The sequence below is a fragment of the Cyanistes caeruleus genome, chromosome 18 (assembly GCF_971803275.1).
Source record: "Cyanistes caeruleus chromosome 18, bCyaCae1.hap1.1, whole genome shotgun sequence".
NCBI classification, from domain to species: Eukaryota; Metazoa; Chordata; class Aves; order Passeriformes; family Paridae; genus Cyanistes; species Cyanistes caeruleus.
The window spans coordinates 4,970,440-5,031,387 of record NC_141718.1 but is presented as its reverse complement, the minus strand read 5'-3'; the positions used below and the strand labels follow the sequence as shown (position 1 = coordinate 5,031,387).

Genomic DNA, 60,948 nt, shown 5'->3' with positions numbered 1-60,948 from the left:
AGGGGTCTGTGACAAAAGAACCTTCTCCAGTCCATGGCCTGGCTGCCCACCGTGGCCCCTCTCAGGCTGTGACTTTCCCATGGCAGTGCTGGGTGAGAAGTCCAGGATCGCAGGAGAAGGGGGTGGGCTCTGCTGGCCCCCAGCCCTTGTGCCCCAGAGCTGCTCCTCCCGGGGCCACGCTCTCCCTTCTCCCCAGGACTTTGCTGGAGGCAATATGCAGCAGCTCCCGTGTTAGGGGGCTGATAAACACAATGGATAAACTCTGGAATGAGTGAGATGGGCACACATGGGCTCTGCTGCTGCTGCCCAAGGTAGCATTAGATGAGCTCTGCCCCACACCTCAGACAAGCTGCACACTTGTGAATGTTTGTGATGGCTGGAGACGACCCTTGGGGAGGCTCCTGAGTGGGGGCAAGGGATGTCACCTATAGCTTCCTCCCTGGGACCTGACTGTCCAGTAAAACCAGTTTCCCTGTTGGCAGCAATTGTTACAAGACTGTGACTCCACTGGAGGTCCTGGTGCTGGCACCAAGGCACTGGCATCCCACTGCTTGTGCCCAGGCATGGCTAGGAAGGGGGCTGTGTGCTTACATGGAAATGCATCTGGGATTTCATGGGTTTGTTATGGGTTAAAATTCCAGATTTGACATTTTTGTCATGGAGCTTTGGCTGGTGAAAGCCGTGGAGAAATCCCAGTGAGCTCAGGCTAGCGCCATGCTGTACCTTCTTCTGCCCAGTCTGGGCTCATCTCATGTGTGCAGGGAGTTCACCTGACTTCCTTGGGGTCACCCCAATAGAAAGAAGTTCCTAACCCTGACTATGGGGTTCCCAATGCAGCGTGGTCCCACACAACCCTGTGAGCTGGACCCCTTCTGCAGCTGCTGTGCACGAGGCACACACAGACACAAGGACAGTTGTTTTCAAACCTCCATGGGAGGCGAGGAACGGATGGAAAGGCAGTGCTTCCTCCCCTCAGACCCCCAGCATTTTTGTGATTTCATGGGAACTCGTAGGAAAGGAGTGCACATTTCCCGTGGCTCTGGGCAGAGGAGCACGGTTCATGGGATGTGACAGAGAGCAGGGTTGTGGGCCTCTGGGCAGGCAGGAAGCAAGGCTCTCCTCCCAGGGAGGAACCTGCCTGTGTGGGAGAAAACCTGCCTCATTTCACACCAATTGAAAAAAAATAATTTCTTCATATTTGCTTTTATTTTCCAACATCCCAAGTGACTTCTTTGTTCCATGATTAATATGCCTTGTGAATTACTGGAGCCTGGAGTGTGATGCGTTGCTGGGATCTGCATGGGAGCCTGAGGCAGGTGATGCTCCATCTCCAGCTCCTGCAGCCCTTTCTTTTACAGACTTCAGGGTGGAAAAAAAAATCTGTCTTTCTTGGACTCTATTTATTGCCACAGTGTGAGACTGATGAGGGGTGACACAGCTCACACGAGTCCAGGTAATGCCTCATACGGAAACAAGTGACCCAGAAACATCCTGGAAAAGTGCAGCCGAGGAAACAGCCCCTTGGAGTCAGTCAGGGTGTGCGCTGTCTCCCGTGTCTTGGTGCCTACTGTGACTGGAATGGAGGATTTCTTCCCTGCACTTCGGGCTCAGGCATCACTGGATGCTGAGTCTGGGCACTAGTGGGCTCATAGAGAGGAGCTGTTGAAAAGTCTGAAATATTTGTATAGCTGCAAGAAGCTGTTGTTTAGCTGTTTCACAAATACCTAAATGATGGTGCTGCATGCCAGCCCTGGGTTTTCTTTGCCTGGGTGACATGGCTCTTGCCCTGTGCATTTTGGGCTGGGAGCTCCCCAGCTCCAGTTCCTCCTCCAGAAAGAGGGAACTGCAATGCTTGGCTCCTGCTTTGAGTACAAACTTCTCCACTTGGAATCCAGAGAGTTCCAGTTCCTTGTCACCACGACTGTCACACAGGATTGCACAGGATTTTGTTGAGACAAAGCCTGCTCATCTTCTCTGGAGCATGGGGAACCTTGAGGCTTTTCCCAGTATGAGGCCTGATGAGGGGCTATTTTGGACATTTACATTTCCCAGTGGAGGAAATTCTTATACATTCTAAAGTTAAGATGGACTTCCTAGAGGCAGTGTGTGCTGGCTGTGGTGTGTGGGCTCAGCAATCAGTCCTATGTAGTAAACAGCATATTTTTTTAGAAATGGAGCAAAATGGCAGGGCTCGGCAGAACCTGTCCAGAATCACTGCAACACATGTCAGACCATGAGGGTGTTCTGACCATCCCTGTAGTGCAGAGCAGCACTCCCACTGACCAACTGGCTTCTGCTGGCCTCCAGAAATGGGGTGTGAGAGCCAGGACCCAGTGCATCCCCTGGTCCACACACCCCATGGCTGGGGTAGAGGCTCTGCCAGGGATGGCTGCTTAGCTCGGAGGAGCTGGTGTGAAGCAGCCCTGGCAATCTCTGGAGCTACATTTCTGAATCATCGCTGCACATGTCTTGTTTCTATAAAAGGAAACCAAGGACAGATTTGAAATCATCAACGTCTCCTTTGTCCAGCTAAAATCAGAGATTTTTCCAGTTCTTGCTGTCTGTGTTAGAGAGAAAAAAATGTGTGAGTTTTCTAAAGACTGCACCTGGCACTGTCCCCCACGCCCTGCACTGTGGGTGATGCACCTTGGATTGCTGGAAGGAGGTGTCTAAAGCCAAAATCAGGGCTGGCACTTCGGAAAAAAATACATGCGGGCTCTTCCCAGGGATTTTTAAAATGGGAATACAGTGGCACCCTTGTATGTGGAAGTGGCTGTTTCCTTTCTTCCTTCCTCTCTCACTAGCGCTGGTCACACAGCTCTGCTGCTCTGAGCAGGGCCTTCAGCCTCCCTTCCTGTTACAAATTCTGCGGGACAAATCAACATCTTCCCATTAGGAAGTGATGACAAACCAGTCCATTTGGGGTGATTAATTGACATCTTAAATTAATCACGAGCACTCCTCTTAATGCTGTGACTCAAGATATTAACTGTTCCACCAGCCACATGAGAAAGAGCAGAGACCATTACAAAGCCCATTTGTCAAGCAGTCACTTACACAGCCATTGTGGTGGCTGAAAAAAGGTCAAGTGACTTTGTTATTGTTAAGTAGAGAGCAGACCGAAACTCCTAATTCCTTACTCTGTGCTTAATGTGCCAGTTAAGTAGTGGTAATTGGCAGCAGCTGTGCCCTGGAACCGATGGGTCCGTACTGGAGCAGGAGCCCTGATGTGCTCAGCGGTGCAGTGGGGAGACTGGGGCGTTTGCAAAGCAGGAGCTGGGCAAAGGTGGATGGATCCCAGGGAACTGGAGGTGTTGGGAGCGGGTGGCTGTGGTCAGAAGGAAGGGGGTAAGAAGTGAGTTTGTTCAATGATTTGAACATTTAAAAATCAATAGACAGATCAAAATGTGATTTCCATGGGGGTGAATGCAGTGATGGTGATAAACTGCTGGGTCTTGGGGCTACTGTTTCTGGTGTCGTGCTGGGGGTGTCTCACGGTGAGCTGATGGCTCAGGTCTGGGTGCAATGTGGTCCCTGGCTGTAGGAGTGTGCTGCTTTTCCTGCCTGGGCTGAAGCAGGAGGGTTCCCCCATCTTGAGGGGCTGCACTGGTGCCCAGAGCCCTGCCCTGTGCTGTGGGAGTGCAGAGGGGCCCCAGCTCTGGGTGGGATGTGTCCTGCCCCTCTGGCTGGAGTGGCTCACCTGGCTCTGTGGCTCACCTGGGAAGCAGAGGTGCTCTGGGTCACTTTGGTTGGCCTGACTGAGGACCAGCATTTTTCCTTGTCTGGAAGCAAACTGGTGCCAGGGAGGAGAGGGTGGTGGCATCTTCCTCCTGGCGTGTGACTCAGACCAAATGCCATGGCTGTGCCATTCTCTGTGTTTGGAGGAGCTGATGTGCTGAGGTCAGAGGATGCAGGGAATTACCAAGAGCTCAGACATAGGATTCCTGCAGCTTGTTCTCCTTGGATGGAGGTGGTGAGGAGGAAGTTCTGCATGGGCAGGTAGGCCTGGGCATGAGCTAGAGGTGCTCTTCAATGTGGGATTCCCTTTCCAGCCTCCCAGGACTCTCCTGCCTGTGCAGGTGTGTGTATTGGCAGCACAGAAGTGTCACCTCAGTGTCACCCAGGAGGCTGAGCTTCCTTGGAGGCACAGAGATGCTCAGTATATGGACTGACTATTGGCTCTGTTCCAGCTTATACACCCACCTTGCTCCAGGCTAAGCCGTGCAAGCTGCTGCTGGGCTGTTTCTGGCTCAGAAGGGTGGTTGCATAAGGGTTTCAGTCCGGTTTCCAGGCCTACAGTTTGCACAGCTTTGGATAAACAAGGGATCTTTCAGGTGTAAACTCAGGGTGAGCAAACTTCCCCTGGGGCTGGGGCTGTTTCCATCCCAGAGAGATTGGGAGCCGAGATAAGCTGTGCTGGAGGCAGGTCAGGAATGCTGAACAAACTGAGCATGGTGAGGGCACCCAGAGCAGCCTGCCTTCGACCTCGGCCACTCCCGGGATGCTTCCAGGGGTCTCCCTGCTGGGGCTGGGGCTGGAACCTCATGGTCCCTGTCCCCAGACCAGAGATCTCCCACCTCTCCGCATCCAGCCCTGTCCCAGGAAGGAGCTTCGTGCTTGGCCACTTAGACTGGCTCCCCGATGGACCATGGTGGCTGCTGTGCAGGTGGTCTGGGGGTGTGGGGGCAAGGGGAGCACCAGTCAGAGCCCCCCCTGTGTGCCCATCCCTGCTGGGGCTCAGCATCTTTGCTGAGAAAAACACCAGAAGTTGCAGCAGCAGCACGGAGTTAGTGGCTGTGAAGTGGAATTAGGGAATGGTCGCCTGCTGCAGCTGGATGGAAACCTCCTTCCAGCAGAGGCTGGAAACCTCCATAGCTCGAAGTCGTCTCCCACTGTGAACCTGGAGCCTGAATATTTGAGCGCTTGGAATATTTATTTTTTCGTGTTGCTTACTGATGCTGGGAAGGGGAAATGAGTAAATCTTTATGCACATTTAATCACCTGTTAGTGGAGCAGCTGCAGGGCACTGCTGCTTTGTGTCTGCACATAAAAGATTGTGGCTGGGCTTGCCAGGGAGAGGTGCTGGCACCAGCGCTGTGTGGGTGCCTGCAGCAGAGACACCCTGGGCAAGGGGGCCATGGGCCAGGAGTGCTTTGATGGGATTATAGCAAGCAGGGGATGATAAAGCAGCTTTCTCCCTGGAGTGCAAGGGGAGCTGATGCCCCTGGAAGCAAGGATTGGGGGGGGATTTCAGCCTGGTGCCATGAGCTGCCCTGCAGGCAGGGTTCCCTGTGCCTGGGTGCTCCAAGGGCTGGCTGTGCTCATCAGGCTTCTGGGAGCACAGCATGGAACTTCTGTCAGGACTGGTCCCATAAGCAGAGCTGGGACTGCAGCCATCCAGTGTCACCAACATGGGGCCACCCAGCAGCAGTGTGGCAGGAGCTGGCTTGGTGGCTGCTCTGGGGCTGCTATGCTCTCACCCAATCCTGGAAATGAGCCTGAATGGCCAGGCAGGACCCTTGGACCTCCACTGCCCCTCTTTAAAATGGGGGGAACTTAAGGAAAAGGAACCGTCTTCCAGGGGAAGCTGCATTTAATCAATATCCTTGAGGGCCTTGGCTGAGGGTCCCAAAGTGTTGTGTTATTCTCACTAGAAAGGACAGTGTTTAAAGTGAATCAACTGACAGGCACAAAAGAATAGCAGCCACTTTAATATTCTCTGTTTCATTCTGTACTTAAACCCCCTGTCAGTCTCCAGTGAGGAACAAGGAGAATTTATGATGAAAAATCAAAGTTGTCCATGAAAATCAAGGATGAGATCAGTGGGCTGATGGATGACTGGCATGCGCGTGCCCGTCGCCGTGGAGGTGCTCTTGGCAGGGATGGGAACTATGGATTCCTGCACAGAATCGCAATGCCCTCCTCTTCCCTCACTGCTTTTGTTGGAATACGGGGTGGCTTTACTCCCTGGACACCTTAACTTTCCCCCACGGTTGTCCCCTGCATTTTGGGGAGGGTACAGCCTTCCTCGCCCCTTTCACCCCTGCGCTGCCCCTGTAGGATCCAGCTATGTCCTGCCTGGGAAGGGAGGGAAAGCTGGGCTGGCTGGGCAGCCCTCCCGGTGCCACGCGTGTCCCCTGTCCTGGGCAGCGGTGACATCGCAGCGATGCCGGGGACCTGCGCTCAAGGCTAATTAGCAGTGCCGCAAAGTTCATCAATAATAGATCTCGTGGCGGCAGCTGATTGCCGGCTCGCGGCGGGTGGGCACGGGGTGGTAAATCAGCCTGATTGATTGTTGACCACTCCAGTTTTTCCAGCGGTAATTTAAAGCAATTAAAACGCCTCCCTCAGAAATTAACAAGGTAAATAGTGCCCCCCGCGGAGCTGCCTGCGGCAGAGGGACCCTGGAGACCCAGGGCTCCTGGAGACCCTGGCCAGGCATGGCCAGTGGCCATCCTTGTAGTCCTGGAGAGCTCTGAAGCAGGGATGCACCCAGGGATGTGCCTGGAGCTCCTGGATGGGCTCCGTGACACGGTACCCAGAGCAGTGTTGTTTGCAGGATGTGGAGCAGTGCTGATCTTGGGAAATGGCATGACTGAGCCTTGGGTTTAAATCTTTGACTCTACGACTTCTAACCGAGTAGTAAAAATACCTAATTTTTAGGTACTGGAAAATACTGGATTTTCCCTTCAATAGGAAGCCCAGCCCTTCTGCTGCAGCTCCTGCTTTAATTGCACAGCCTATTCATCCTGCTGCAGTGGTATAAATAGAGGCTCCTTCACCCATGAAGGGTGATTATCTTTTATGAGTGTGAAGGATCTATAACTCTTGAGGTGCAATAGGAAGAAAGTGAGGAGAGACGGGGAGTTGCTCTGCACGGATCGGATACTCTGTTCTGTGTATGAGAAATGCTGGCTTTCAACTAAAACCTGGGTTTTCAGAAGTGAGGATGAGGTACAGCCAACTGCTGAAGCTTCCCCTGAGGCTGGTCACCCCACAGGTCGTCCTAGGTGATGCTCTTGGGTGATGCTGTTGAGGGATGAATTGCAAGCACGGGTCAAGGTGTTCAGGTATGTCAGGTGGCTCTGCTGGGTATGTCACCTGTCTGCCAGCATCAGCAGGCTGGATTGAATCTCTCCTGCTCACTGCTGCTTGTTGTTGCCTGGGTTTGAGTGCTCTTTATTCCTACAGGGTGCTGGTGGAGGCACGTGGAGGTTTCCCTTAGCGTTGGCTTTGCCATGTGCCCAGCCCTTGGAGCTCTGTGTGTTGCAGCACCCCGAGCAGGGTGTGTTAAGTGAAGTGGGGCCTCACAGCCGTGTCTGCCCATGATGGGTCCCTGGCATGGAGCAGTGGTCGGATGGGCTCGTGCTGTAACGGGGCACACACGAGTTGGGAGTACTCTGGAATGGGGTTTGTGGGCAGGGGCAGCAGGATGGGCAGTGTTTGCTGGCAGAGCTCCTCCCTGTGCCCAGGGCATGCTCCACAGCCCTGTTTAGGCTGTAGCAGTCAAGAGATTTCTCCCACTAAAGCTTTACAGCTCCAGAGAGCTCAGCCAGATGGCTGCCAGCAGATCCTTCTGGAAAACTGATGACAGTTTGTCTTTGGGGTCGCTGGCAGGTCCCACTGCCGAGGGGCAGGGAGTGTCTGGTCTATTCAGTGTCGAAAGCCATGTTTGTTTATCCCCAGGACTTCAGCAATATTTTTGTGGCTGCAAGTGACCACTTTTGAGTATTGGCAAGCCCCTCTTTACCTGAAAGCATCAGCAGTGTTTTGAGGGCTGTTGGGGCTGTGCATGCCAGTGTGCGCTGCTGCTCCTTGGGGCCATGACTGTGGATGATTGTGGTTTTCAGGCATCGAGGTGTGTGACAAATAAGTGAAACTGGAAAGGTTCCTTGCAATCCAAATGGCCTCAGCCTTTCCCAGCCTAGGGAGGAGAGACCAGGCCTGAAGTGCCAGAAGCCCTGAAACAAACATGCTGATGTCCATTAATAAATGTGTGCCGATATCTGTTTTTACTCTGTTTCTGTTTGGAGAGGGTCACAGAAGGGAAACCAATCCTGCCCAGTGGAGAAGGCATTCATGGGATGCCATTTATTTTGAATTATCTACAGAAAGTCAAGGGAAGTTGTATGTTAAGAGTAATTTAATGAATTTAAGCTGTAATGCCCTACCTGCTCCAGTCAGATGCTGAATAGGAAGGAACGAAGTGCAATTTGTCAGGGCCGTGGTAACGGCTGTGTTGCCATTAAAAGAATACGATCTTACAAAAGAGGTAGGATGCGAAATCCAGTGGAGTAATTAAGCTACTCATCTAATTGAAAGTTCTATGATTTATTGAGCCATAAACCCCAATTCTTTCCACTTACTGACCAGGACCTACGATATATGCTATCGCCTGATGGATTCTCATTTCCAGCTGGGCAATACGCTCCTTAAAAACAGTGTTAAAAATGTCACCAAGGAAGGCATCCTTCATACTAGGCAAGTGATTTAGCCCCATCTGAAGTCTGCAGCACATCAGAGTTATTCTTGCAAAGGACCCCGGGATCCCATAATAGATGTGTGTGCTGGCACCTGTGGGAGCAGAGCTCTTCAGGGCAGGAGGTGGTGGCAGGGGCGTTCAGTAGATGGTTTGTAGAGGTCACAGGGGAGATCAAGGTGCAACCACCTGCTCATAGAGCAGTTAGTGAGGTACAAATGCTTCTACTGATCACCAAAGCCTGGCCCTGTGCTGGTGGGGCAAGGGCAGTGTGCTCCTGGAGGGGTGGATGTGGTGCTGGTGATGGGTACTACAGGTCGTTCCTGGGTTGTTCTGCCACCCAGGACCAAAGCTGAGCAGCACCAGGAGGGATCAGTTTGCTTTCTTCCCTGTGCCATGCTGCAGTCCTTGGCTCCAGAGATCTCTGGTGCTGGAAGCCCCTGCAGTGTCCTGGTCTCATGATCACCAGGAGCTATTGTGGGCTCCCCAGCACTTCCTTGCAGCTCAGCTCCCTTGGAACAGCCAGGATGTCTCTCCTCAGCACCACCTCTGCCTTTATCTCTGCTGTTTGCATTCTTTGGCCCTTACCAGTCATTTCCTAGGGTCACCTGTGCCTCTGTGGCTCCTGGATCCTCCAGCAGGCTCAGGGTGATTGATGTCTGAGGATATTTCCAGCCTCTAAATATTTTTAGCTTGGGGGTTCCCTGGGCTGGATAAAAGTGTGTGTCTGGAATTGTAACGACAGATGATGCTCTTTAGATGGGTGAATGTGGAAGTTGTTACACATCACTTGTGTGTGAAAACACACCTGTGGGTGTAGGATTCTGGATATTGCTGACACAGTGAATGGGAGAAAATGGGAATAGAGGAGGATTAAAGCAGTTAGGAGTTCAGTGATGATTTGTGATCTCTTTCCCTTAGCTTTTCATCTGGACAGAAGCCTCTGGAGTTCTGTGCTCCTGATCATAAATGCAATGAACTCTTGAAACCTCACAGCATCCCCAGTCTCCCTGGTTAATGCAGGGCTGCTGCAAGGTGGCTCTTTGTATTATTTTTTTCCTGTCAATTAGGTATTTCTTAGGCCATCTTTTCTTTAACCTGTACCGATTGCCTTAATTGACTTCCGCCTTAATTGGTAACAAATCATTTCCACTGAGCCCTTGTAGTTTCTCTGTGTCAATTGGTTCAGCCTTCCCCTGGGAGTGTGTGTGAGCTGCTGAGCAAGGCTGCAGGAGCTGGGTGGGAGATGCTGGTTCCTGTCCCAGCCATGTCTGCCCCATCACCTATGACTTCCCCAGCCCAGTGTCACACTGGTGTCCAGAAACCTGGCAGTCTCTGGCTGGTGACTGAGTTCACCCTTGTCACTGTTTTCCCCAGATGCTGCAGTTGCACCTGGGGCAGGATGACTTGAAATCATGAGAGGGAGAAGGTAGTGCAGCATATGACAAAGTTGGGAGTGAAATCCCAATGCACACTGTAAATCAAAGAAAAGGATCTTGGAAGAACACCCCTCCCTTTGTGGAGGGGGTTTAATTAGCTGTAACTGGAATATTATATGCTCCATGTTGTTGAAAATCATGGTTTGTTTTCCTTTGCTTGCATATGAATATGCTTACAGCATTTCTTTGTGCTAGTTGTTGCTCTGAAAGCTGCAGCTGACCTCCCAGAACACCCAGATGCAAAACCTGGGGCTCCCCATAGGCAAGTGGAAAGATCCTTTGTTCCTGAGAGAGGTCTTGCTTGGGTGTGATGAACAGGAGAGTTGGGTTGGAAGGTAATGGACACATCTGTCCCCAGCAGCCAGCCTGCCCCATAGCAGATGTGTCTCCATGGAGCAGCTCATCCCTCTGGGATGCTCTCCCACGATGGTCAAGCATGTGGCTCTCGCCCCATGGAACTGTGCAACGCCCATCTGGTGGGTGAGAGAAAACCCATGTTGCCTTTTCCATAGGGGATGAAATCCCTGGCCCAGCAGCGGTCCCTGGGAGAGCTGCCTTGGTGTCCGCAGCGGTTGGGATTGTGCGGTTCAGCCGGGAGGAGCCCAGCCCTGTCCCCCTGGTGAGTTGGAGAAGGAGCCTCAGGGCAGAGCAGGCAGTGCATGAGCTGTCTGTGAGGCTGGGGTGAGCTGCCACTTCCTTATTTACCCCGTTTCTGAAGCAATCACACCCGACCAGCGTGTTCACACTGGCTGGTGCTGGCGCGGGTTCCCCGGTGCTGGGGCGTTCGGTGCCGCTCGCGTTCCCAGCACCGCTGCAGGATCAGTCACGCTCCTCCAGCGCTGCCAGGCGTGTTTCGGCGGGATGAGATGCTCCCCTCCCAGCCCCAAAACTCTTCCCTTGGCAGGGGTTGAGGGAGCTCATGGGATGGCTGCTCCAGGTGCCTGGTGGGTCAGGAGCTGCCAGATTTCCTCCTGCCCTGCGGGTGCAGGCAGCAGGACATGGCACGCTGTGGTCCCTGACTCAAGGGTGTGGGGTGAGTGTGTGCTGTGCTGAGCAGAGTGCTCCCCTGGGGAGAAACACTGTGCTGTGACCACCCTGACCCCTGGCAGGGTTTCTGGGTACCTGAGATACAGTGGGGTGGCCTTCTGGCTCTGGGCTCAGCAAGGCTGGAGCTGGAAACCTGGAAAACACGGGACTTTTTCTCTCCCTGTGTCAAAGTATGTTACTCTGTCATTGCTCTAGACCAGATCCCTGCATCCACTCCTGTCCAGCCCTGATCACCCAACTCCATGGCTTTGAGAAGAGCCTGGATGAGGATGATCCTGTGTCCTCCAAGGTGCAGCCTCCTGTTTCCCACCCAAGAGGCTGTCTGGGCACCATGGTCCTCTGAGCAGCTCTTGGGCTACCAATGGTCTGGAAATGTAATTCCAGCTGCAGTGGTGGTGACAGACTTGGGACTTGCAGGTGAAAATGTCCCCAACTCCTCCGAGGTCATCCATACCTCATGGGCAGAGCAGAATCATTTGGAGGGAGCTTGCTGCCAGGACAAGAAATGTCTGACACCTTCCATCTTATGGAGCTGTCTGCCTCCAGTGAAATTTCTCTAATGAGTCGTCCAGATTGCTGCCAATGCACCCAGTTTCCTTGGAAAATGCTTTGAAAAGGAGTCAGGAAGGACCACCCTGATTAGAGGGGCAGCCCTTGACTCCCTTTCCATGAGCTCTGCTCTGGCACCCAGCAGCCTTCTGACAAAGCATGGATATCCTTTGGAGGGGAAGGGAGGTCTCCTCCTCAGTGCAGGGATGACTTGTGGAATCAAAATAGCTGGCAATAGAAAGATTTGTGAAAACAATCCCTGCAAAGCATTTTCTCCACCACAGCTGGAGCAGTCCCAGCAGGAGCCTCGCCTCTCAGGAGTCACAGGCAGGGGCAGGGGCCAGACTGGAAGCTGTGTTCCCAGCCAGCAATAATACAGATGGAAATGCCAGGAGCAGCTTTGTAGTCCTGCTGCTGTGAGGTGTGATGAAGAGTCCAGAAAGATGAATAATCACCTCTGGAAGGACTGCAGGGGTGAAATGGGGGAGATGTAACCCCTAAGAATGCCTGTGGTTCTGCTGGGGTGTTCTGCCTTGCCCAGAGTGCACGGCAGGGTTTTTGGGACTGTGAGCTTGGGAGCCTTTGGAGGGATCTGCAATTAGCAGAGGTGACAAATGGGCTTTCTGCTGGGTGCTGAATCACTGAATCACCACGCTGTGACCCCTGGTGATGGCCCTGTATTGCATCCTGCATGTCCTTTCCAAAGCTGAGGAGAAAAGCTGGCACCATTCTATTTGCTGGACAATTACTGTGTATGCTCTCAAAAAGCTTTCCTGCTTCAGCAGCACTTTAAATCCAAGAGACAATCTGAGTTTGACTTGGCCAAGTGACAAAGGCCATTTCCTTTCTGATTAGCCCGGTTGTCGCTTGGCTTTCCTCCCTTTCCATCCATATCTGCTCATGGAGGTCTCTGTCTGAGGACATTCGGGGGGCTTGCAGCTTGCAGAAACGTGGTGGATGCAGTACATAATCTGGGCTATAATTAATGTTTGTTGTCATCATCTTGCTAAGTATCTGCAAGTATCTGGGTAAGTTCAAAGACCTGTCATATTTGCCTTCAGAGGGTGGGAAGAGAGAGAGGGTGGGAACTCCAAGAGTTCCCCAAGGACTGGGGCCTTCAGCTGCTGAGAACCGGGGTGGGCAGTGAATGCAGACGGGGATTTGGAACCTCGGGCTCTGCCTGGCTCCTGAGAACAGCCTGAGGGGAGCAGGAACGTTCTGTTCCTTGTGTGCAGTGGGCACTGGGGTGAGGGGTCTCATGTCCTTGGGCTCTGGCTGCAGTGAGGACAGCCAGACTGCTCCAGGGCACAGACCAAACCCAACCTGGGTGAGCACTGTGATGCTCCCTGCCATGCTGGGCACCCTGCATAATCTGTGTGGCCCCAAGGTGTGAGCTGAGGCCGTGGGAGAGTCTGGGACCAGGAACTGGTGCAGATGGTGGGGTTTGATTGTGGTCACACTTGCTCTTAGCTCCCCTTTCAACCAAGACACCGGTGCAGGACAGTGGGAAAAGGGATTGTGGGGCTTTGTCCATCACAGCACAGCCTGGCTGGTAGGGCAGAGTGCTTGGCAAGAGGAGGCCTGGGAGGAAAGAGGAGTAATTAATATGAGAAGCTGGAAGGATGCATGCACTGAGCAAACCCTCTGCTTTACTCTTTTGTTTTTTCCTTTTTTGAGCATTATCATGTTGGTGGATGAAAGGGCAGGCCTGGAAACCTCCCCCAGCTAAAGCTGCAGTGATTCTTGTCTTAGAGAGGTAAATGAGGATTCAGGAGCTGAGGTGGAGAAAGCCTTAGAAGGCTAGGGACCAAACCCTTGATGAAATGTTGAGTTTTTCCCCATTCTTATGCCCCAGAAGGAGCTTCCCTGGGAGAGATTTCAGCTATCAGCAGACTCAACACGTGTTACTTACAGCTCCTTCCCTGCCTAAATGCAGGGAGCACAATCCAGGCCCCTGTGCTGTGGTCCGGGGATGGTGCCAGGAGCAGGACGGTGGAAGCTGCTGATGGTATTGAGGCCTGGGAGAAACAATTCATGATAAGGCAAGTCCTGACCTGAACTTGTGCCCAGTGGTTTTCAGTGAGAAGGGAGCAAACCTACTCGGTGGTGTGAGAAACCTCGTCAAACTTCCTTGTTTAGTTTTCCCACAGCCCTGTGCTTCCTGCTTGCCCCGGTGCTGGAAGTACTGAGATAGCATCAGGGGGGCCGTGCTGGTGGGATCTCTGTCCGGCAGGAGCAGGATGTGCCAGCCATCCCCTGGGACAGCCCCGCGAGCATGGGAAGGGCTCGGGAGGCTGCTCTGGAGCAAGGGAGGCTGCCCGCTCCCTGGGGTCATGTTCAGGATCAGATCCTGGCTAAATGATAAACCTGAGTGAGGGGCACAGGATACCTGGGGGGAAGGATTGCTGCCCTGGTTACAGGAATTAATTTTCAGGGCAATGGTCCCTGCCCAGCGGGAGGGTGTGTGGTGCCTCCACAGACTGAGATTATTGGAGGGGGAAAAGGGTGGGACGCGAGTCTGGCTCTTCCTCCCCCTCCACAGGTCATGGGCTGTAAATTGGCGCAGCCTTTCTGGGCATAAGGAAAAATACCAGTCGCCTGCCAAGGAAAACAATAGGTCTTTCCACTGTTGAGCCACGTCCAGACAGTCTGGGCCTGTGTCCAGCCCCGCACTGGCGCTCAGCTTGGCCTCCTCTCGCCAGAGCTTTAATGGGAAGGAAAGGAGAAGCAGCGGAGAGTAATGAAACAGAGGAATGTCTGTGACATTTTTCTAAAAAGGAAAAATGTGGAGTTTCCAGTCAAACTGAAAGACTTATTGGGTTCGCTGGGAGGCTAAGTCCAGCTCCTTAGGACAAACTGCTAGATAAGGAAAACAATTTAGTCCCAAGTAATATTCACTTCAGGATGGCCTAGACTCTGCCAGAATCCGTTTTGACTGCACTGTACTCATTGATTTTTTTTTTCTTCCCAGGTCTTCAGCAAATGTGGCCCTGCTGGTCCACTCTGGAGAGCCAGGATGGCGCTGCTTGCCCAGCACTTGCCCACTCTCCTGGACTTGGTGTTCCTGAAGCATCTGACAATCCCTGACCCAGCAGCTGCTATGCAAAAGCCACAGGAGCTTGGGAATAATATTGATCCCAAATGATTGACTAATAATTGGAATTTCATGGCACACTCACAGGGTTTGTGCAGTGATCACTGTGCTGTTTATTTATATAAAATAAATATATTTTATTTGGGGTCTGGCTGCTGGCAGGTTCTCCCTGCAGCTTTCTGGGGCTGTTTTACACTGGGCAGTGCTGGTGTGGGGCACACGCAGTGACTGAGTGTGGTGGGGAGATTTTGTCTGCTCTGGAAGTAGAGGACAGCCCAGGAGCAGAAACTCAGGAGATCCTTGCAGGAGCAAGCAGTTAATTACAGCAATGGCCAGACATCTATTGCACTTTCCCTTGCTGGTCTGGCAGTGCTGTGTGGAGCAAGGACAGGCAGCTCCTGCTGGGAGAAAACATATGAAGAGTCCAGTATGATCAAATTTTGGGCCCAGTTAGGAAGCGTAGCACAGTTGGTGCTGTGTATTTCAATATTTTTGAAGATGTTTGACATTTTGCCCAGAGAACCTGTAGCTAATAGCACATATTATGTGGATTAAAAATTGGCTTAATGACAGATTTCAAAGTCTGGTCAGTAATGGCAGTGTCGCTCCCTGTGGTGTTCCCAAGGAACATTCTGACATGATTTAATGTGTGATTTAACAACAATGATGATAAAAAACCCTTTGCTGGTAGTGCCTGCAGATGACACAGAGATGGGTGGTGTCAGCAGTGAGGGCAGAGCTGTGACTCTCCTGCTTCAATGGTCACAAGCCAATCACCACAGAACTAAATGCAAGGTAACCCCCCAGAGATGAGGTGGGATCCCCAGTTTCTGTGGATGGGGTACTCCCACAAAGCTCTGAGCCAGCAGCAGGTGTGGGGGAATGTCAGCTGACACCAGGACTCTGGGGCTTTGGTGTAAACCTCCCCCTGCCTTGCTGTTGCTCCCTGTCTAGGGCTGTGCCAAGGACTTGTACAGTTTTTAGATGAAGTTTCCCAACATGGAGCTGAATTTTGGATTTTATTCCATAACAGACCCGTGTGACTCCTTTGCCTGTCAGGAATGGTGTAATTCCTAGCCTTTCCCAAGCCTGTTTGTGGGTGAAACACTCACCATTTGTGTTTCTCTGTGTGTTTCCCCTGTGCCCCTCGGATGGAGAAGAGGGTCTGCAGCCCGATTCCATCTGAGCTGTGCTTTGTTGCTTGCAGCAGAGTGGCACAAGGCTGGCTTCAGCTGGAGGGACAGAAGGGAAAATCCAAGCATGACAATATTCCCTCTGAGGGCAATTACTCTCAACAGGCAACAGCCACAGCTTGAATTCTGGCACCTCGAGTCCTGCTCTTCCTCCCTGGGCTGCTTGGAGGGTTTGTCTGATGCAGAAAGTGAACTCCCTTGCTGGAAGCCCATGTAGCCTCAGCGATAGCTACAGGGATCTCATCAAGAAGGAATTTCTTGGCAGGGGATAGGACCTGTCTGCCATATGGTTTCCATGTTTGGAGCAGAAGGTGATCTGTGGAAATGGAAGAAAAAAAATTCTGAACTTCTGTGGCTGATTTTCACTAGAGACTAATTGTTGAGTGCAGCCCCATAGAGGGACCAGGGACAGGGCCAGCCCTCAGCCCCAGCAGCTCCCAAGGCATTTCTCGCAGTAATGCTTCAGGACCTCCTCTACAGAGCATGCTTATCGTCAGGAGACTTGAGATTTGACAGCTCCAATATCTTTTCGAAGGGGCTCAGACAATAAAAAAATAAAGACAATAAAATGTAAAACTCTCCAGAGCGTAAAATGTACAAATGATGGTCACGTCCTGCCCAGCTCCAGCTTCCCACTGCCCCCCTGGCCTGCAGGAGATGCTGCTCCATCAGCAGCTATTCAAAGGGAGAGCCTTGGCTGGTGCTGGGGAGATGTTGACTTTGGGGCTGCATCTCTGAAAAACCAGTTTTCCCTTAGTGTGAGGAAAGCTGGGAACAGTCTGTTGTGAGGAGATGCCTTGTAAATGGACTAATCTGTCACCTCTGCTTTTCTGGCGTCCTGTTCTTCAGCCTGAGGAGGTGGAATATGTGCTGTGACCTCATTAAAGGGTTTTTGCACTCTCCCACCTTTCTCCTAAACCTGGTGCTAAGCCAGTAGAGCACATTCCTGGGGGCATAATATCTGACTGTCTAACTGGATAAATGAACAAATCTGATCTGCCTCCTGTAATGGTTTGTCTCAGAGAAATGCTCGTTTACTTAAAAGCTGAGCCAGGAGAGTGAAGCTTATGTCCTGAAAGTGCTGGAAGCACAGGAATGGCTCAGCTGGAATGCCAGGAGTGCTCTGCCACAGAAACATGAATTTGTCCCTTGTGGAGGGGGCAGTAAGAGCTCCCCAGGAGAGGGCACAGGCACTGTGGGGCTGTGGGGAGCCATGGCCTGGAGCTGAGGGTGAGAACCTGCTGTGACACTTGTGTACACATGAGGAGAGATGTGAGACTGAGTCTGGGGGCTCGAGCTCAGCAAGATGCTCCTCGGCCTGGCTAAGAATCCACCCTGCTCTGCGAGGGCCTGGATCACACAGCACAGCTTCCAACTGGCAGCAACAAAGCAGGATAAATGGCTGAGCAGACACAGAAGAAAAGTTTCTCTGTGCCTGACACACAAAGACACTCACTACTTTTGAACAAATATTTAGGCCATTTCTGTTGCCAAAATCATCACAAGGACACATGTTTGCAGCAGAGCTGTGACCCATGGTGTCCTCAGACCTGCAGCCCTCAGAAGGCAGCTCAGAGCCTCTCCAGGGCACCAGCTGGCCAGCAGGGAAGGGACACAGAGCCCTGGGCAGGAGAGGTGGTGCTGGAAATGGGGTATCATGGATAGGATTTTATGTGTGAGCCTGGGCCTGGCAGCTGTTGGTCTCTGCTGCCTGTGCTCATGGTGATGTTTGGGATGCTGGTGTCACCATTCCCCCGTGCAGGGCCACTGCCTGTCCCTGCTGGGCCAATATCTGTGGCAGGAACCAGTGATCCTTCGTGTGGGGTGGCTGCTCAGAACCTTGAGAAGTGCTCTTGTAGCTTATCCCCTGCTGCCTCCCCATGCCCAGTAAGGAGCCGTGGGTGCCTGTGCTGTCTGTTCCCAGTGTGCCACAGGCTGGTGACAGCTGATCTCTCTGTGCCCCTTCTATGAGTCACCACTCGCTTGGGAAGTTCTTGCTTGTTCTTATCACCAGAAGGTTGTGCCCTGGCATGTTGCTGCTGTCTTATGGGGCACCTGCCTGGAATCTGGGGTGAAGCGATGCTGGAGCTGGGAGCTGCCCAACTTTCTGTGAGAGGAGGAGACCTCCCTTGTCCTTCCTGTGGGCCAGAGTGACAACCAAAGTGGCACCATGTGGCTCTCCTTAAGTGTCTTGCTTCCATTCTGATGGAAATGTTGCTAATCAGCAATGACTAAGGAGAGCCAAGTAAAGAGCAGTTGGTGTATTTGAATTCTTTTGACATCTTTGCAGTGTTTCTGTAAAGGCATGGAGTGTTTTAAAACATGAAATGTAACATCAAAACAGTAAAAGTAGATCAGAATGTTCTGTCTTGCGTTTCAAACAATGCCCTGGAAATTTCCAACTCTTTCCTGTTTGTCCCAGTGCTTGCTGGACTCCTCTGGTTGCCATCCTTCTGCTGTTTATGATGGCAAAGCTATTTGATTTTTCCTACTCACAGGCATCGATCTGGAGGCATTTAGCATATTTTGCTAAAATAGCCTCTCCAAAAGTTTCCTAGCGCGCTCAGGCAAAGTGGAAACATTCCGGTTCCTTCTATGGGTTGGGCTGCCCTGTCCTGTTGGAGGCAGGAGCCCTCCCACCGTCCCCCAGCGCAGGGCAGGCAGAGCCCGCCCGGGCTCGTCCCAGGAGGAGCACTGGGCTCCAGCCAGAGTTCAGCTCCAGTAGTTCCAGCCGGGGACCCAGAACCTCTCCTGACTCGAGGTCAGACGAAAACAGAGCTCCCTCCTCCTGCTCTAGTTCTGGCAGGCAAATTCCATCACTGCACAAATATTTTGGCAATCAGCAATAATGGAAAAGGAAACGCAGAACCGTCCAGTCCGTCAGGAATTCTTCAAACTAGGACACAGCGAGCAGGATGAGTGGCAGGGTTGTGCTGAGCCCTCCAGTGGCTCTCCTGTGGCCACCAGCCCCAGTTTGGCTGCTGGCCCTGGGCATCTGTGGCCTGAGCGTGTGATTTGTGCCCGTGGGCCGTGCGGATGGAAGCGGTTTGTGCTCCGTGTGCTTGCAGCAGTGTGGGGTGGTGTGTGTGTATTTTGGTATCTATAAACAAAGCAGCTCAGGAATGCCTTGATACCAAAGGTTGTTTTTGGCTTTGGATCAAATACTCAGTGTCTAGTTTTTTGCTTTTTCTTTTTCTTTTATTTTTCTTTTCTTTTTCTTTTCTTTTTCCTTAAAAAAAAAAAAAAAAAAAGAAAAAAAAAAAAAAAGAAAAAGTTCAGCTGTTGAGAGTGAGGAAAAGGAGCTTCTCACTCATGTGATTCTCATGTGAGTTAAAATGGATAATTTCCAGGTCTTTGGAAGCAGTGGATCTCTCAGCTCGAGGTCAGGGGCAGTTGAACTGCAGGTGGGGGCTCCTCTGGCCAGGGCCCCTGAGGACAGGAGAGCTCCCTGGGGGCAGCCAGCAGTGGGAAAAGTGGGGATCCTCATGGTGGGTCTGAAGCTGGGAGGGTTTCAGAGTGAAGCCCCTGGGTTGGGGACAGATGGGTGCATTCCTGCAGCCCATCCAGCCCCAGCTGAGCTGCTGGGGGGGCACTGTGCTGTTGGTGCTATTCCCCCATCCCACCAACTCCTGGTGAAATTTGGCTTCTCCCACTGGGGCTGACTGGAGCTGGGGGCCAGGGTGCCACCCCTGCTCCAGGGTCCAGCCCATGGCATCCCATGGATGTTGTGACACCAGACAATAATATCCATTCCCCCATTTGAGGAGCTGGATTCTTGTGTTTCATGCTATTTTGGTATTCATTTCAGTTTTTATCATTTTAAGGTTCATGCGTTTCTAATTGTCATGAATACCATGCTAAAATTAATAGTTCTATGGTTGGTTTATTACATTTAGTAAAATTATGGGCATGTAATGTTTGCCAAGAAAAGACGCAGCAGAGACTTTAATCATGTAAAGATGATAATTTAGTTGTTACACTTGTTGAAATGATGGGATTAATTTTTTAAAAGTTTGCAAACTAGACAAGAAATGTAAAACATTAATTTAGTCAGACAAGCCAGCTAGTGAGTGAGTGGTCCCCCCAGGCTGGGGAGGAATGCTGCCATCACAGCAGGGAAAGGGGCACTGGACAGTTTTATAGTTGTGGGATTTGTTATTCAGGCCAGACACTCCGACTTTCTTTGATGAACTTGGAAAACTTCAAAACTGCAGCATTCTCCATGTCTCACTCCTGCCCACGCCATTTCTAGGGATGAGCTCGTAGGTTCTGCACAGAGAACAGAAAATGGTTCATTTCATTCAATCAAAAGCTCTGCATCTGGAGGGAATGCTTTGGTACCAAAAAGAGACTGCTGATGCTCCCAGGCTGGTGCCCCAGGCTGGTGCCTGTGGCCCATGGGGAGGTGTGTGCTGGGGGTCACTGCTTTCCCTGGAGGTCAGGCAGGACAGAGGGACACTGTCAGTGCTGCTGTGACAGGGTGAAGCTTCACACTGCTGAGACACCCCCCTGAAATACACCCCACAGCCTCTCTTTCCATTTGATTTTCCTCTCCTGCCTTCCTAGGAGGGGGCATGGGGAGCCTCACACAGGGTCCTGCATGGGAGTTTAAAGCTTGCTCCTGGAGGTCTTTTCCAGCCTTAATGATTCCATGCTTCTGGCTGCACGCAGGCTTTTCTGTCCTCCCCAGGGTACAGGTACTGCTGTGCACGTGCTGTGGGAATCTGGCCGCAACTTTAGCCTCAATTCTGCAGAATGTTTTGTGGCAGATTGTCAGGAAAGGAGAGAAAAATGTAAAATAAGTCTTGTTTACTATAGATGATGATGTGGCAAAGTAACTCAACAGCCAGTTTGCAGAAGTTTATGACAATAATCATGACTATGTTTTATAAGTGTATAGCAATGTGAGTGGACTCAATTCTGGCTGAATTTAAATAATATGGCTTTGTGCAGCAAAGTCTAAATCAAATGGCTGTAATTTATGCTGAAATGTGCTACAGGATGCATTTAGTCACAAGTATGTGCTGATTGTAGCATTGTGCCTGATTTATGGCATTTTACTTTTTCAGATGAAAATCCCTACCAAAAATAATATTTAGAGACTCCTTTTATTTACTGAGCCCAGCAGTTTTCAGTGGCAGTGCAGCAGAGGATTGCTTATCTTCCTCCTCTGCTTCCCAGCAGCCGGCCTGGAGCCGAGGGCTGGATGTGGCTCCCGGTTTATGGACCAGGAGAAGTGATGAAGGCTCGGTGGGAGCAGCTTGGAGCCTGCATCCCCATCCGCCTTTGATGCAATAAGGGCCCATCACATTCAGAGCCTGGCTAAGATTAATAAGAGTGAAGTTAATTAAACCATTCCCTCTCCATCTCTGGGGTGTCAGCGAGCCATGGCGGGTGTCAAAAATAGGTCAGGGAGAGCAGGCTGGGCTTTTTTCCTCACCCCTGTGCTCTGGCTGGTGATGTGGATGTGGAAGGCACGTTTGGGTGCGTTTAGACCACGGAGCTGGAGGATTCAGGTCTGCGAGCTCTTTGCTGACACGCAGGAGGCTGAGATCCGATCGCCTCTGACATTTGCCGGTTCCGCGGGCAGCGGACAGGCCGGCGAGCCCGCGGGACCCACACACGGCTCCTGCAGCTTTCAGGTCTCATTAAAGGGGACCCTTCACCGCTCCTGCCTCAGGGCCAGGGCTGGTCCCAGCCATGGAGCGTCGGGGTCATGCTCCCAGCTCTGCCCTGGGCTGCTGCCGTGTGTGGCTCCAGGTCTCGAAGCAGTGCTGGGGCTGGGCACAGGGTGCCTGGGGGTGTGCCCAGCCCTGTGCCAGCCCTGTGCCAGCCCTGTGCCAGCCCTGTGCCAGCTCCCAGCCCTGTGGGGATGTGTAGAGACCCCAGTGTGCAGGGGAAAACTGAGGAGGAAACCAGCTGCAGATCCCTGTGTGGGACCAGAGCCAACGCTGGGCGAGTGCCTGGTGCACCCAGACATGGGGCCTGGGTCCCTCCACTGCTGAGGGATCAAAGGCAAAGCCATCAACAGTGACAGGCCCCTGTGTGACCCTCTCCCCACGTCCAGCACAGGGGGCACAGGCAGTGGGTAAAGCTTGGGTGAGTGTGGAGGGACATTTCCTGAGCATGACCCCATGGCCTGAGCGGCATCCTTTCAGCAGCAAGACTGCCAGGAGTGTTTCATATCGTGTGTGACAATGTCCCCAGAACAGTCAAGCTAAGAAGCTCCATTTATCATCACCACTGAAGGCAAGAGGCAGCCCCTGAGCACACTTTGCTTTGTTTTTTTGGAAGTCACAGAAGAGGATTTTGTCATCAGGCGAGTGGGAGGGTTTGGGTGATCCTGGCCTAGCAGAATTACCTCAAGAAAGTGTCAAATCTCTGGCTGCAAGAAAAATATGTAATTCAGAGGCAAAAAGAAAGATTTATTTAAAGCACTTTAAATTCCTAAATAAATAATTTCATCTCATAATAGGTCCCAAACCATCCTAGGAGTGAGCACATCCATTCGAAGACTCAGGATCCACAGTATTCCATCCTGAGCTAAAACTGCTTGTGCTGAAAATTTATCAGTGATTTATTCTGCAGAGTTACTCCATTTGTAACTCTCCTTCCTGAACGTTTTCAGCACCATTGTGTTTGATGATAAGAACTTGTTGTAGCAACCTCTGTCCCTAAACACTTGGAAACTCTTGTTTAAATAAACATGCAACTTGCGAGCAACACGCAGCTCCAATGTGTATCTTATTAAAAGCTGGCAAGAGCGGAGCCTCCTGGCTTTCTTGCCAGTGTTTGGAATACAGTAGCATTTTTACTCCATAGTAATAAATTTCTGTAGAATGAAGGGCCATAATATTTGCTGTTTTGGGGGGAAACTGTTGAGTTAGGCGGAGTGATGGAAAATATTCCTAATAACTAGGAAACAAAATGAAGCAGGTAAATATTTAGGTTGTTAACGTTGCATCTGCCTTTCCCAGGGCTACAGAAGGAGGGAAGGAGACAATTCCCAGCTCTTCCAAGGAGAGGCCTTGTGGCAAGTCATTCAAAGAGAATCGATTTGAAACTTGCTCAAAACCAGACTGAGAATTTCCTCTCACCCATCCCCATCCGCCCCTTCAGCTTGTGCTGCCTCACTCCAACCCAACTCTTCTTATGGACAGAACTTTTCCTGCTGTCTTTAAGTTAGTGTTTTCTAATTAGTTCACTATTAATTAAGGGGTTTTGATGTTATGATGTGAAAATTAGCTGGCAAACCAGACTGCCATTATCCGGAATTTGCGGAATTAAATTCAGAATTCCAAAATAACTTCTTCATTAATAATTCTGATTTTCCAGACATTACACAGAAACACTGGCGATTAGCAGAGGCGTGATGTGTTCTCATTCATAATATCTCTAATTAGCAGTAGTTTAGTTATTAACTCTGGTGCAAATGAGCAGGGACAGAGCTGGGGAGCATTGACTTCTTTTGGCACAGGAACATTTTCCCACTGCTTTTAGGTCTGGTGCCCTGGGGAAGCTTTGCCCAGGCCACGTGTTTGCTGCAGGAACCCTCCATGTGCAGGGTCAGAGGACAAGCTGAGGGGCCAGAGGAGATCCCCCATGGACCCCCATAGCTCCCCAGTGCAGCTGGACATGGCTGGAGCTGAGGCATTACCTGCTCATTCAAAACTCGGCGAGGGTTCAAGTGGGCAGGAAGCTGGCCCTCTGCCTGGGAGAATTTGTCACAAGATTAAGGAATTAATGAGAAAATACAATATATTAAAGAATGAGAGATTTTTGCTAACCTCTTACCTTGTCTTTGCCTTAATTGCCTTTAAAAATCATGGGATACAATGAATTATCATTGATTTTTCTCAATACCTTTTATTTCTGAAGAAACCTGATAAGTGGCAGTGAGAGGTGAGGGTTCAAAGGGACCCAGGAGACAGATGAGGTGAGCAGGATCACAGAGATCCCCCCCAGGGGCCCAGGCTCCCTTGGTGACAGCAGCAGGGTGTGGCAGAGCATTGTGGCTCCTCTTCCCTGCCCAGGTGCTTGCCTGGGGAAGATGGGGAAGGTGGTTCTGGGTGCAGGGATGCAGCTCACCCTGCAGGTGTGTGTCTCCTCCTTTGGCTGGTGCAAGGAGTCAGGCAGCCCTCTCTCCAGGGCAGGGACATCTGTTTAAAGTGTGTTGCCTCAGCTTTATTTTTTTATCTTAAATCTGATATTTTGGCCGATGTAACTTCTCTGTGAGCCAGTGTAGGACTGAGCTGGAAGCTCTGTCACCTCTCACAGCCACATCCCCACAGACAGGATGGGGACCTTCTGCAAGCACCGTGGCTGTGCTCTGTACCCTCCGTGGGATTTGGGTTTATCAACCCAGGAATGAGCACCACTGCCATGGCAATGCAGCTCTCATCCTGAGGGTTTCCAGCCTTCATTGCAAAGGAGTCCTGTCAAAACTTCAAGCAGAGACGTGGGATTTGTATCAGGAATGGAGACAGAAAAATCCTCAGGTCTGTTCTCCTACTTACCAGAGGCCAGATGAGCGTGAGGATCCCTCTGGCCTGAAATGTATGATCTGTTATTAGAAAACACCTGGCAGTCTGACTGGCATCGCTGGGAAGAGACAAGGGACAGGGGTAGGAAGGTTCTGAACTGAAGCTCTGTTCCCAGGGCCAGCCGTGCACAGGGGTAGCCCCAGGCAAAGAGTAACCTCAGATTTAACGAGTCTCACAGACAGCAGCACATGCTCTGTCCAGAGCATGGCTTTCCAGGCAAGGAACAGCTCACATCTTTGGTTCCAGGCAGCAGGAATTTGTAGCTGCTTTCCTTTGCACCACACTCCTGGACAGAGTCTGTGTGGGACTGCCGTCCCCATGGGCAGCAGCATCCTTGGAGCCCACCTTCTGTGCAGTACATGTTCCCCTCCAAGCCAGAGCCTCAGCCTCTGCCAGCCACTCATGGGGGCTGCTTGGGAAGCCTCAGCCTTAATGGGATCATTTTCTTGCAAGCTGTTTTGGGAGGCTCACCCAGGCAATCTTATTTCTGTGCAGCATCTGCCAGGGTTCTGCACCTCGGTGAGCTTCAGGCAGGACCATTGAGAGTTTCAATAATGCTTTATTCAGAGACAGATTAACATAACTTCCTTCCCTCTGTTCTGCGGATATGATGTAATTTGGACATGTCTATGGAAGTTGGAATGAAGGAATTGTCTTGTGTGCATGATGAATATTCTAATTGAGAATAATATTCAATAAAGACCAAGACAGGTGCTTTCTCCTTCCTGGGATTCCTAATTGCTGATGTGTGACTGCAATTTGTATGTCCTCTCAAACTTCTTTCCAGTGGTTTCCCAGATTTATTACTGTTCCATACTACTGAACAAAAAGAATTTAAATTAGCCTTTGCCTTGGTATTTGATATAAGGTGGATTTTACTGCCCACATGCAAATCCCATGTGTATAGAGGGTACCAGTCAGGGGGCAACCTAAATTTTACCCTCACTTTGGCAATGCCTGGGCCCCCTGCACCTGGGTTGTTTGAAGCTGTCCTGATGTAGTGGCTACTCCTAATGCCCTTTTGCTGTTTTTAGATAATTAGATAGTTGCAGAAATTCTTCCATGATCTCCAGCCTCAGTTGCCAGAGGCAAGTCAAAGTTCATTTTTAGAGTGGAGCAGGGAGATCAGATGTCTGGCTAATGGTGCTGACTTCAGGTGCTGGAGAGGAGACAGACTCCCTTTCAAAGTCCATGTAACTCAGAAGTTAAAACCCAACAACCTGTCCTGGGCACATTTGTCATAGTACTGGAAACAGCTGGAGAATGGCACTTGATTTTAGCAGTCTGGGTTTTGAATGCCTGGGTCTGTTTCCCTCAGCTTTCCACCCCTTCCTGCCAGTCTTTGTTTGTTGGGAAATGTCACCATGAAAGGACAGCAGAGAGGGAGATGGAAATAACCCTGTCCTGTTTGTCCTCCTTGTGGCTCATCCCATCAGACAGCCCTGAGGCCCTTCTCCTTTCTTGAGCTGTGTAACACCATGGGCTGGAGTTTTTCCTGGTTTCCTGGCCTCCTTTACCTCCACCCTCTTGGTTTCCTCTGTGTTTCTGGCTGTTTTCTTCATTTGCAAGCCTGGGTTTGTCGTTTTCCCAGCACTCCAGTTCCCTGAGCAGTTGTGCTGACGGTGCAGCGAGCACAGGTCTCCCCACAGACCACCTGGGAAACAGGAAACACTCTGAACCTCTGGATTAACTGAAACACCATACTTAGATCCCCCTTGACTTCTCCATTTCCAACTCCTGCTCTGACTTTGGGCCACCTTTAGTCCTAGCAGTTATGATTGTGCTCACACACTGGAGTGGTTTGAGGCAAGCTGGAGAGCCCTGCATGCCAGGAGTAAGTGTATCTTCCTCTGGAAAAACCTGGGATGTGCATTAAGGCTCTCAAACAAATCTTCCCACTTGGTTGACATCTGATTTGACAGAAGCTCAGCTTCCTGTGTCCCTGAAGAGCAGAGGTGTGCTTACCAGGCAGCTCCTAGTGGCCTGGAACCTGCTCTGGGACTGGCACGCTCTGCCTCCTCATTCCTCATTGTCACAAACTCACATGGGTGGGAAACCTGTGATTTTGAGTCAAGAGCAGGAGACTCTTCCAAGAACCATCTCCAGGCTGAGGTTCCCAGAAGCTGCACAGGACTGTGGGGACACTTGCCCCGTGTGCCTTGCCAAGGGTTCAGGCTGGGTGCTGTGAGCACAGGGTGCCCGCTCCCTCCCCTCACCTCCCTGCCACCCAGAAATGCTTTCAGAAGCCATAATTAGAGCATTCAGAGGAGTTGGGTTCCTTGATCCCATGCACATGAAAGGAAATGGAGTGGAGCACAAATCAAGCCAAACATTGCTGTCCTGTGAGGAGTGTGTGAGGGCTGGGGGTGCCGCAGTGCCGGCCCCGGCGCGAGGAGATGGCCCTCTTCCCATTCATGTATTTTGTATTATAAAATGACTGCGGTTGTCATAGCAACATAAAGGGAGCAGATCTCATTACTGAGGCCTGGCCACATTATTTTCTCCAAGGAATTTCTTCTTTTCATTATTTTTCTCCAAAGGTCAGTTATCCTCTGAGGCAGGGTGGGAGATTCTGCAAAAGGTGAAGCATATTCATGGCAGAATTCCCCTGGTGGAATTTACAATCATTTTGCTTTTTTTATACTTGTAGAGAGATTTCTTTTAGTATAACATTTTCTTTTAACCCTTTCTGTATGAGCCTGGCTGCTCCGCATATCCAGCTGGGCTCGTGGCTAAGAAGCTTTGGGTAGGGATTTGCTACAGAAAGCAGAGAATTAATGTCAAATCAGGCTTTTATTATCACATAAACCGAGGTGTGTCGTGCTGCTTACGAGCATTTCACTGACTTTTTGTCTGCCTTTAGCAGCTGCACAAACTGTGGGAACTATTTCAAACTTTGTTCTGAAGCTGTTTCTTCTCCTCTTGCAAAGCCATCATCGTTGGGTGATGGTGCCAGTGGTGAGGGAGCAACTCCAACCATCACATTAATCACTTTGAATATGGGGGTGCTCAGCTCAGCTGGAGATGCAGGAAAATATATGCACAAACAGGGTATACCTGTTCAAGAAATGACTGGACATGGCACTCAGTGCTCTGGTCTGTTTCACAAGGTGGTGAAGATTGGACTTGATGAACCCGAAGGTCTTTTCCAACCTAAATGATTCTGTAATTTTGTGATTTTTAACTGCAGCATCAGGTCCAGAATTTCACACAAATATCCCAGTTCCTTTTTGAAAGAAATATTTCTCATTGCCTGATTATTAAAGCTTTTAAAGAAGCATTTCAGCTCCAACTGATATCCTGTATTTTTCTAAATATGTTCTAAAAGAATGATATTGCCCAACCAAAGAGAGAAGAACGCAGATTGCACCCCTGTGGTAGGGTATCCATGAGGTCAGATAAAAGCCCTCTCTGGCTCTCCAATATATCACTTAGAATGTTGACAAGGATAAAGGAGTCTTTTCAGCTTTGCAGAGTTTTCAAGGATTGCTTGACCTGAGATACGAGCGAGAGCTTGGACATATAAAAGGAGAGTAGCTCTCAATTGTCTTACAGGATGCCGTGCCCTGCGTATCTCAGAGTTTTGTAAGAGGATGCACAGAGATGTAAGAGGATGTAAGAGGATATAAGAGATGTACAGCCTTTATGCTGTACAGAAATGCTGTTTTTTCTTCCTCTTCACAGGCGTTTGTAAATAATTGTGTGATGTTACACAGATAAGGGGTCTGGCACCTCGCTCACACCTGTGTCATGCATGCACAGTTAATTCTATGTGGTCAGAGGGAAGCAATCCCAGCTCCCTGTGCACGGGAGCCTGGCCTACTGAACTGTACAGCCCAGCCTTAAGGAAGGAATTAAGTTGTATATCCTCCTGTTGTTTTAAATTTCTTTAATTTAACACGGGTAAGCCTTACAATCCTTATATTACAGTGAAACAGCACAGAAATGTATCACGTCTCTTCCCCACTACGAAGAACGAGTAAGGAACTCGCAGTGAGCGGGAGAGGCTGTGGGGAGCATATGGCCGTCAAGGCTTTGCTCATTAGTGGAAATCTGCCTGAAAATAGGATCACTTTCTGCTATAAACTTCAGTCATGCCGAAAGCCAGGATTTCCCAGAACGGCTCCTTTGTGTGTGGCAGCGCGCCGGAGCGCGTGTTCAGTGGGCTGCCAAGGAGCGGGTCTGGGAAGGCACGAAAGCCTTGTGGTGGCGTGCACGATGCACAGAGCCATCTTCCAGCAGCACTGGCTGGACATGGCTGGGGTGACACTCGTGGGGTCTTTGCCAAACCCATCATCTCCCATGGTCATGCTGAATTCTGTGTTTGAGATAACCCCCTTCAAAATGTCCTTGGCATTGCTCGGAGCAGGGTGGACTCATGGGGATCTGAGCAGGTTGGGAGGGAAGGGGCTACTTCTGACCCCTCACAGCCTCTCCTCCTTTGTTGTGTCTGGCAGGCTGCACAGAGCACGGGCCAGGGTAGTGGGGTCAATACTACTGACCCAAAATGGGTGGATTCTAATGAATCCTCAGCTATAAAATGTCTGGCCATTTCACAGCCCTTTTTGTCCCATGCTCATCATGGTTTAGCACTGTCAGTGCTGTCAGTAGCAGGGCCAGAGCCAATGCTGGGACTTGGATTTAGATGTCCATTTTCTGTAAATCACATTTTGCATGCAAAATGAGTGTTTGCATATGCAAATGAGCAGGCATCTAAGTGGCCATGTGTGGCTGCTAATATCTACTTTGCATGTTCGCTGATGGTAACTGTGCCTGGTGAACAGGAGCGTGTGAATTTGTGCACAGCCACCACGGCACGTGCTCCGTGGCGGCAGAGGAAACCCAAGAAAATCGAAATGTGCCTTGGTTTGGAATGATTTCGGCAGCCCTAGGTGTTATTTTACAAACAGATCAGCTGAGGGCTAGGACGCACCAGCGAGCTGCAGTGAGCGCAGGAGAGCGCGACGCTCGGTCGGAAGCCCCGGCAGAGCTGGGATTTGTGCGGAGCGCATCCGTGGTGAGAGCCCGGGCGCTGCGGATGCCGTGATGGTCAGGTGCATCTGCCAGGTGATGTTGCTGTGCAGCGTCTCGCTTCGCTTCCTCGCAGCCTGAGCCGCTGCCTGGCTTTAATTGCGGGCTGCAGCAGGTAGATGGTGTCACATCACACGCGCCTCGGAGCAAGCCGGAGTGCCTGGAATATCTGATGAACACGGGTTATTATAGGGCTTTTAACTGTGCATTTAGCAGTGGTGGATGTAAAGCTTTTAGCTTGCACTCCTGTTTATTAATTAATAAAGGGCTCTGTTCTGACATTACTTATGTCCCCCCGTGTCTCGTCAGAGCTGCAGGGCTCATTGCAAATGATAAGAGGCCCAATGCACTTCTCATGAAATTCACTTAAAGCTGGCAGCCGGCCCTGCAACGGCGTGCCAGGATTCCGCTCTGCTCCTCTCTGGCAGGCTCTCCTCCAGGACCCCTTCACTGCTCAGCTTTTGCAGTTGGCATGGGCAGAGGGATGCTGCGAAGTGGGCAGCTGGGCAGAGCCGAGGCCAAAGCCATTCCCTCGAGGGCTGTCCTGTGGTCAGCAAGGCTGAGCGAGGCTCTTCTGAGCTGTCCTCACACATCTCCTTCCAACCTCCTGGAGGGATGGAGGATTTAAAGATTTAAACTGGCAGAGGGTGTCCTGCAGACATATGGCACGGTGTGCACGTGCCATGGTGGGACAGGAGTCAGAGCAGCATGGGAGCAGGGCAGTGCCAGGAGCTGAGGTGACAGGTTGGGGACACTGCCTGGTAGAGCCTCCAGTTCCCACACAGGAGAGTTGATGGAGTAGGAGGGTAAAAACTACAGGAAAGGAAGAGAATCCCTAAACTCTGGGCAGAGTGCTGCCAGGTCCTGATGTGTTTAATGGTGTTATTTAAACCCTTAATTTCCCATCCCACCCAGTCCACCACCTCCATTGGTTCTGCCCGGTCCTGGAGGACTCTGCTTTGGCCACTGCAGCATCTCTCAGCATTGAGGACAGGTGCCTGTGCTGGGCTGGAATCTGCAGGCTCTGGTCCCACAGCCATGGCAGGGGATGTGGCTTTGGCAAATGCAGGGCCTCTTGCCAGATTTTCAAGGTGGTCTGAGTCTGTGGTGCTGGGGTGTGGGGCTGAGGGTCCTCTTTTATGGTGAGAGGTGCCTCAGCAGCTCCTCTGGCAGCGGATGTGGTTGGGACTTGCCCGACTCGCTGTAGGCACCGGCAGCTGCTGGTGCTCAGCTTCTTTGCAGCCTCTTCTTTCTCTTCTCCTTTTTTTTTTATTTTAATTTTTTTTTTTTACCCTGACTGGCTTGTGGTGGGCCAATAACTCACAACAGAAACATCTTCTTCTGATTAGGATCTGTTGAGGTATTTTTGTATCTTTAGCTCTAATTTGGATGACAAATCCCCCATAGCTGTGATAGCGGGAAGGGAAATGGGCACTGCTGCTTTAGGCAGGATGAAGTGGTGTGATAATGTGGTGTTTGTGCTTATTGCAAACATGTGTGGAATGGAAAGAGAGCCTCTTTGCCTACAGCAGCCCTGGGAGCTCTGCTCCTGGGCTGCCAGAATCAGCATGTGAGTGAGGGGTGAACCCAGTGGGAGCTAGAGAAGCTCTGGGGCATTATCCCAGAGAAGTACCCCATCCTCTCCTTGCCTGGTGTGGAAGAGCCTGAAGGTAAATTTGTGTTTTAAAAGGTTGCAGGAGAAATGTTCAGGGCTTGGTGCTCTGTTTCCAGAGCTGACAGGTGAGGCTGGGGGAGCTGGGGGCAGCCAGCTGGTTTCTGCCCCGTGGTGCCAGGGTTCCCTCTGGCCCTGGTGCAGGGCAGGGCTGAGGTGCTTCAGCCACATTCCCTTCCTCCCCTCCAGTTACCACCCTGTGCAGGCTGGGAGACAGTTCCTGATGCCAAATCCCTGCTCCTGGACTCTGTGGCTCAGCCAGATTTGGCTGTGGATGAGCTTGTCTGCCTGGGTCAGTGTTCCTCCAAGGTGCAGCAAACACGGAGCAGATGTACCAATAGCAAGGATATTTTTGCCGTGGATGTTGAAGGTTTGTTTTCATTAAGCATTCTGGAAACGTTGCTCTTTGTGCCTGAGCATTTGGGTTATGGAGCATCCTGCAGGCTCTGAAATTTGCTTTTTTTATTTAAGTTTTTTCTGACTTGAAAGGCTGGTTTTTATAACAGGTCAATTTCAGCCCATTTGATATTGATATATGAAGATCCTCAGGGATTATTGTAATGCATTTTTCATCCTGCTGTGATAGTATCATATAAGGAAAATGGGACTGACTGTTAAGTACAAATTGAAAAAGACATGGTCATTTAAGATAACTCCTTATCTGTATACAAGGAAATGGTATCAGGGAAATAGACCACCAGTTGACAGAAATAAATTTTGCCTCAGGCTCCTCCTTCTCTTCCCCAGCTGCTCAGGCTTCCCTTTCCGTTTCCCTTTTCCTTTCCCTTCTTTCCCTTTCCCTTTCCCATCACATTTATTGAGGGTTCTCTCTGGGCTGGATGTGAACCCTGCCTGCCTGGGGGGGCCCCAAGGACCCCCGGGATCATCCCCTCGTGTGACCATGACTGTGCCACCGCCAGCCTGGCCTGCCCAGGTGGCACAGCTGGGGTCAGTGGGCCCCACCAGTGTTCTTGGGATGAGCTCCAGAAAGGGACACCCGGAATTTATTTGCGTGTGTCTGGATGTGCTGGAACAAGTGGAGGAGCTTAATGAATGATTTCTTTAGTCAAGTGAGAGCTGTTTGTTTTTATAGCCCTTATAAAAAGAGAGGAAACAAACTCAATAAGCCAAGTCACACTCGATCCAGTCAGGGTTTTTTATTCCTGGCATTTTATCTCAACTCTCTCTATTTTAATAAGCTATAAATCAGGGCTTGTGGTGTGAAGAGTGTCGGTGGGTCCTGCTCGCACCACCAGGAATGACACTGCCCTGCCAACACCTTCCTGCAGACAGCCTGGCCTGTCCCTGGCTGGTGGGGCTTGTTGGACAGTCTTCCTCACAGAAAGCTGCAAAACCCATTTGAATTTATGATCATTTTGGAGTCTGAGCAGGAAAAGTGTGTTTTTCCAGCTCCTGTGAGGTAATCACAGTGCGATGACATATGCTGCCGTTCCCTGTGCGCTGCACACGCTGTGCTGAGCATCAGCTCCGAGCGTGCTTTCTCCTCCTCGGTGATTATTACATCCCGTTTGGGCTCCAGGCGTTCTGACCATCAGCAGAATGAGGGCGATTACAATTTGGCATAAGGCACTGCAGTCAGAAGCCAATGTTTAGAGACAGTGGTATAAGAGAAGTTCCATAATTGGAGCTGGAGGACTGAGTTTGCCAGAGTATCTATTGCTGGCACCGTGTCCTTCTTGGCACTACACCTATTGGAGCTGCACTTTGGCCCACACCTTGTTTCATACTGAGCCTGCAATTAAAGCACAATCAGTGGTCTCTGTCCAGCCCTGGGATGCAGTTGTGCAGCCCAGATTCCTGTACGTGCCCAAAAAGGTCTTTGAGGCGCCCGTGGTGTAACGCACATGCTCGCTGCCGGCGCCTTGGCCGGGGCTCACGTACGATCCTGAGGAGAACTTCTCCAGCTTTGATTTACTGTAAAGACAGTCCTGGAGCAAAATCTCTGCACTGAGCATGGCACGGCGGTCCAGCCTCCCAGCACTTCAGGGCTTCATGTCTCCAGCTCTCAGGTTCTCTTTGTGTTATGGCTGGGCAATCAGTGGTTGTTGCATTTAGCAGTAACTGTTTATTTTATTATTTCCTTGCTGAATTCATATTTCTGTGTTCTATTTCCCAGGAGAGATGCCTCAGGATACAATAGCAGCCATGGCTCTGAACCAAAACAATCACTGGTGCTCACAGAAAAGCAGGGAGAGAGGCATGCATGGAATACTTGGGAGGGCAGGATGGGTGGCACAGAGGAGATGAGGAACCAGGAGGTTAGAGATACCTTGGCAGCTGAAAAAGTCCTCAGGAGACTCCAGCCAAATGCAGATCTGCAGCAGTGATGTAGGAACCACGTCTGACTCCAGAAAAGGTCAGTAGTGGCCTCATCCTTTGCCTTGGAACCTGATCTGTGCTGGGGATGCAGCAGATCCTTGTCTGTCCCCAGAGGTGTGAGGTGGGTGTGTGCTGAGGAGAGCTTTGTACTGGCAAGGATGGTGGCACAGAGCCTGGGATGCTGCAGAGCTCAGCCAGATGTGGGGAAACTCCACATTAGGCTGTGAGGAGGGGCTGGTTGGCTTTTTTGGAGAAGCATCATCCCAGCATCCCATTTAGAGCCCACGCTTGGTGGCACTGGGCCTTCCCTGAGCCGGTCGCTTCAGATATCTGACTCAACAGCATGCTTGATAATTAAAATATTATAGCTGGAAATGTTGACTATCTTCCAAGTATGCCAGGAGGCTTCTGTTTGCACGGCTTGGAGCACAGGCTGTCAGGGAAGGCTGGTCAGAGCAGAGACAAATGCATTTATGTTGCATATTGCTCCAGCATCTCAGAGCATTCACACAGCCCTGCTGCTGCTGGCAGCTTCTTATTTCCTTCACACCTAATTGAACTTTGTTTTAAAGTCTTTTGTCTGACTAATGTCCGGAGTGCTGTGACATGGCCGCTTGGCCTTTCATTCTGGTTCTCCATCGGTGTTTTCAATGGGAGGCTTTGGGAAAGGTGGCTGCATGGAGGTGGAAGGTGAAGGGCATGGCTTGAGGGAATGGCTGTGGGGGCCCATGGAGTGAAGGCAAGCTGGCAGTCTGGGACCCTGCTGGGACAGTCAGGTAAGGGCTGGATCCCCCCAGCCCTGGGTGTCTGCACTCCTGTCTTGCTAGGACAGGATCTGGTGCCAGTTTGGGTGCTTGGGTGGGTCCCTGTGCTGTCACCTGGTGCCTCTGCTGTGACCTGAACATCAGCTGGAAACAAAAGCATCTGCAAGGGAACAGCCTGTCTCCTTCTTCAGGGGCTGCTTAAAACTGTACAAGGAGATAAGCAAATTATATGGCCTTAAATATCGGTGGGATCTGTGATTCTCCAGACAGCCATCAAGGCAGGGCTAACAAGGGCACTTTAAACACTGAGTCAGGCATTTCTGCTGCAGAGATCCTTGTCTCAGCCTTCCCCTGGGAGAAGAGCAGACAGCAGGTTTGTTAAAGAACACTGCTTTAAGTTTTTCAAAGTGAAATTCTTGTTTTTCTGCTATTGCTAAGGAAACTGAACATTTTGTCCCTGCTGGCCCCTGAGCTCCAGCACTCAGTGCTGCAGTGGTGTAAAATCAAGCCTAGGCCAAGAGCCCTTCCCTGTGTGTGCAGAGCAGAGGGGGATGCTGGAGCACAGTGCCAGACAACGTCTTGCCAGCCTGGCACATTGGTTTCAGGAGCTGTCCTGGCTGGGACAAGGAGGATCCAGCCAGGGAAAATGCTGGCAGTGGCAGTGGCAGTGGCAGTGGCAGTGGCAGTGGCAGTGGCAGTGGCAGGATCTCTGCCTGGCATGGAGCCCTCCACACCAGGGCCACCCATCAGGGACACACCATTTGTGCCATCCCCATGCCATGGCCACACACCTCATGGGGCCTTGGGAGTCAGGGAGGAGCTGGGATGAGGACTCAATGGATTGATCAGCTGTTCCCTGGGCTGGCAGGAGGGATAATCCTCATTAACACACCCATTATTGCTGCAGCTCCTCGGGAAAGAGATGGAATGCCAGCATTGCAAAGAAAAGTGCTCTTGAAGTAGTAATGTTTGTTTAACACAGAAAACTCCAGGTCACCTGGGATAGTTCACATGCGGTGTCCTGTGTTTTGGAGGAGGGGAAAAAAAGGGGTTTCAAGAGACAAAGCTGTCGACAAGCTGGGTAGGAGGCACAGGGAGCTGTAGACAGGCAGTGACCTTCTTCACAGTGTCCTGGGCTGTTCTGACCCTCACCTGGGGCTCGTCCTGCCCCTCCAGCCCCAGCAAATGCTCACCACAGTGCCTGGAACCTTCATCCTCTCAGCTGTTCCTCTCCCACTTGCTGCAGTGGCTGTGCCAGGAGAATCCCAGCCTTGCTCAGGGTGATTTTCAGAGGGGCTGAAGGATATTATTCTCTCTGTCAGACTCATCAATACTTTTAATTAGCTTTTTTTTTTTTTTTTTACCCTGCTTCCATTCCCCTCCTATATATCAGCCTCTTAACAGATTTGGGTGTGTTTTGAGCTGCCATACCCAACACCATTTAAATCACTTCTCAAGGGCGCTGGGCCAGGGATGTGCAGTGGTAGTTTAAAGGGATTAGAGCCCTTTGTTTTTTCACAAGTGGTTCAATTTACAAAAGATCAGGGTTCAAGACCTGCACACTATAAAGTGACTTAAAGCCATGAAATCTATTTCTCACTAATTCTAGATTACTCTCTACTTAGGAGCCCAGGGTGCCAAAAATGGTGGTTTTTGTTAAAATGATATGAAATCCTAATGCCAGTCTTTTTAACCACTATTGCATAGTGTACAGTGTCATGCAAATTCCGGACCTATGCGAGCAATTATGGAGCAATGAACATGATCATTTCGATTAAACCAACATGTGTTTTCAAAGATTTTATTTAAGGCAGATAACCGTAAAACTTTGTCACTTCGCTTCTCCTCTCGGGCATACGCACAAAGCCTTAAACACCCCACGTATCTCCTTTGTAAAGTCTGAGCATTAATTGCCCACTGCTTATTCAAGCAAAGCCCCCATTGAGAGAAATGGGATTTTGTCTGAATAAAGGCTGCAGAATTGGACCTCTTGTCTGTGGGTGAGAGATAGGCCACCGGTTTGGTTTTAGGGTCTCCCCTTGCAAAATCGGAGCATTAGGGAAGATGGGCTTTCTGTTAAAAAAAAAAAAAGTTTTATCTTACTCAGCATCATACTTGTAATTTGAAATGGAGAGAACCGGTGGCCCACGCGATCATGAATAAAGAACAGTGGGAGAAACTGGGTCAGCCTGGCAAGAAGGTAGGAGCTGCCCCGATTGTTTTTCTCCCAGCCATTAGCTTCACAAGAGAATCCTTTTTCTCACTGGACGACTGTACTTTATTTTTCTAAAGCAGTATCCCTCTGACAACCCAAAAGGAATACTGCATCTGCAAATGAATGGTGCCTGCAAAGAGACAACATGAAATTTTTAAAAAGCATGGTAATAAACGCTATTCAAAAAAACACAATCTCTGAAAAACACGGCCTATTGAAATGACAAGCCGAAAATCATTTGCTAAGCACTGAAATGGCCCCTTTTGTCACCCCAATCCTTCTGTTGACAGTTACCTTTCAATCCTACAATTGTGCAGTAAGTACTGATTTTTATTCAATGTTCTATTCACCCTGCGTATTAATGAAAAGAAAAAAACTTGTAAGAATAGCCTTTAATAGGCTGATAGACAAGGCTCCCCTATTCTCCTGCTAGAGCTCCTCTTATCAGCTTCTCACAGTATTGCTGCTCGCTCAATTCTTTCCCATTTCTAAACTTTGCTCACCCATCTGGGCTTGTTCTCAACTGAGATGGAAACATTTTTATTTCACAAGTCTTGCTGACCTTTTCTTATTCTTCAGGCGGCGTTAGGTGAAGCTTTAACCTCAGACCAGCCTTTTTTAAAGCTCAAAAAGCACAATGAGCAGATCAGGTCTCAGCTCATCTGAAGAGGAACGGAGGGGCTGTTCCCTGAACACTTCTGAGCTCTGCAGGGCTGGGGTGATGGGACAGCAGCCACAGGAGCAGCAGTGACACGGTCCCTGTGTTTGGGGATGCAGGGGAAGGCTGCTCACACTCCAGGGTCTCACAAGGACCACTGGCATCACTGTTCCTTGGCCAAAGCAGTGACTTCCACGTAGTTGGTGCAAATAAAAAGTGTAAAACAAAAATTGGGCACTGCTGTCATTGGCTGAGACTATCCAGTATCAGTTCTCCCAAGGTTCCTGGAGCAGTAATGAGTAGATTTGCCCAGATTTAGCAATTACATTTCTTACAATTAAACCCCAACTTTGTAGCACATCCCTGGCCTGTGATTGCAGACGTGTCCCCAGTCACTCAGAGCTGGTGGTCATGGTGGCTGGGCTCTCTGCAGAGCTTTGTGGGGACTGCCCCTTGCCTGGGCCCCTCTCTGGGGACTGTCCCTCTGTCTGGGCTGCCCAGTGTGACCCCTTGGCCAAGCAGGGCTCTGAGGGGCCCCTCAGATGGGTCCATGTCCGCTCCCAAACCTGCTCCCAGATGCGACGCATTGCCTACGCTGCGAAGGGGAGAAGCCTCCTCCTCCTCCTCTGCATTCCCCACTCATGCAGTTTTTCTTTCCAGTAGGGAAATTCAGCACATAACTATCCAGGATTGCAAAAATGTAAACAGTCTGTGTTACATGTCTTCAAATTACAGCCCTGCTGCTCGACACATGTGCAGATAATCGAAGCCCTCTGCTCGCGGGGCCCCGGTCCGGGCCAGCGCCAGCGATTGTCCAGTGTCCCCTGCCCCAGATGTCCCCTGCCCTGGGTGTCCCAGCCCCAGCACTGCTCCAGGAGCTCTGCCACCAGCATGCCCTTCACACCCCACCGGCACCTCCACCAGTGCCAGGGCCGCCCGGGGCTGGCCCTGCTGCCCAGCAAATATTAACGAGAAGTCTACTTAGGGGTTGTTTGAATAGAGGAAATTGTTTTACATTGTGATGCAATATTTCCACACCGGGGTCTCATTTATGCAGCATATTAAAGTCAACACTCGGCACATCTATCTCCATAAGGAGCCAGGCCCATTATCCCCAGTTACTTTTAAACAGTCTTTGGCTGAGTCCTGACGTGCTGCCGGTGCCATACATCACAGGGATGCAGTTCCTTAAACTGCAGCTCGTGATTGATAGTTTAACCTTTTTCTCGGAGGTTAATTCGATATATGCTGGTGTAAACTATAAACCACAGCTCCAGCCTGTCGGGAGGAGGTAATCTGCATGGCACTCTTATGAGATCTCAGGTGCTGCAGTAATTACAGTCATCTCCTCCTCCTCCCTCTGTTACTTCTCCCTCCTGGAAAGAGGAGGAGGAAGAGGAGGAGGGTATTCACCAGCACCTGAGGAGTCCAGCTCTGAGTCTGCTGTGGTCCAGCTCGAGGGACTCCCCGAAGTTCCTGCTCCCACCAGTTCTTGAGGTCATGCCAGGGTGTCCCCAGGCAGGTGGGGATTTTGGTGTGGCATGGCCCTTGGGCTGCTCCCAGGCTCATTCCTTCCCAGAATCCCTGTGCTGTTCCTGGGAATGGCAGTGGAGGTGGCGAGAGCACGCTGTTGAGGACCATGATACCTGAACCATGTCAAGAGCCTCGCTGCTTTCCTGCCCTGGCTCCCCTCCTAGAGCTTCAGCATCCCTTGATTTCTCAATTTCTCTTTTTTATTTATTGTTTTGGCTCCTCAGAGAAGCTGGGGGTTGGAGGGATGTGCAGCCATCCTGTTGCTCTTTGGTGGCTCTTCCCAGTAGAATTGGGAAGCCACCCAGCTCAGCTGATCCAGCAGCACCTGCACTGCCCTGGCCTGGTGAGAACCTGGTCACTGGGGAGCCCTGTCACTGCTGCCAAGCTGGAGTGAGGTTTGGGGGTCTGCTGTGGGTTTGGGAGGCTTCAGTGGGTTTGGATGGGTTTGCCATCAGGCTCTCACCCTCCCTGTGAGGGCCTTGTGCTGGCTGTCCAGTGGTTGACTGTGTGTGGCACAGCTGTGACCTGCCAGTACTCCCCAGGAATGGCTGCATGTCGTTCATGCATTTTTTTTTGGCCTGTCTGTCCCCGAAGTGTCATTTTTTTCCATAGGAAATAACTATTTCTGCTCAAGATCAATATGATTTTGTTGAGAAAAAGGGAGAATTTTAAAGGCTTGGTTTAATTTAATCTATTTCTTTGCAGGACGCTCCCTTTGGTAACAATAGGAATTCGATTCCTGCCAGAGCAGACTCCTTAATTAGACCCCACAAAATGAACAGTAACGTGTCTCTGGGCTGAAATTCTCCCTTTCTGGAGCTTGCAGAAAGGAGGGAGTTTCTAACTCATAATTGCATCTGAATGCAAATGGCTGTGCCAATGTGAATATATTAAAAGCAGCAGCGTCAGCAATCACTGTGAAAAAAAATACATACAAATGAGGCCCCAGCTTATTGCTCCATTTGGATGCTGTGAAATGGCACCTTATTGTGTTATTATAAGATTTCTTGCTTAGTTAACAGAAAATGCTCACAATTAAGTCTGAACTCATTTAGTGCTCAGACTAATTCACATTAGAAAAAGGATGTGACCTCGGCTCCAGATCCCTTTTCTATGGCTCTTGCTGTACGTGGAGGTGGCGGGTCTGGGGCTGGGGAGGAGCGGTGCCACATTCCCCGTGTCCCCTGTCCCAGCAGTGAGCAGCCTCAGGGACAGGGCTTGTGCATGGGCCAGACACTGCAACCACCCCATCCTGCCCACCAGCCAGGGGAGTGGGATGATGTCACGGGAAAGGCCTTCTGCTTTTTCCACTTATCTTAATTCCTGACACTCCCACGGCTGGGCCCTGATGTGTCATGGCCTGCTCAGTCACCTTCTGGTCCTGCCCAGCCCTGGTCCCGTGCTGGGGCTGTCTGAGGAGGGGGCTGCTGCTCACAGAACCCAGCTTTGCTAAGGGACTGGGGATAACAGCAAAGAGGGGCTGATGTTTTGGGGGTACAGCACATATGCTGTGACTCCATGGGTATCCAAATTAGTGGAAACCACTGAATTTTGTCTCCTTGCATCTCTGCCCTTTTTCGTGATGCTGAGAAATATCATCCCTGTACCGTGTGGAAGGCTGCAGATAAATGAGGGTAAGTTTGTGTGTACATCAGACACTGTGATGATGTGCCTTGTAGAACAGCCTCCCTGGCGCAGCACATAAACACTCTGTCTTCCAGGCACAGCTTTAGGTATGGCAGGGACCATGTATGGAAGAATGAGAATAATATATATATTGAGGATGAGTTAGGCTGTGGGGAGTTCAGCAGGCAGCACATGGTGAGGAGCTGGCAGGGCTCTGGCAGATTCCAGAGCCTGGCCATCCTCTGTGGCTGCCAGTGGCTCCAGGAGCTGAGCTGGGGGTGCCCAGGCCAGCACATTTGTGGCACACTGAGGTGCGTGCTTCGCTCCCTTCTCCCTCCCCTTCCTTTTCCATTTCCCCTTTTTCTTTTCTTCTTCCCTTTCCCCTTATTTCTCCTCTCCCAGCCATCAAAGCACCAACCCTTCTGTACAACCAGTACCTGCAGGACGAGGCCTGTGGATAAATTATTATTGTGACCCTCATTGCGCTGTGAAAAACTTCATGGAGCTGCTGAGTGAAAAGTCAAAATTTGCATTTAAATAGAAAATGTTTGGCAGCATGTAACCCACCTGGCTGTATGTGGCAGGGGTCCCTGGCCATGGTGAAACACCAGCAGGGTGCTGGGAAGCTGCAGGCAGCCAGATCAGACCTTGCTCTGCTCCCTGCTCCCCTCTGCCACTCTGCAGGGTGGGGACATGGCCCTCTGTCATCCACTGGCTGCTTTAACAGCCCATCCCAGACCTGCTGTGCTGGGGGCTCACCCCAGGGTACCTCTGCCCCTGGTCAGCGCTGGCCATGCTCTGCTGGCCCCAAATTCACCACATTTTGCATTCAGTCACCTCTCAGAGCTCGGGGGCTGCATGGGAGCCTGGCCGAGCCAGCCAGGGCCAGGCACAGGAGGGAGAAGTGTGAAGCATTTTAGGAGGTCTATAAATTAATTAAACCCCTTTTAAAGGTTAACAAGGTCCACTCTGTCCATCATTAAAGTAACTTCATGCATTTAAATTTTAACAGTCAAACCAATTAGCAATAAAAATGTTGTATGAACTGCACTTTATTGGATTCTGGTCAAGCCGAAATTGGTTCAACATTTGACGTCTAATACATTTTTTTCCCTTTTCTCAATTTTAAACACAACCTCTATTTCCCTTGGGTTGTGAGAACACCAGTGAGCTCAGGAGGTGGAACAGTGGCAGTGGCAGCCAGAGCCACTCTGAGACCCCTCCTCACTCCTTCGCAGCAGCCTGGCACCTCAATCCACACTTAACCATCTTTGAGAAAACATTTTAAACCCTTGGTAAAACCTTTCAGAAAGGAAAACACACTCTTGGTGACACCTTTCCAAAGGCACCCGCTGCTCTGCTGCTGCAGGGCCCCCTTGGAGCCCCTTCCCACCTAAACAGGCAGTGAAGGAAAATCATCTACAAAGGGGCCCAAAACGCTGATGCAGCAAGTTCCAGCCCCAGCAGAAATTACAGGATTAAGGCACATCTTGCACCCGTAACAAGGACCATGTGAAGGGGATAAACATCCTGCATCCAGGACTGCAGGCCCAGCAGAGGGACTGCCTTGGGGAAGCATGGAGGTACCTGATCAGGTCAAAATTTAGAGGAGCAGGAGGAGCTGGCCTCCCTGAAGGGATGGACAGTGGATGAAATCTCTGCACATGCACACAGTGGGATTTATTTCTCACAGGCCCTTCAGCCATCAGGTTGCACAGGTAGTCCAGAACCAGAAACTGAACTGGCAAAATTAAATGACAAAAAGCTACCAGGATAGAATTGGGATACAGAGGATTCACTGCAGAACAGTGTGGATCTGGTCTCTCTGAAGGGCTGGCACAGAATCTCTGCTGCCAGAACCTGGGATAAGCCCATCAGGAATGGTGGAACGGGGAATTAAAACCCATTTGATGATGAACACTGGTCAAAATGAAAAATTATGGGGGGCGGGAGGGAAGGGGCAGGAGAGGTTAATGTTCAGCAGAGCTGAAGAGTCTGTGCTGGAGCTGCAGCTCCGAGTGCCCCTGAGAGTGGTTGTGGAAACCAGATGTGGAGGAACAGCCACGGTGGGGGGAGCAAGGGGCTGGTATCTGCTCATAATTACTCTTGATTTTGTGCGATGACATTGAGGCTGTAGGCAAACATGAAAGAGCACTTGTGGGGACAGCAGCGCTCGCGCCGGCCAATGGATTAATAAAGAATGACTGACATGCAGGGAGGGGGAAGGCGCACATGGAAGTGTTTTGTAGGGGTTTGATGTTCCACAGGCCCACAGAGACGCTTGCCAATGCTGCTGATTGCCCCCCAGCACAGCCACAGGAGCGCTGTCCCTGGGAGACTCCCAACCCTTCCACGCCACGCTCCAACGCCTCCGTGTGACCACTGACCACTCTCTGTGCCAAGGGGCTCCTCAGGAGGAAGCCACCAGGTGCAGGACATGGGCCCACTTGCCTCTGAGCTCCATTCACACCACAGACAGCTCAGAGCTGCAGCAGAGGGGCAGCTTCCAGGAGAGGACAGCGAGCCTCCTCTCAAAGCAGCTCCTTGGCTGGGGAGCAGCACAGCGGTGGTTAACAGGTAAAGGTCACTTTCAGTGAAATCACAGCAATTAACACATAATCACATTAACAAACTACTCTATTCTGGATAAAGGGAATTTTCCTTTGGTCATTGCTCTGTGGCTACACAAAACCTGCACCTTAAGAAGCAGCTGTGGGCTGAGGAGGGGATGCTGGCCCTGGGCACCAGGTGACTGCCACCAGCATCCTCACACCTGGCTCCAGGATCATCCCTGCCGCCTCTTGAGCTTAGAGTGACTGCTCCTTCCTCCCCTCAGAGAAGAGCCAGGCTGCTGCCAGGCCCTTGGTGCATCTAAGGATCCAAATATCCTTCCTGAGGAAGGCCAGCCCCTACCCTATGCTGGGCAGGGGTTCACCCTGCATCTGGAGAAGCATTCCTAGGGCAGGAATGGGGCTGGGTGAGAGGTGTGGGAAGCACACAGCAAGGGGGAAGTCACTCCGTCACCACCTGCCTCCTGCACTCGCTGCAAACCTGCAGAGAGACTGTTGCAACTTTTAATTTGTGAAACCAGGAGGAAAAGAGCGAACAGGAGAGCAGATGGGCAATGGGCTGCCCAGCTTCACAGGCGAATTCCAGACGCTTCTGGGATTCCTTGCACCAGCAGGGTTTGTTTTGTCAGCGGTTTGGCATCCTTCCTCTCCTAACCTCCGTGTTGTGAGCAGGAACCTTGCTGGGTGCAGGACTGGGAGAGCACAGAGCCACACTTCGCATCCCACTGGCTCTGCCAGCAGCTGCCAAGCTCTCCAACACGTTCACAAGTTGATTTGCTCCTTCCTCTGCATTCAAACCACCAGCAGCAACCCCGTTCTTAATTACCACAGGTCAAACCTAGTCACAGGCTGTGGCTTGGCTCCTGTTTATTCAACTTGGTGTGGCTGGGAAGGGGTCACCTCTTCATGCAGACGGGGGCAGAACTCCTCTACAGGACCTGGGTTGGCAGCCAGCCAGCATGGGGGTTCCCTGAACACCCCCAGGCTCTGCCTCAACACCCACTGAGCTGGGGAGGTCCTGACCACTGTGCTCAGTCCTGCACACCCTGCTCAACACCTTCCCACCAGGACACAGCGGCTCACGATGTCAGTGCAGGGATGCTGGGGTGCACACGATTCCTCCCTGACAGAGGAACCTCCCAAGGGACTCTGAAGCATTGTTGCTGGTTTTCCAGATTCACCACTGCATGTCCTGAGCCTCAGGAGCTGGTAACCTTCCTGGAGGAGTAAACACAATCCTCAAAGGTTCCTGAGGATTTTCAGTTCTGCCTTTGAGCGGCAGCACTGATGGAGGAGGCTGGCTCCTGGCAGCTCCTGTTGTCTGCAGGGATCTCAGCTTCCAGGGACACAACGCAGCCCATGCTCAGCACTCCTCTCATCTCTGCTGCCCTTTATCCATCCCCAGCCAGAGAACCAAAATCTACTCAGTCCCAAACTCACTTCCAGTGCTTTTACCCATTGCAGCTAGGTCCAGGCTCAGCTGATCCTGTTTGCCACCCAGCTTAATTCCTTCTATGCCACCTGGACCAGAACCCTGTCTCCACTCAGCCCCGTCCCCATTCAGTCTTGCTGTGCTGGCTCCAGCTGCCACAGCAGTGCCACCATATCCCATCCATGGAGAGCCCGTGGTGTGTGTGTGGTGCACCCACTGGGCCTGTTCCTGTGTCCCCCGCAGCAGGCTGAGATGGGGCAGAGCCGTGCCTGAGGCTTCCCAGTGACTGTGGACTCGTGGAGGGATCCAGACCCAGCTTTGCCAGATGCCAGTGGCACTCATGGGCGGCTGGAGCAGGAAGCGCTCGCCCTGGCTGTGTCTGTGCACGTGTGTGCGTGTGTCTGCAGCGAGGCCAGCAGGGAATGGCCTCTCTCCAGAGCAGTAATGCTCAACACAGGATTGTTTTCTCTAGGCCAGGATTATCACAGCGATCTGGGCAGCCAGCACAGCTCCAATCCCATTACTCCATTAGCATGGGCGTTATAAGGTGACGCTCTGCATCTGCTTGACAAAACACAGCTTCAGACTCCGCGCTGAGCGTTTTTACCAAAAGGAACACAGTTTCCACTTGGAGAGGATTTGCTATTATTATTGGCTTGTAGCTGCTTAGAAATAAACAGCAATAAAGACTTCACCAATTTACTCTCAGAATGTTCTCATTCGAAACGCGCCGTGCAGAAAAATATTAACAAAATAAACTCCCAGCTTAGAAAAGGCTAAAGAGAGCTTTTTTTGGAGCATCAGTGTTTGTGGAAGAGCTTTCTGAAGAAGCTGCAGCTTGAATTGAGCAGCTGTTGGTGCCAGGTGCCCCAAGACAAGCACTGAGGATGGCCCAAGGGCAGTCCTGGCAGCACAGAGGGGTGGCAGAGCCCTGCTGCCCTGGGAAGGGCAATTTTTTCCTGACAGGATGATTTTCATACACAGAGACATGCCCCACTCCATTTCAGCAGTCCAATAGCAGCCTGGGAGGGGTGAACGTGATAAGGTGCGAAAGCCTGAAATAAAGCTTAACACCGAGATTGAAATGGAGTTGTTCAGCATTATTGCCTTGTAAATTGTTCCTGTGATGAGATTTAGTAAAAGACTGAGGGGTCTTTTGGCAGTGGGAGAGTATTTATGATGCTTTTGTACTGGTACATGAACACCTTTCTGTTTTGCCCGTGTTCACACCGCCCCAGAGGCCGTGTCCTGTTCCTCAGGGTGTTGTTATACACACAAGTGCCAGCGAGGTTTGGGCTTTTCCATCCTCCTGCCTCAGGGTACTTTGTTGCTAAGGTAACACAGGAGTCCCTGTCCTGGCAAAGAGTGGGGTCCACGGTCCATCCTCGGCAGCAGGAGAGGACCAGTGTCTCGCCTGGGGGCTGAAGGCTTCCTTATGCTTGTTTTTGGTGGTGAATCCCTGCTTTTCAGGGCAGGATGCTGTGAAGTTACTTGGTCCTGCTGCTGTCTGGTGGCCAGAGGAGTCTGTGATGCCTTGTCCTGGCCTTGGGGGTGATGGTTGGTGACCAGCAACATCAGGGATGACTGGGCAGGGTGATCCCCCTCCACCCTCCCTCCAGCTGCCTTTGGTGGCACTGTGCTCTGGCTGAGGATGCCAGACCACTGCTTCCTCCAAAGCAAATTCCATGTCAGGGGAAGCTGAGTGCAGCGAGGGGCCGACAGACCATTTGCTGTGGGCATTTCCCTCAACAGAGTCCAGCGAGCGCTCTCAAGGATGGGGAGTGCAGGAAGAGCTTACTGACTAGAAGCCTAGTTTTGAATTTGCCCAAACGTTGCTCCTTGTGTCAGGACAGAGGTCACTGGGAGCAGGGAGCACACAGACCAGTGTGTGACTGGAGCAATGGAGACATCTTCCTTTAGCACTCTGGTCACATACACAGGCACCTCGCTGCTGCTGGCAGCCAGGCGCCTTTGTGTCCCCGTGCTGAGTGTCAGGGCCATCACTGATGCCACAGTGCATGCTGTGGAGGGGCTTCTCCCCCTTGGTGGTGCTGCTCCAGAAGAGCACAGTTACCCTCTGTGGGGATTCATGGGTGTACGTGTCCAAGAACCCTCCAGTGTCAATGCCCCAGCCCAGTGCAGGCACTGCAGACCCGTCACCTCCCCTGTCCCAGCTTTCTGAGGCTGGAAGCAAAACCTGTGCTTGAGCACAGACTGACAGACTTTCCAGGAAAGATTGCACCTCTGGGATTTCTGGAATAAGTGCTGTAGCAGGTTGCAGCATTCATACACTGGTCATGTCAGGCCAAAAGGGACACGCTGCCCCTGCTGACTACTGGGCTGGTTGCCACTGGGAATCTCGTATCCGGCTTGCAGACACACTTGGGACTCCCCAGTTTGTATTAACAACACAAGGAAAGCTGAGCAGGAGCCTGGCAACGTGCACAGGCACCACTCCTGTGGGGCTGGAAGGGATGAGTGGGGCCTTGCAGCAGCTCCTCCTGCGGTGCTGACTGGCAGGAGGTGCCAGCCTGCGGGGACACCCTGCCTGTGTCTCTGCTGCAGACCATCTCCTAGTCCTGCCCGTGCTTTTTCCTCCTCTGCTGGGGTTCTTGAGCCTAAAACAGCAAGCCAGAGAGCCACGGCCTGGGTAGGAGCAGGGAGCTGAGCCTGGGATGCTGCAGGATCTGGAGGAACTGGGATGTTGCAGAGAAAGCATCACTTCCCACAGGAATGCTGTGATGGTGTGGACAGGAGGGAAGGGATCAAGAGCCAAGAGACCTCGAAAGTGCAGGATGGAGGCACTGCCCCATGACTTCTGTGCTCAGCTGGACTCTCCTGGGAGCCTCAGACTGCATGGAGATGCCTTGGACTATTCCTGGCTCCATGGATGAGCTGTTACACGGGATACTCCCATCCTAGATGCCGTCAGGGTGGGACTTAGGCACTGTCACTAGGACCATATAAAATGTGATGGATCTTACTGTAATCCTTGGAGCCCACGTAAAAAGATACTCTCTAGATATCAATAAAACATGCTGGGATTTGCAATTAAAATACCTGGGTGGTGACTGTGCCCACAGCCTGCCTTCTCTTCCTCCCTCCCCGCGTCCCTCCCTCCCTGCCTCTCTGGTTTGGAGCAGCTCCATGTAAACCCTGTTTTGCAATCACTGTTTAAATAACAAGCTGCCTTCAAAGGAATATATTTAGAACAGAGGGTCCCCCCCATAAGCACGCTCTGAATGTTTGAGTGATTTCAGCTGGTTTGGCGAGCGTTCTCTGTGATATCATGGGCCGAACATTTCTCTGCGGGTCTGTGAGCTCAGGCTCTGAGGAGCTCGTGGCTCTGCAAGTCCTGCAGTCCCACCAACAGCATTTCCAGCTGCTCGTGGGGCAGGCTGAGTGTGGTGGATGTGTGTGGTGGGGGCACAGGGGGAGCAGAGTCCTGGGCTGGTCACTCCCCCTGGGCTGGTCACTCCCCCTGGGCTGGTCACTCTCAGCACTCCCAGCTGGGGTGGCTGCTCTCAGTGACCTCTGTGGTGGAGCTGGCCATGCTTTTGTGGCCTTAGGTGGCTGGTTATCATGGGCCTAGACCTGGTGTGTTCCCTGTCAGTGCACATGTGTGATTTGCATGTTTTACCAAGGAGTCTCCGTGAGGCAGAGGGTGGTTTGGCTCAGTTAAACACCGGTCTTCCCCAGAGGAGTACATTCACCCTGCTCACACCTGAAACAGCTCTGACTTGCTCCTGCAGCAGGCAGGAGCTGGGAGAATTTGCTGAATATCAAATTAATATAATTTTTTTTCATTTTGCAACCAACTCCTCCTCACCCTGACAGGCTGACCTGCCAGGTCACACTAGCCAGGTGACTCAGCTCTGCCAGCTGCCCTTGCCTTGGGAGCAGCCCCCCTGGCTCCCTCTCCATGGTACAAAGCCAGTTCCCTTCATTATCTGCTGGCTGCAGATGTTCACAGAGCCGTGAACCGGCCACGTTGGCATCGAGCATTTTAGGCAAGGTCGCGTTCAGATTTCTGTGAATCTTCCAGCAAAAGTGAAGCAGCAAAAGGACACCAGAGTCACTTTCTCTCCTGTCACAGACACCCTGCTTCTGACAGGGACCCAGCCCCGCCTGGCAGGAGGCAGAGATGGGCTTGGCAGAGCCTCGCTGGAGAGCTGGAAGAGCCGCAGAGGATCCCTCACCTCCGAGGATCACCAGGATGCTCCTGACAAGGGCTCCTTTGTTCCATGAAGGGCTCACCTGAGGAGCGGGACAGCTCCGGGTGTCTAATTAGCAACAGGAGCTCGGCCGTGCTCGTCCTCCCTAAGGCAGCTCGGTCATGTCTCTGCAGCTCTCCGCATTTTTTGCCCAGGTGGTGAAGCTGAGGGGGGCGGTACAGAGGGATGGGCTCCGCTCCCACCGCCCCGTCCTGGCCCGCAGGAATGTCTGCGGCAGCTCCCAGCCCGGCAGCAGCACAGCCGGGGACAGCAGGGGACAGCCCCGGGCATGGGGACAATCCAGGGCACACGGACAGCCTGGCACCTGCAGCCACCTGCACTCTACAGGGGGAGCAAAGACGCAGAAAGAGCGACCTGAAATGAAGACCAGAGCATCCTTGCACAGCTGACTGTGCTGGAGAGCCGGGCTGCTGAAGCTGCAGACCCATTTTTCAGCTGCTGTTGGAGTGTCTGGAGAGAAGGGATGTGTGTGTTTTCAGCGAGAGATTCCCCTCAGTATTCCCACATGAATTTCTAAGGCTGTGTTTGAATCCAGAAGAGCCACGGCTGCTCCCAGAGCAGCAGCTGCGGGGCCCCTGCAGTGCCCCAGGGCTGAACTATGGGCACAAGGGCTTTCCACCGGCTGAGAGAAATGCATGGCTAAACAGTTTTTTGTGCTTTAAGATGTGTGTTGATGTCCCACTGGAGCACTGGGTTTAGAAGTTCTGTGCCCAAAATTTTTAGCCTGTGTTAATTTTAAGGGTGGAATCCTGTTTTTCCACGTGAGATGCTCTGGGATGCACATGGTGCTGCCTGAGGTGCCCAAGCAGGGCTCAGTTGGGATGCTCAGGACCCTGGGGATGCCTCTCCTTGGGCTTTTAAAGACTTTTCACGTTGTGCTGGGCACTGACTGAATGTACCCATGCCTGTTCCAGGACACATCTAACTGTCCCCTTTGTTCTGGGCCCTCAAAATACTGCTGTTGATGTAAATCTAGTAAGATTTACTCCAGCCAGGCTCTCCTCTGGTGGCTGTGACCCAGTGAAGCGATGCCTTCCCCCTGACTGGCCAGGGACAGTGCTGGTCCCACAGGTCTCCCAGGCACAGGTCTGTCCCAGGGCTGCCCCTTCACCTCCCACATGTCCCAGCTTTTGGAGGAGGGAGGGAGCAGGAGGAGGCAGCTGCTTGCAGGCTCCAGCATATGCTCGCCAAGGCTTTTCCTCCAAATGCTGCTCACTAGAGAAACAAAGAGCAGAGAGAGATGAGACGTGCAGCAAACTCCTGGATGCAGCCTTTGGCTCTCGGCTTGTGCTTTTCTCTGTCTCTGGTGTGAACTTGGGGCTGCATCCTTGTCCAGACCCCTCTGTTGTGGCTGTGTTGGGGGAGAATGTGGCTCTGATCACCCCACACCCCATCTCCCTGCAGGAAAGAACGAGGAGAAAAACATGTTCACAACAAAAAAACAGGAATCAGAGACGGGGGAGGTTCTGCCCTGTCAAGCTTCTCTCCTGCACCACGCTCAGCCCCCCACCCTGGCTTGCTCTGGAAACACTGGGAAGTGGAGCTGGGGGCTGGATGGGAGGGTGGCTGTTCCTGGAAATGCCCAGGAGAACTTTCTCATCGCGGCTCTCCAGGTAAAACCCTGTAACTTTATCATCCTCAAATAATTTGAAAACAGCCCCCTGTCCTCCAGGCACACAAAGAATGGCTTGATCCCTTGCTAACAAAGCCTCTTAAAAGATAAAGAGCAAAATACAAGGCAAGGAGAGCATGCCTGGCAGGCAGACAGGAGCTGGCCAGTATAGGCCAAATTCTTTAGGAGTTGAGTTTCCGTTTGGGCTCAGCTTTCCCGCGGATTCTATACACCTAAAGAAAACAAACCGTAATCCTATCTGGGGCCCAGCACTCTATTTATTTCACCTGGTGAAAAGATCTTGCCAATTCCCCCATGCTGAAACCCAGCAGCTGCCCAGCAAGGGAGCTGGGCCATAAGTGTGTTCTGCATTATGGAAAAATTGATATTAAAATATAAGTGTGGTCTTGCAAGGATGTATTTGCACTCGTACTGCGTGAGACAATTCTTCCAGGTTTCTCTGCTGTTTTGCTGTGTGATTTGGATCCCACTCGGTGCCTCTTCTCAGCCTCTGGTAATCCGGTTTCACAGCCATAATCTGCAGATTACAAGGGGGGAAGTGCCCGGCCTCCACTCTCACCTCGCAGCCTGTCTGAGGTGAGGAGCTGAGCAGAGGGGGGAACTGACCACATGGAAACATTATTTACACCTTTAAATTGCTCAGAAATAGAGCCCCCTCCCTTTGCCTTCCTTTCGCCTTCACCTCTTCCTCCCTGGTTCCTGTGGCTCTGGAGCAGCCAGGGCCAGCAGGGGCAGGCAGGGCTCAGGGTGGACAGTGGCTCTGTCCTGTGCAGGTCAGAGGTGGTGGGTGACAGCCATGGGTGCTGTCACAGCTCACAGGACCCCCCACCCACCCTGCCCAGAGCCCTGGGACATCGGGCAGTGCCTGCAGAAACCCCCGCCCGCAGCACAAGCACGGTTGTGTTTCTAGCGAGCAAGGAGACAAAAAGCCAAACATTTTCCACTCTCATTTCTCTTTCCTGCGTTTTGTTACTGATACCTCCCCGTGGGCTTTGGGGCTCTGACAGACGAGCTCTGCAACGGATTAAAGGGTTACTGTGCTCAGCTGTCAGAGGTTGCCGAACCCGAGCGGGGTGGTGCAACCAGATCCTGCCTGCGCCCCGTGTGCTCCCCTGGCCTGTGCACAAGCCCCTGTGGCTGCCGGTGCAGGGATGGAACAGGAGCCACAAGCTTGACCTTCCCGAGCCTCCCCGTTTACAGCCGGGTTTGCCCTCAATTCCACTTGCCCTTTCAAGGTTGGTGACCCTAAAGCCAGACCTGTGAGCGCACAAAGGCTCCGCTGCTCTGGCCTTCTGCCCCACAGCAGTGGGGCCATGGGGCCTCTGTCTGGCTGCCTGGGCAGGGCTGATGAGGGGTCCAGCATCACTCAGAACCTTGCACAGAACAGCTGCTCAGACCCAAGGGCTGGGTCCTACAAAGGCCATGGCAGCTTGCCCCTGCCCACCCCAGCCCACCCAAACCCCATCCTGCTCTCCAGGTGGGGTTTCTGGCTGAGACGCTTCTGTATCCCCTGTAATTGGCAATGGTCATAAAATAAAAGCCTGAAGTATTTGCAGTATTATCACAATCATTCCAGGCTTTCTGTAGAGATGGATGCTGCTGACAACATCTCCGTAGCTGCTTCCCAGGCTGATAAGTCACCAAGCAGGAAGGAGGAATGGTGCAGAGATACCATCGGCATTTCCATGACGCGTTAATTCTTAAATATGACCAAAGGGAAGGGACCATTTTCCAAAACTCCCCCTTGCTGCAGCTTTGAGCAGAGTCCTGTGAGGAGCTCTTAGTTCTTGAATTCACACTTGGGCTCACCAGTGACAACCTCAGGCCAAGCCTGCTCCCTGACAGCTGCAGGGCTCAGCAGGATGGGGGCTCTGGGGCTGTGGGGTGCACTGATATCAGCCCTGCATGATGGTTCCTCCTCTTCAAAGAGCCCCAAGAGCAGTGTGGGTCTGGGGAGGTGTCACCTCTGAGTCACCCAGGGACAACTGAGTTTAGCTGGTGTCATTCAGGAGTCTCCAGTATGGAAAGATGAAAATTAATGGTTGAATGGGAACACTGGATCTGTTCTTATGTGGCCAACAGGGTTTTTGACATCTGGGATGATTTGCCCAAGCCTTGATCATGCACAGAGAAGATGCTCATTTCTGGAGCCTCCTGGAGATGTGTCCTCCCTGGAGACAGGGTGGGATTCCCCATGGAGGAGCAGCAGATGGCAGAGAGGCAGGCTGCTCTGGACACCAAGCTAAATGCACCTGGCACAAATGTCCTGGGAATGGGCAGGGGACAGCACGAGGCTGCACCCCACAGAGCTGGGGAGCTGCAGCGGATCCATCGTCACACACAGTTATTAGATTAAGCAGTGCTGGGCAAACTATGACTTTTGGAGGAGCAAGCAGAGCTCACCAGCTGTTTAAACTGTGATGGCTCTCAAATAACAAGATTAGGCAATTGTGGGCTACAGGAAGGATACCAGCAATTACTGCCTGATTGGTAAGAGCTGTAATTAAAGTGCAGCGTCTTTCAGCCTCTCGGAGCACAAGTCCGGTCCACGCGTAGCCATCCCTACATTTGGTTCTCATTTATTTGCCTCTCCAAACACAGCCTCTTCTGGGCTTTGTCAGGCACCTTCAGCAGCTGGTGCTGGACACAGGGACAGATCTGGGTGTGGGGCTGCTGTGTCCTCAGGGGCTGCCACGAGTGGGTGCCACCTCCCACCCCTGTCTGCCCTGGGACTTGTCCATAACACCTGGTGCTCCTCTCGTGGCTGCTCTAGTCCCTGGTGTGGGGGTGAGCTCAAGGGAAAGAGGAAGACAGAAACCAGCACCTCTGTAACCCCCTTCATCATCATCACCCTGCCAGGATGAGGTGATGCTCTGCCTGTGAGCTGCCTGTATGTGCTGCCTGCTGGCCCTGGAGCTCTGAGGAGGGAATCTGTGAGATGGTAAAATGCTCATATGCTTGTAGGTTTGCTCATCGTCTATCTTTGGTGATTCAGTTTATGTTTTAAAATGTAAAAAGGCCTCCTACGTACATGATGTCTCTATTGTATAAAAATATCAGCCATGGTATTTCAAAATATCTCCCTTTCCAACAGTGACTCCTCCCTGCCAGCCTCAGCCCCCAGTGCTCGTCCTGGCATCCCAGACCAGCCGGAGCACCACGAGTGTGTGGGGACACTGAGAAGTGCCGCTGTCCCTCGGCTGTAAATGATGTTTACTGCACCAAGGATGTGTTGTCTACCACAGGGTGGTTAACAGCAGTCCCCAGAATGGGTGAGTTAAAGCTGGCTGTGATGGAAGGCAGCTGCTGGCGCTGCTGCTCCTCTGCCTCGCTGAATGTGCTGCGGCCGAGTGATCAGTGTTTTCCAAAGGGAGCCATCGATCACCTTGGTGTTTGTTTATCCTCAGCAGACAAGTCACTGGGACTTGTGGGAGTGGGATCTGTGGGCTGGGGGCTGCCTGTGCCAGGCAGTGCCCTGATATGCATCTCACTCCCAAGGGCTCCCTGTGTCCAGGTCAGGGTCTGGCCAGCCCAGCTGGCAGTGTCTGCTCACCAGGCAGCACTGCAGGGATGCTCCACATCCAAAAACTGCCCTGTGACTGGAGCTGGGGACTCTGGACAGGCTGACTGGTCCATTGCAGCAGATCTGGTGGTGACTCTGCCACCACAGCTCCTCTGCAGATGCCACAGCTGGGACTGTGACACAGTCACAGGGGTCCTTTCTGCACAGACACCTCATACCTCCAAAGGGATTCTCCAGCCAGAGCAGTGGGACACAGATGACTTGTTACTGTTAATTCTGAGCAACAGTAAAATTCCCTTTTTGGCTAAACATTTTGTTTACTGCAGCTGCTCCTGTGCTGAGGAGGGATGATTGTGAGAGGCGCTCAGAGTCACATTGCTTGGGAAATGAATCTCTCTGCCTGGGATTGTCAGGTGAGGTTTTGAGTCCCAGGTCTGTGCTCTTTCCTCTTGGTTTGTGTCCTGGAACATCTCCAGTTGGAGCTGCCCTTGCCATCCTGGCACATGGTCAGCTCAGCACAGGTTGGATGCCTTCTGCTAGAAATTATGAATATTTCTATCAGAATGTCTTGATGAAGGAGTGGGAGAAGAAAGAAGCTTTATCTTTACTCTGATGTTCATGATCTGCTGAGCAGTGGTATTATGTAGCTGGAAAGGCCACGGTGGATCTGCCTTGTAGGCACAGAGTCACTGCTCAGCCAGAGATACCCAGCTTACTTTATTTTTCCAGGAAAGTTTTCTCAGCTGGTGGCACACGACACGGAACTGAGGGATGCCACAGCCTTCCCAGCAGTGGTCCCAATGTGGACAGTTAACACTGGAGAAATTAGTCCCTTGGTGCTTCAGTTGTTTCTGATTAACTTAAATACATGCACCAAGTCCAGGCTGTGGAGCAAAGCTGAATTTGTGGCTTGTGCACATTCCTCTGTGGTCCCAGGGTGATGGCAGCCAAACCCCAGTGCTGCCTGCCCAAGATCCTCGCCTGCCCCTCATCCCTACCCTCCTGGGATCCCTGCCTGTCCTGCATCCCTGCATTCCTGGGATCCCTGCATTCCTGGGATCCCTGCCTGCCCCTCATCCCTGCCCTCCTGGGATCCCTGCCTGCCCCTCATCCCTGCCCTCCTGGGATCCCTGCCTGTCCTGCATCCCTGCATTCCTGGGATCCCTGCCTGCCCCTCATCCCTGCCCTCCTGGGATCCCTGCCTGTCCTGCATCCCTGCATTCCTGGGATCCCTGCCTGTCCTGCATCCCTGCATTCCTGGGATCCCTGCCTGCTCCTCATCCCTGCCCTCCTGGGATCCCTGCATTCCTGGGATCCCTGCCTGCCCCTCATCCCTGCATTCCTGGGATCCCTGCCTGCCCTTCATCCCTGCCCTCCTGGGATCCCTGCCTGCCCCTCATCCCTGCATTCCTGGGATCCCTGCCTGCCCCTCATCCCTGCATTCCTGGGATCCCTGCCTGCCCCTCATCCCTGCATTCCTGGGATCCCTGCCTGCCCCTCATCCCTGCATTCCTGGGATCCCTGCCTGCCTCTCATCCCTGCATTCCTGGGATCCCTGCCTGCTGTCCCAGCTGCCCAGCCAGAGTGGATAGTGGCAGTCCCCAGTGACTTGTGGCTGTGGACCCGGCTTGCAGCACAGCCTCAGCCCGTGTGCAGTGCTTTCAAGGGGCCGGGTAGATATTTATTCTTTTTATTTTTTTTTCCAAGATCCTATTTTCTCATGCCAATCCTTCAGCTGTCCTTGGGAACGCGGCTGCCAGCTCGGCGGAGGAGCGAGCCCGCGATGAGCGATGCCACAGAGCGACCCCTATAGTTAAGGTTACATGAGAATTTCTATAGGCTAAGAATTTTCCCAAACATTCACCTGCTGGGCTTAAATTTTCCATGCTTGTTGTTTGCCTGAAGGTGAATTGTTGTCAAGCTTGAGAAAAATTCCTTTGGCTGTGTCTGTGTTATGGGAGAAGAGAAAATACTCGCTTCCCACTGGAAAATCTTTAGCTACTTTTTCCCCCCTTCTCCTTCAGACAGGGCTACAGAAAATAGTCTGGAGTCTGAAAAGCCTCAGAACTTGGCCTGGCCCAAGTACCTCGGTGGGAAGATTAAAGTGAAGGGGGGAAAAAAAAGGGATAAGAAAATGGGAAACTGGGAAAAGGGGCTGGGGGAGGGCACAGCTGTCAGAGCATGCTCTGCCTTGCCACGATTCCTCTCTTCTCGTTTTTTTGGTGTTGCCTCGAGCAGCATCACGAGCTCTGTGGTCACCACTGGCGCAGATGGAGATGGGTTCGGTGTCTGGAGGAGATGGAGCTTGGCTGAGATGTGGTGGATGGGGCTGGGGCCAGTTTCAGCTCCTCACACCCTGTGCACACCGAGGGTCTGTGACCTCCCTTCCATCCTGTGCAGCTTTGAGTGATAAAAACAAGTGGTGGGCACTTCCCCCTTCTCCAAAACCAGTGGTTAATCAGGGTCAGGACTCCAGGCTGATAAGCACTCTGGGAATTTTCATGTTAAGAAACTCATGTGGCTTCTCATGAAATTGGTTGTTTGGTAATTTTTTTTAAGGAATTGAGTTCCAAGCAGGATCTTTGTTGATGAGGAGTTGAAGTTGCACTGTCAAAGGAAGAAAATATAAAAAGGTGGATTCTTACACAGATTTTCACTCTGTGGTTCTTATAATGTTTTTGAAAATAATTTTTAATTTTTTTTAAATAAAAGTGCAGCTTAGTAAACTGGGCCAGACAGCAAACCGTGTAAGAACATGCACATCCCTTCACGTGTTCTCTGGGGTTTGGAAATCTGAGTGATGTGTTTGAGAATGAGCGACCCCCTGAATGCATGGCCAGCAGAGCTGTGGGTCAGACAGAGTAAATGAGTTATTCAGAAGGTGCCAAAGGTGGGATTTACACTTGACTCTCCAACCCCAGCCAGGGAAACCCTCGTGGCACAAAGTGCACAAGCTGCTGGGTGCAGGGTGAGGATTGACTGCTGTGTTCTTGACTGTTTTGCAGTTATGCAACCAGAGCATCACATTCCTGTCATTTTTGCATCTCATGTTGGCTCCTGCCTTTGGCTGGCAGGTATTTTCTGGAAGGAGAGGTGATTCCTACCTTCCCCTCTCCCTCCCTCCTTCCCTCCTCCAGAAGCTGCAGGCGCTGCTCTGTTTCTCCCCGCAGGAGTGGTGACCACGGGTTTTGGTGGTCGCTCGTCCTGTGCAGGGGGTTCTGTGCCGTGTGTGCTCCTGCCATGCTCTGACCCCAGTTCCTGGGCAAAACCTGTGCTAAAGAGGCTGCAGGAGCACGAGGCTGCCATGTCCTGCACAGAAATCCCAACCAAACCTCCCTCTGGCAGAGCAGGGGGTGCTCCTTGCCACCCCAAATCCTCCAGGTGCCGCGCTAATCCCACTCCCCGTGATGAGTTTATCGCTCTCCAGATCTCGCTCCACTCTTCCATGGCTGTTAATGTATTTAATGCTGCTCTTCCCGCTGCTCCAAGCATCACAGAATAAAATGAAACAATATCTGGGCAGTGCCCTTTCTCCATGCAGGGATTCCTGGGAGAGGGACAATGTTTGCATTGAGCACCAGCTCCTCGTTGCTGTCTGCTCCCGGAGAGACGATCTGATCCGGCTCTTGAAGTGGTTTGGGCTGGAACAGAACATGCCTGTGCGGAGAACAGCACAGGGATTTTAGTCACTTCTTGAAATGGGGAAAATTGCCTCATTTTTCAGCATTTGGCCTGCGATCCCACACTTCCTAGCTCTATGTAGGGATTAGTTCATACTTTTTTGGTATTTTTGGCCCGAAATGAACGCTCCCAGCCAGAGGAGAGATAATTCCACTTGTGCTGATCCCCCAGGGCACATGCAGAGCTGCAGAAACAGGAAATAGGAAACGTATTACATACCTTTTCCCCTCAATTTTGTTTTCATAATGCATGGAAAACAGCAGAGCTCTGAATTATTTGAAATTTTAGAGTTATTTAATATTTATTTTTGAGAAACAATCTCCCTTTTCAGGGAGGCCTCGTGGTGTCAGAGCAGCCGTCTGGGCAGCTCCAGCTCCAACTCCAGCTGGGGTGTGAGGGAGCTGGGGGCTGTGTGGCCCCACATGGGGGTCCCTGTCCCCAACCAGCCACCGCTGTGAGTGTCACATGCCAGCCCCGTGCCTGGCAGCAGCAGGGGAACATTCCCCAGCACTGCACTCACACATCCTTGGGCTCCTCCTTGGAGTGATCCATCCATGCAGAGCAGATCCTAGGCCTTGTGACCTGGATCCTCACAGCAGCTGTGTTAACAACCCCAGCTGGGGACAAGGGGAGCCACAGGACTGTCCCAGTGCTGTCAGCCCTGTCCTCCCGCTTGCCTCATCCTTTTTTTCCCTGTCTGTAGTTATTGCACCAGCCCGGTGGGTTCCCGCTTTGTGTCTGCTACAATGGAAATAAAATCAAATGTCATTTGGAGACCATATAAAAAGCAAAGAGCTAAAGAAAGGAATTAATGAAGAACTCATTATGCCAATCTGATGTTTTGGTTTCTAATTTTCTGCTCAAAACCCAGCCTCCCAGATTTGACAATCCATCTAATTATTGCTTGGCCTTTGGAGCGGTTTAACTGGCACGTGCTGGGACTTGGACAGTTTCTTATTAGCGGTGGGGAAAGTTGGGATTGAAAAAGCCTTGTGTTGTGTTGGTGTATTTCTGGGTGTCAGAGGCTTCTAAGTGCCTTACGTTTTCTCAATCCATTCTGCATCTCTCTAATTTTCAGGGCTTTCAACACTTTCTGGCGAGCAAAGCCTGTGGATAACCCGAGTAAATGACTTTTTCCATGAATAGAGATTGGCCAGGGAAAGCTGAGTGATAAACAGAATAATCCTTTTTGTGCTTTTCCCAGCTCCAATCTTCTTTGCACACCAAATAAACACTCTCAAGCTGCTTAGAGCAAAATCTCTAATAGGCTGTGGTGGTGCTGAGCAGGGCTTGGCTCTGTGTCAGACTGAGGGACAGGACAGTGGAATAAAGTCCTAAGATTTTTTGGGAATTAGTTTACATACCCCCAAGCATAGTGTATTTTGGCACTTGGGCTGCATTACAATATAATCCACTAGCACTCAAAATAGCCTCAAAAATGGCTTTTTTGCTCATTTCTTTGGCTTTTCCCAGAGCCCTGGGTGAGTACAGAGAGCTCTGTGTAGGGAATCTGGGACCTGCTAGGGTTTGGTGGCCGTGAGTGCCATGTCCCCACCTGGGTCTGGCCCTGGGACACCGCTGTCACCAGCCAGCCCTAGGGGACCTGCTGCAGCCTGGCTCTGGGACACAGGGAGTGCAGGCTGAGGATCACACCCTTGTGTGCTCATCGCCTTGGAAGCTCCATCTCCCTCTTTGTCAGCTTTGGGAATGAAAATTATTTGCCATGTGAGGGTGGGGTTTTTTCCCAAGTGGATAAACGTAAACCCTTTGGGTTGGTGTGGGGATGTCCGAGGGGTGCAGAGCTGGGGTGAGCTGCTCATGTGTGTTCAGGATGTTTTTACTAATGGTTTCACACTGCTATGGAAAGAACTGAACCAGTTTGAGGTTGAGCCTCCAGACATTTCCTTGGAGAGCAGAGGGGTGAGGTTGCTGCCTGCAGCAGCAGCGCAGGGAGATCCTGTCCATGCTCCTCAAATCCAGGGTTTCCATCCTGCAACTTCTGCCTCTGCAAGTCCAGTAAAACTCTACATTTCAAAGTGCCCCAGGTCCTTGGCCTGCAGGAATCCTCTCTTTATTGCTGTATTAAGAGCAGCTTTGTAGAAATAACTTGTATAAAACCAGAGCATTTCTCATTCTCCCGGGTGGGAAATGAACAAGCGAGGTAATGTTTGCCTGAAGCCCAGGCCAGCCCCAGAACAGGTGGTGGCTGTTATTGTCAAGTAAGAAAATGATTTTGTAAGTAATTAGTTAAACTGCTCAGCCTACATCTCTCCAAAGAAATACTCCTTAAATGCATGGAGAGCATTGACTGAGAAGCATCTGCTCAGTGTGTGATGATGTGGGGCACAGCCAGGTAAGTCTGCTCCAAAACAGCCTCTGTCAACTGTGGCTGGAACTGAACTATCCACATAACTGCTATTTTGGATAAAAAGAAATACATCCTTTGTTTCTGGCAAGTAATTAAGAATTTATTTTTTTCTTTTTGCAAAGAATCCAGACTGACACGAATAGTAGCAATATAAAAAATGAGAAGATCCCATCTTGATCAGTAGTGCCTGAATGAACCAAAACCTGACAGTGTGTTTGTTCCCCAGCTCCTCGGCAGGGAAGCAGAGGCAGGAAACCTGTGGAAATGTTTTTAAAGTGTTTACAGTGGCAGTGAGATGGACTTTTCACCAGCTCTCCGTGCCCAGCCTGCTCACGCTGGGGCTGGGGGGTCCTGTCAGAGGGGTGTCCCCTGCAGGTGGCCAGGGGACAGAGGGGTGAGACTGGGCACCCCAGCTCCCCTCCCACAGAGCCAGCCCAGCACATCTCTCCAACCCATGGCAGAAGGCAAAATGCTTGTCTGCTTCCCAAGCCCTCATTTTCCTCTGCTTTGGGCACCTTCAGAAGCGAAATGTTTTGGAACAGCAGTGCAGATCTCCATTCTGTCAGAATGGCTTGAGTCCTCAACCAGAGCTCTTCTGGTCTTCTGTCTGAGGCCAGATACCTCATGGCTCATCTGGGAAAGGCGGTGAAAACCAGGAAATTCATGATCATGTGGTCTTTCAGGGATTAGATAGAACAAGGCTTTGGCCCTAATCATGCTGGAGTGGCCCATCCTTCACTGGAGGAATCGTGCTCCATCCCTGGCTTGCTCCTGTTCCCTCTCAGTCCTGCCCTGTCTGCATTGGCTCCTCTGTTAACGGGGAGATCCTTTCCTTGGCCTTGCACCAGGTCCATCCCCACAGTGGGGGAAGAAATGTGCCAAACCAGACAGCAGGAGATGCTGATGGAGGAGCTGGGGAATCCTTGGCTCTTTCCGTGGTTCCCATGGTTCACCGTGTCCAGGCTCACATTTTGGCAGCTGCAGCCTTGCCTTCCTGGGGTCAGCAGGTGGGAGACCAGCAGGGTCCTGCTCTGCTTCCACCTGTCCTCTGCCTTTCAGACCCTCCTGGTGTACCCTGCACACTCTGAAGGTCTGGAGAGGCTCACCCAGCCCCTGTGTGCTGGCAGGGGAGTTCAGGGGCCTGGCAAGGAGCACGGGAGTGCAACCCCTTTCCGTATGGTCCCCTCACAGCCAGAGCGGCTGCCCTGCGTCACCGAGCCTGGCTGCTGTCCCTGGAGCAGCGTGGCTTGGCCATACAGCCCCTCGGTGGCATTTGGAGACAATGATGCTGCAGCCTTGAGGTGAGCGTGGAGAGGCCAGAGG

General features: G+C 51.6%; 2 long non-coding RNA genes across 2 annotated transcripts; both read left to right on the top strand.

Annotated features, from left to right (window-relative positions):
* The first annotated feature begins 3,226 nt into the window (after positions 1–3,226).
* On the top strand, positions 3,227–16,807 carry LOC111936784 (uncharacterized). Its single transcript, XR_015277725.1, has 7 exons — positions 3,227–3,286; positions 3,885–3,999; positions 10,431–10,537; positions 11,161–12,542; positions 13,192–13,270; positions 13,370–13,556; positions 14,486–16,807. It is a non-coding gene; the product is annotated as an uncharacterized LOC111936784 (long non-coding RNA).
* Positions 16,808–33,010: 16,203 nt separating this feature from the next.
* LOC147649889 (uncharacterized) lies at positions 33,011–37,254 on the top strand. The gene is made up of 2 exons (XR_015277726.1): positions 33,011–33,077; positions 33,185–37,254. It is a non-coding gene; the product is annotated as an uncharacterized LOC147649889 (long non-coding RNA).
* The last annotated feature ends 23,694 nt before the right edge of the window (positions 37,255–60,948 follow it).